This window comes from Bidens hawaiensis, unplaced genomic scaffold, assembly GCF_021521415.1.
Source record: "Bidens hawaiensis isolate Kalapana, Puna unplaced genomic scaffold, B.hawaiensis_p1.1 tig00031140_1, whole genome shotgun sequence".
NCBI classification, from domain to species: domain Eukaryota; kingdom Viridiplantae; phylum Streptophyta; class Magnoliopsida; order Asterales; family Asteraceae; genus Bidens; species Bidens hawaiensis.
In genome coordinates this window covers 105916-172500 of record NW_027495229.1, presented here as the reverse complement: position 1 = coordinate 172500, position 66585 = coordinate 105916, and the positions used below count along the sequence as shown (strand labels likewise).

Below are 66585 nucleotides of genomic sequence, written 5' to 3'. Positions count from 1 at the left end.
ATTAGAAAACAAAATAGTTAAAAAAAAAAAAGAGAGTAGCCAAAGAAGTACTTGTGTAGTTAACATTGAGCATTTCCAACCCATCTCCAAAATTTTTGTGAGAGGTTTTGTAAATTATAGGATAGGATTAAGACTTAAGAGTGATTGTGAATTTGTGAGTGAATGAGTGTGAAAGGTTAGTGATTTTTTGTGGGGAAAGTATGTTTGCTCATATTTATTTTTTAATATTTGTTGAAACATTACTTGTGGGTAGAAAAAAGAGAAGCTTCAATAATAAAGATATAAAAAGGTATCATTTAATTCAACATGAGATAGAAATGTAGTGTTTTTTATTGTAATTATAGACGGGGAAGACTGTCCGAGAATGCTCAAAGAAAGTTATAATTAAATGTAACTATATAAATTATAACGATCATAGTTATAATAACCTTTTCTGCCGAAAGAGAATATGTCATATCTTTCGTTAAAAGAATGCAACTACAACAAATTTTAATGAACCGATGCAATGTTTCAAAAAAAGTTTGCATCGATTTGAAGTAATGAAGTGTTATACATTGTAACACCCCAACCCGGAACAGGCTGACGTGTCACTATTACAGATATCATAAACCAAACACAATCCATTTAAAAGAAATAAGGAGAATCCAAAGGCAACCAACTAGTCAAAACAAACCGAAAGAAAATTCCTAAGTCCAATTTATTGAATGTGAAAATAAATAAAAGTCCTTATCCATGAGCTTCATTTTACTCTCATCACTGATTTTCCAGATTACCTGCCAACAAAATAAGACAAACACAAACAAGAAAACACGGCTGAGCCAAAAATTGCCCAATAACGGATAGAACAATAGTACATGTAAAGACGAACTTACGAAAAGCAAACGAAAATATAACTGACATTAAAACCATAACTAAGACTAACTGAAAATAATGCAGATTTCGAAGGAAAACTGATGTAGACGCTAAATACAGAACATAACCAAATCACCATAGAAACCAAATCAGATACTTAACTAAAATCATAAACATATGCAGAAACAGATACAAAGACATATATCAAACTACACGACAATGGTATATTAACAGAAATAATTCGTGTACACAGAAGCACCCAGAGCCAGAAACAGAGGGGTACACAGCTAGCTAGTCCATGCACGTATGAGATGGTACGTGTGGCATACACGCATTGTTCCATCCCCCAGAAGTCAGAACAGAACTAGGATCTATCCATACGCCCCTAAGTGGCCCTAATACACAAGTACTATATAGAGACGCCGTGAACTTTAATTACGCACTGTCATAACAAGTGCCATGTCGTTGACGCCCCAACGACAAGTCAGAAATTGCTCGGGTAACAGAGTACTAAAGCTAAAAGCATATAATTAAATATATTCAAATAGGAACATGCAACAAAGAGTACAAAATATATGATCTATTGCATGCTACAAAAATATTATATATATAATAACTAAACTCAAGATGTAACTGACGCATAACAAAAATCCGTACTACAAAGTAACGGAATAGAGTCAATACTAAAAGTGAACGAAAACAGAAACCGTACTACGAAGTAACGGAATATAATTAATACTATGAGTGAAAGAAACCAGAAACCGTACCTTAGCCATAAAGCATAAGCAAATAAATTCATGTCACGCTAAGTCGTGCTAGCACCTACATTATAATCATCTCAAATATATAAGATTTACTTAGCTTACGTTAAGTTGTCTCATTCCTTGGTTTATAAATGTTCCGGTGACAGTGACCTTTACGTTTTAACTTATATCTTTCCATCATTGTTTAGGGTTCAAAATTGCCTTGTACAGAAACAATTAATAGTTAACTTTTAAAACCTTTCACCATAACATTTTTTAGCTAATTAGACAAGTTGTTTTACAATAAATATGAGAATGATCTCATGGATTTAACTCTATTAAACCGTGTATAAAAGAAAAATAGATGAATTAGTGAACAAGAATAACACTATTAAGGCTTCAAAAATACCTACTGTACCAGTTCATGTTCTTCCTCTTATATATATTTTGGAAGTAGGTGGACCATGAAGTAAACGTTTTCAAGAACAATATCATAAAAAGAAAAACAAAGCAACAACCAGAGTTGTAAGAAAACTAAGTGTGTGTTCTAAAACCTTTCAAAAATAACTTATGGTTGTCAAAGAGTTTTGTCGCCGGAATCAAACGTTGATACTCAACAAGCAACAAACCTTAAGTTTGTATTAAAAGATTAGAAGAGAATCAAAGTTTTTACCTCTAACTGTTTACACATACAAGTTACAACAAATCCGAACCGGTAGCGGCGGTGGCGGTAGCAACAATGGTTACAAGTATGGCGACGGTGTCGGTTACCAGCGGGTAAACGGAAGCATATAGACGTCGGCTAGCAGGGGCGGCAGCAGAGCGGCTGTCATGGTTTTCCCGTGAGTTACAGGGTAGTCGCATGTGGTTTAAGTTTGAACAGAGACTTATAAATATTTAGATCATTGAGAGTGACTTGTAAATAAGTGAGGAACCTATACGGAATATGACAACTACCAACTGATAATCCACCATACTAACGGGTAGTTGTGACAAACAATGAATAGCATAAACGAAACATAAAAGTCTTGTCTGAAACGCAATTAGAATGTTAACTAAAAGCATATAATTTGATAGAAAGAGTAATTAATAAATGTATAAGTATGATGGAATTGAAAATGTATGACTAAAGTTGTTACCAATAAACAAAATGAAACAAATAACTTAAAACAGACGACTTAACTAGAAACACGTAAATAATCGGATACTAGATATATTAAGTATTCATTCTACTTCAAATTTGATAGGTACGCATATGTTAAGGAACATATAACTGAACAGGTCTAGGACGAACATCAAACTTCACGTATTCAGATAAATGAAACTTTAACTCATTCAAAATACGGAGTGATAAATGTAACTGATACACATACCTTATAGCCATAATAATACAGAATGGAACCAATATTGGTAAACTAAAACATGTAACTGATAACTTAGTCCGTTTCTTTTATTATTATTATTATTATTTTGAAAACAGAAAATTTTATCTAAATGCCTATAACTAACGAAGTACTAGTTAGAGACACCGTGAACTTTAATTACGCACTATCACGACAAGTGCCATGCCGTTAGAGCCCCAACGACAAGTCAGAAAATGCTCGGGTAACAGAGTACTAAAGCTAAAAGCATATAATTAAATATATTCAAACGGGAACATGCAACAAAGAGTACAAAATATATGATCTATTGCATGCTACAGAAATATATTATAAAATAACTTAACTCAAAGCGTAACTGACGCATAACGAAAATCCGTACTACAAAGTAACGGAATGAATAGAGTGAGTAAGCGAAAACAAAATCCGTACTACGAAGTAACGGAATATAATTAATACTAAAAGGAAACAAAAACAGAATCCGTACCTTAATTTAGCGAGCAAAGGGAAAGTAAATAAAATACGGTAGTTCTCAAGTCGTGCTAGCACCTATATTATAAATTCCTTAAATCAGGTTTACGGGTCTTCTGTTTGGTTGTCATGTTACTTGACAACCACGGCTCTGGCGACGGAAGCATTTGGGAACTTTTAATTAATTACTTTATATATATATTGTTGTATTTTACTTACTAACCAGTTTCCAAAATCATGGAATTATCATTGCCATCACAACTTAGTTGGAAATATTCAATATCCGAATTACCTACCACTTGATTAGTCAATTGTTGTTATATGACCCTGACCCAACTTCTTAAATATTATTTACTCACATACATATATTCTTGAAAAATAGATTCAATTAATTACTCTTATTAAACAAATAAACAAAGTTAGAAACTAAACAATTATGGAGTTTATGTGCCTAGGAATCCAAAGCTACATTTAGTGACCTTATCATCTTGAGGTCTAAACACCATCTTTTAGTCTACGGAACCATGAAGATAAAGTTGACAAATAAAAACCAAAACAAGCCAACAGCCGAAACAAGATTTATTAACATCATTAATAGTATGTTTTCTTTGTAAATTGAGTTTTGGATTATGCCATAGTCGCCAGAACGGGTGATCACCGAAATCGAATATCGGACTTTTAAGCATCGGATCGGAAGTGTTACCTCAAAATTCGAACAGCAGATAATGAGGAAGCAGCGGTGGTTCACCTTCGTAGTCGCGTGACGATAACTGTCTCCACTAAAACAGAGAGGTCAATGGTTGTCTTCGGCAGCAGCGGTGGCGGCGGTGGTTGGCGATAACAATAGTCGGCGATAGTTGAAAAGAACCGAACCAACGGTGAGATAGCAGCAGCTGTGGTTAACTACAGCGGTGACAGAAAGCGGCGAGGAGGGTGGCGAAGGTCGCCGTTTTCCGGCGACGAGTTGCAGGTCGGCGGTAAGGGTGAATACCATATGGATGCACGTTTTGACGAAGATTATATAATTAAACGAATCTTGCACCCTAAGTTTCGTTGCAATCGTTTGAAATAGGATTAGATAAAAGAGATTTAAATTTTGAGAGAAGTTTCGCCGGAAAATACGTAAACGATGAAGATGCAGTGGGTTTTCAAATCAACTTTCAGTATTTGGCGAAACTGGTCCCCCTACTTTGATGCATAATTAAATTAATATTTACAAAACAACCCTTTTTGTTTTGATTCAAAAAGGGGTAGCGGCGCAGCTTGTTGCCCGCTTGCCTTCTGTTTCGATGTAATCCAATAAACAATTAATATTCACAAAAAAAAATAATAATAATAATTAGTTTAACTAACCCTAACTTTATTTATTATTTTTTTTCATTAACTTTTTATTGGGTTATTACATACATACTGTTCTTATAGTCAACGAAAAAAATATAAAAGTTTTGTGATAAATTGGGATCTTACAATTTTCTTCTAGTTACGTGTTACACGTTTCCTAATTATGCCAGAACTGATTTATGTTACCTGGACAATAGAGGGTTGAAGTACTAAGTTTGAAAAGTAAAAGTAATATCCATACAATATGTAGACTATTTTATTTTGAATACTTTGAAACTAGAAAATCCCACATGTGGCCAACATGAATTTTAATGTTCTAATCCTTGAATATTATACCCGAATATGTAGACAAACCAAGTCGCTTGTAAGCTACTCGAGATTAACTTACTAAAAGTTTGAATTGAACCAAGCTTAATCGAACTAAAGATTACATTTAGAGATCAACTAAACAAGCTTGTGCCGAGCTTATGTAAACCTAAACGAGTCTATTATGTATCTAAATTTAACAATATGGAGTTTGTAACTATGAATTTTTGTTCTTGTAAGACTGTAAAAATCAGGTTCATAGTTTCAGTAGTGTTTGGGCCAAAAAGAAATTAAAGAGTCTTCCTTGAGCAACCCTATAACCCGAAATTACCGTGAAAAGGACTATGGCCAACCCGATATCTCGCCATCCTAGAAACGAGTGGTTCTCTCAACATAGAAAATAAATAAATAAATAATATACACATGAAACATGTGAGCATTGCACTCCATCACCAAAGATATGAAACCAAAGAAACTCGTGTTAAGTTATGGTACACAAGTTAAGTTAGAGAAGTGGAGTAAACGTTTATATCAACTTAAATAAATTCAAATCTTTTGAAATATGGCTAAATACATACTAGAAGACAGAAGCTTTAACTTAGTGAAAGGTAAGAGCATTTCCTGGTTAGATGAACAGTTTTGTTAGCTAATAGATGTGAACGCCGCTCAAGAGACTGAAGATTTTTCATTCATTTTCTTGATTTATCATTTTTTTAAGTCGAAGAGTGACTAATGATTTCTGCTTGTAGTCCCTCTCTTTAGCTCATGATAAGTTATAACTAAAGGTAACTATATATATCTACTCAATATTTACTTGCTAAAACTTCAAACTAAACCAAGTTTTTTTTTAAACGACAATTACAATTTATATTGAACAAAAGAATCCAATTACAACGGAGAGGCAGGTGAGCGGGCAACAAGCTGCGTCGTCACCCCTTTTGAATGGCGAACCGAATCCTACTAAAAACAAAGTTATAGCTCTTTGGCGTCGATAAGTTACAGTGCATGTCCCGTTGAACACATTTTAGAAACATAATGGCCTGGGAGACAAATAACCCAAATGTATCAAAGACAAAAAGAATGGAAGACATGATGATTCTCGACACATGCTTTCTAATGCTTAAACAAAGCTTCACATAATGTTAAATATATATATATATATATATATAATAAGTATTTGGGCCAAAAAGAGATTACAAGTATTCGATGAGCCCAATAAACAATCCGAAATTATCATGATAAGGATTTGTGGACCAACCCGATATCCAACGAGTGGCTGTCTCAACACACAAATATATACACACGAAACATGCCATGCGCGCCAACATTGTACAGCCAATATCCGACAATGACCTCCACGACAATTTCTTCACTCTCATTCTCCGCCGCCACCGCCACGTCCATTTTCCACCACCGCGCCAATCCTAGTTCACTTTTCAAGCCTCGATCAAAAACAATCACGTCCATGGTTGCGGCCACTATTGCCACAACCTCAACAAAAGTTGTACCTTCAATCATCGTAGGCGATGGTCGTGTTGGGAGATCGCTAGAAGAAATGGGCGGCGGCGATGACTTTTTGGTGAGGAGAGGGGAACAAGTTCCCGTGGACTTCCCGGGGCCGATATTCGTGTGTACTAGGAATGATGATCTAGATGCTGTTCTTCAGTCTACTCCTCAGTCACGTTGGAACGGTACCATAATTATAACTATAACTATGTTATGTTGGCGGATTGATCAAATTATGATAATGTTAATTAGTTAAGATGGATTAATTGATTATAAGTTATAACAATTACGGATGTCAACGGGACACGTATCCGTAACTGTCTCCAATAAACATTTTCTTTTCAATATCCGCTGCCTTAGGATTTCTATTTTCTATATATACATTTTTGCTATTTCAAATTTTTTTATATAATTTTATCATTAACAAAAATAAAAAGGACTTGTGCGTATATATTCCTTCCTTATAAACCCTTACTACTTGCTTGCGTACTCAACTCAAAACAAAAATCACCTTCAAGTAATAATAAAAATGCCCTTTTAAAATTAGACGATATTTTTTTTCCATTTTAATGACTGTTACTCGTTTAATCATTAATTTGAAAGCTCGTGAAAAAGGACACGTAGACGAAAGAAAAGAGTGAGAAAACATAGTAAAACCACGAAAGAAAATAATGAGAAAACTTAGTAAAGACTCAAGAAAATTATAAAAGAAAAAAATCATTAGCGAAACATAAAAAACAAGAAATCTAAATTTTTTTTTGTAAATATGAGAAAAAGAAAGCCAATTAATATGGGTAACTAAGAAAATTTGGGGAGCCTTTAAGCTTTAGTAAAAAATAGAGGTAAAATAGTTGTTATATAACTTTTTTTACTAAAATAAATCAAATATATGGGTAAATTTGATATGATATATTTTTCATTCATTGAGGTAATAGATTCGGTTATGGTTTTGGGTCGGGTAAATATGCAAAACTGTACAAGGAAATGAGAAATACATGCAGTTGTCCTGAAAATAAAAGGAAAACGCTTATGTAGTTATGTGTATGGTTCTAGTAAACGGATATACATGTTTTAGAATAGAAGGTTGGGTATCACCTAATGTCATACGTACTCATTCCATACCCACAAAACTTGTTAAAATGAATCTAGTACACCATCTCATACCAAATAGCAGTCCTGAATTTTTCGGTGTTTGGATTTACCAATGTGTTCGGTTTCATTTGCCATCGCTAATAACAATCTAGCAGATTTGGTTTTCTTCCAGAACGGGATGATGGAGCCATGGTTCCACAGTAAAGGTCTGAGTGGCGCGGACCAGGTTTTGGCGTACTTTGCCGTTTCCAAGATTGGTGAACGGCCGGTTGATGGTATAACTGATGTTAACCCAGAGGGTTTAACCGCAGTTTGTGGCAAATGGGGGTCTGCTGTGGCTGCTAGGCTAAATGCTGGAGGTCTTACATGCAAGGTATAAAATGACCAAACTGCCCTTAGATAATAAATTTTACTTTCACTAAACTTGTATAATTAAATTTGTAGTTTTGCTAAAAAAATTGTTTTTGTGAAAATATGAAAATCAGGTGCTTGAGAAACACCCCTTTCAAAAGCAAATGCTAGAGAAGCTTATATGGATATCTTCATTCATGCTTGTTGGGGCCCGCCATCCCGGAGCCAGTGTAGGCGACGTAGAGAACGATTTTCGTTGCGAGGTAAGATTATTTGCATCAACATAACACTATGGTCGCACTAGAACAAAATTAGTTGTTAATGTAGTAATATATGTTGCCCAGATTTGATCTTTACACAACTTGATTGATTAAGATTAGATGAAAACAAAATCTTTATTTATAATGTAATGACAATACAATCTTTACAACAAATGTTTTGACTCTTAAACATTGACCCCTATTTATAGATTACCAGAGCCGATCCTAATCTGACATGTCATGAAAGTTACATTGAAGTTATAAACTTTTCATTTGACACTTCTAGACCCTATACTTAAATGGGCATTCTATATACAGCATAAACATACTTTGACATAATTACACTATAACCCTAAACTTTGATTCCAATGGATTAACCAAATTATTTGCCAACAATATAGTAGTATAATCATATATAACTGACTTAATATTTACAGGTAACTAGTCTGATTGGTGAGCTGGCATCTGCAGCATCAGAAGAGAAAGGCATAGTATTTGATGATGGGATTGAGGATAGATTATGTGCTTATGCTCGAGCGGTTTCTCATTTCCCGACAGCAGTGAAGGAGGTAAGTTTTGTTAGTTAGTAAGTTGCAGTTGACCTGCTATTTGTTAATTCACCTAGTGGTAATGAATCTTGCAGTTTAAATGGAGAAATGGCTGGTTCTATTCGCTCTCGACGAAGGCAATCGCGCAAGGGAAAGAAGACCCGTGTCCGTTGCATACATCTTGGCTTAAAGAGTTAAATATTGTTAGGTAAATAAGTTGTGTGTACCCGAGTGTTTCAAGCAGTTAGTTGTATGGGATGATCCCACATTTGAAATTTCTGTTCATGGTTCAATCAATTTTAATCAATGTAGCAAATAGAGTTTCCTTTATTTTCATACACATAGGCGCGTTCGGTACATAATTTAATCAATTTTAATATAACACTCTAAAAGCACTTTTGTTGGATAATCGATCAATTTTAAATATGAGAAGTGTGATGAAAATTATGCAAACATTTGTACATAGTGCATGAAAATTGCGAGGAAGAAAAATACAGCCTGTTAGTTAAAACGCATATTGTGTATCAGATCTAGATACAAGTGTAACTATGATTTTTCTTTTTTTTAATATTTAACATCTTTGATGTGGGCAGTCAAGGGTTCAATCCTTGGGCATAGCATTAGTTTAGGAAATGGTGTAATTCGGAGTAGTGTAGTTTGTCGTTCCAAAAGAGAGAAAAAAAACAACTTAGCATTAACTACTAAATTTAAATTTGGTGATAAAGTGATTGTTGTAAATATTACATGCCTATTAGAAGTCTATACGGATATACACCAAAGCATCATCACCAGAACACCGATTATAATTGGTGATGTTGTACATATATCACCTCAAATAAGAACATCAGCATGTCTGTCACATCATATAGACCACGTATCTATCAAATCATACGGTTGTATAAAGCAAATTTCAACTCGTATGACTTGTGTGACCTTTGACACCACCACTTTTGCATATGCAAGTTTCATTAAAGTTATACGAGCTTGCATAACAAGTTGTATAACACCTTATACACGGTATATACATTTTCGCTATACAAAAAGATTCATATAAAGATATACGACCCGTATGAAATGATGAAAATAGCATAGGACTTTAAGATGTCAATTATGTGTGAATAGTATATTATTGTTGTGTTAATAACATTGGCCTTATGAATTTTCATCTTCAAGCCAAATTCGATCTCTTATTTGTTTACAAAACTTATTTATAGCTATAATCATCTTTGTCTTATTCAATATTCACATAAAATCAAGCATATGAGGACCAAACTATACTTAGTAAATCGGATGGGTTGGGTCAGACATGATTGTGGGTCCAAACGGGTTATGAACAAAACGGGTCAGATCAAAACGAGTCTCCTTAAGAAAATGTCAATTTAGTTTGGATCAAAATGAGTTCAGACCAAAATTGGCTTGGGTGGGAATTAAAATTTTTAGAAAACATGTATAAAAAATAAGTTAACTCGCTATATTTATTTATTGAAGCTACAATGGAGGTGGTGGTGACAGCGTAAGCAATGACGCTATGAATGGCGATGACATACATGTCGGTTTAGGTGGCATTGTGAGACATGGCGGCCACACCAGTCACAAAGGAAAAAGGAAATAAGTAACCATAGTATTGTGATGGTACATGTTGGCATATTATGGTATTCTTGATTCATGTTTGGCGTATTCTTCTTTGTTTTTTCTTTGACAAAATATAATTGACATAGAAAGAAAAATATTACACGATTCTTTATTTATGTAATGATAATGACAACATTAAATACATTGACAGTGAAAGTAAATTTACGAAGAGGTCTTCGTTTTTGTTGACAAAATATATAGAAAGAAAAAACATAACACAATTCTTTATTTATATAGTGACATCGTTAAATAAAGTGATATTAAAAAACTTTACGAAACCAAACGTATAATGTTTTCACAAATGTCTAACTAGTCCATGGTTAGCAAGTGGCAACTCCTAGTTTTGCACTACTTTAAAAGTGTCACGTTAACTACATGAGCAACCATAAGTAGGGATGAGCAATTGGTATCAAGAACCGGTATTAAATCGGATACATTCAGTAACAACTTTTCTAGATTTCGGATAAGTATGGTACCAATATTTTATCGAATTTTTTGTCTATAGTACCGGTACTGAACTAGCATTATCGGTACCGATACCCGCATTTATAAATTTAGTATCTAAGCTGGTACCAAGCTCATCCAGACTAGTGAAGATTTCTTTTAGAGTAAAGTGCCAAAATGATCCTTGTGGTTTGGTCAATAATGCGAATTTCGTTCAAAAAGTTTGTTTTTCACAAGGGAACCATCCAGGTTTCTCACTTCTTACCAATTACGTCCAAATTGCTAACTCCGTTAGATTTTTAACGTGAAATCATGGTTATTATTGTCTTTACATATTTAGTTATTTTATTACTTTAAACCCATTTTTACCAACATCTTCATCCCCACCAGATCTGAACAAAAAAATTTCCATCTTCCCACCTCACCTCCATCACACCACCACAAACATCTCTCTCATACTATTACTCTCTCTCTCTCACTCACCACTGATTCACCGGAAAGATAACGGCACCACCAACGCAACTAAATCAAATCCCCAATTTGATTAATAAATTCGAAGCTAGAATTAAACGAACCGATCTCGTCTTTCGCAACACCAGCAAGAAAGAGATTCCCAAAAACAATCCCACCGATAATAATCGCCACCGTCTTTTGTTGCCCCCGTTTGTATCCCATTCTCCGTTATAAAACCCTTTTCCATTCCGGACTCCATTTTCAATGCATCGAATTCGACCCAGAGCTTCGTCGCCGACGCCGTACTATTTGAACAAGAGCTCCGGCGCCGGCGGGACCACACCTTTGAGTTTCATTGAATTGAACTCCAGTGGCCGTTGTATCTCATCTTTTAAGAAGAAAAAGAGTAGTATTCGGTGGTGGCTTTTGGAAATTGTGACAAGAAAGATTGTTCTTAAATGAGTTTTTTTAGTGTTTGGTGGTGAGTGGTGACTAACAGATATATTAAAAGACGGAATTGCCCTTGACTTAACAATGGAAACCGACGGAGGCAAGAAATGACAAACCTCCAGGGTCAAGTTGCAAAAAACAAACTTTTTAGACGAAATCGACCAAACCTCAAGGACCACTTTAGCACTTTACTCTTTCTTTTATTATTACAATTGTTTTTCAAAAACATTATAACCAAGGGGCAGAGTAGGATGGGGGTAGTGAATATTTTTTTCTCTAAAACGACAGATTTTAACCTAAGAGGTGGGATTGGGTACTTATTTGCTTTCTAAAACAACAAAACAACTAATTTTAACCTAGGCTAGATTGGGGTTGGGCAAGTACTTGTCCTAAAACGACTAATTAGATGTGGTGAGTGAGCATTATTTTTCTAATCAAAACCATTTTAAGAAGAGAGAGAGAGAGCAGAAAAGGGGAAGGGGGTAATTCATTTGTAAAACACTCAACTTAACCCGAATCCATATTGGCCAAACTCGTTTTGACCCCAACTAAATTGATACTTTTTCAAAACGACCAAGATTGATCCGAATTCATCTTGCTTAGAATCTGTTTTGACCCAAACTAATTCTGCTAAAAAGTTAAAACCCATTTTGACCCGGAACAGATTTTGCTAAAACCTGTTCTAACCTGGACCAAAACCGACCTGACCCTTTTGCCAGACACGTGGACGATGGCAGTGGCGTCGGTGCTGTGACGACTAGTAGCTAGTGGAGACAAACAATGGTCGTTTACACATTTGAACCAGTTATATAATTTGAGGAGGTCCAACTTGATATGCATAAACTGAGTATACAAAACTTGACCACTTGTATCATTTGAGTTAAACCAAAAATGAACCCATATAGACATGTTTTGCACCAAATAAAGAATGGTTCATGATTGTCACACTAGATCAAACCTTGAAATCCGAACATTCAGTATCAAATGGGTAGGACATGAGCACTTGCACAAGTCTTCTCAAGTGCACAAATAAAATCCTCTTCATATTTGGGACAAAGTATGAAATAAAATTTTAAAAAAAGGTGAATAAGATAAAAAATAGCTCAACTTCCATGGACAATACAATAAAAGCCCAACCTGTATCACAAATCCTAAAACCGGCACGGCACTATCCTGTTTTCACAAAAGCTCCAAATATCAAAATCACCTGAAAGTTATCAAATAACCCTAATTTAAGATTACAAAATGGGTTCAGGTTAAACCAGTCATTTCATAAGTGTAGAAACATGACAGTCAGGTTGGTTGATCTATAAACACTTATCATCATTTCCTCTAAATAACTTAAGTTAATTACGATTACAAAGCCTATGTTACCGCATTAATAATCAAAATTTTGGTTGGTTAGGGATAAACCACTACAAAAACATGGTGAAATTTGGTTGATTCAGCAAAGAGCTGCATTAATTATATACTCAAATGAGTATAAAATATTTTTGATTAAAGAAGCTGAATACTAACCTTCAAGAATCACCGATGTATTCTGTTTAGTCTTCTTCATAATCACCAGCATTTTCCAACAAGTAATTAGCTGCGAGTTCTTCATTACGATCACAGGTTAAAAACGCCTCAATAACAAGAGTTCTATTGAAACCCATTGCCTCAAGCTAGAAATACAAAAAACAATAAACCAGTTAAGTAAATTCAAGCCCATATGTACAAAAAATTAAAGGTGCGGAAAAAAGAAAGATCAATACCCGTTCAATGGCTTCCTGTTCTGCTGGAGTAACACTAACCGCATGAGGCATCATCTCCTGATCAGCTTGATCAAAAAGATCCCTAAAATAATGGTTGACAGTTAATATAAAAAGGGTCAGATACGTAATGTAACAGTAAACTAAACAAGAAATAAGAAAATGACTGTATTACCCTTCTGAAGCATCAACAGGTTCATTGATTAGTTGAAGAAACTCAGCATGGTTTTCTTGAATTAGTCCTAAAAGTTGAGGGTTTTGCTTTCCCAGCTCTTGAAGCATGGGCTGTAACAAATTTCAACTGCTTTTACACCATGCAACAAAAGAAACAAAGTTTATATATAAAATTGCAAACAGAACAGAAAATGTGCACCTGCAATATTTGTGGGTTTGATTGTACCATAGACCGCAATGCTTGGAACTGAAATAAAGATTGTAAATTTATAAAATTAACAAGTCTGCCTAAATCCAAAACATCACCAAGATCAAGAACCTACATATTTTGATATATTTTATTATGATTAAGATGTCTACCCTATGGTATGTTATCCAAATATCCAATATTATAGGACCGTAAATGAACCAACATTCAATGAACTATTCTGCGGGAAGTTCGTTTATGTTCGTTTGATTAATAAACAAGCATTAACAAACTTTTTGTTCAATTAGTTAAATGAACTAACACGAACACATGTCTCGTTCACTCATTTATGCTTGTAAATGTTCTCTTATGTTTATCCGTTTATATTTGTTCATTAACTTTCATTTATGTTTGTTAGCTTACGCTCGCTTAAGTTTGTTCATTTATGTAATTGTTAGCTATTAAAATTTAATCTCTATTAATTAATTAAAATATCACACATTATTATTTATTAATTTAGTCAGGTGTTATTAATTTGTAGGCCCAACAGATTGATATTCATGTTACCTTTAATTGGTGTTTGCACAGTTATGCCCGTTTATATTCGTTCGTTTATGTTCATGAACCATTTGTTTATAGCATTAACAAATGAACACGAACAAGAAAACTTCGTATGTTAAACTGTATGTGTTCGATCGTTTGTCGATTAAAGTTAAATGAACCAGCATGTCCAGTTTGTCCGGTTAGCTTACAGGCCTATATAGAGATCTTAATACATTAAACCACCTGCTGGTTGTTTCTAAGAAAATCAAGGGATCCAAGATTGCCTCCTGCAGCACCTGAAGGTATTTCCTGCAAAGATATTTTTATCAATATTAAATACAAAAATGAAATAAAAAAAGAAGTCACTTTTATGAATAATAACCTGAGGAAACAAGTTTAATGGAGAAGCATTAGGTCCTCCAGATAAAGGTGCAGCACTTGCAGCAACAGTTTGAGTTGCAGGGATTGCAACTTCTACTGTATCTGGAATACCCTGAAATAATTGGAATAATATTAGTATCCTTGTTTCATAAATATTTATAAAAAAAATTTAACTGAGAAATATACAGAATACAGGTAGTCGATTGCTCGCTCTGGATTGTTGTAAGCGGCTCGAAGGGCACGAGTAACTGTTTCTTTGTCCCAATTGCCACCACCAATATCCATTATGTGTTGAATTGTCTGGTCAATGCTATTATTGTCAACTACATTTGAAGCAGCTTGACCATATGTATCAGAATTAACACTGCAATTACAACAGACAATAGTCAATACATTTGGTCAAAACAGACAATTCTTTAATGCGTCGGCCATCGAGTTGTGTTGACCTTAAAACGCTTATTTGTGTCCATTTTTGTAAATATTTGTTTATAAATAACTGATGCATTGAATATGATTCCAAAAACTATACTGAAAAGTTTGCTATGGGCAACTTTCAACCTGTTAACTTATTTGGATCCAAGTAAAAGACTACAATGATAAAGAGATCATACAGTGCAGTTACAGTTGCAGGGACATTTGTTGTTGCTGGTTCAGAAGAAGATGTACTGGTTTTAGAAGCCCTACAGTGCAATCATATGTGTAAATGATAAGATCTCACACACACTTGATTTATATATTTATAGATAAAGAAAAGGCTACTGTGATCTGATCTTCCAGAGAATTGATAATCCTCTATAGCTAGCAGCTGCTTTTTGGCCTTTTTCAGGCCAAGTATCTCGCATTTTATCTCTTCCCATCAAAAGGGGATGGAAAATACATTAATTATCACACTTTTTCGTCTTCCTTCTGTAGCATGCTCCACAATAGCCTGAATTTTTACCCATTAGTAGAAGTTTCTGGAGAGTGGAGAGAAGAGAAATAAGCCATTAAGGATTCATCAAAGTCCAAGAAATGGATAGTTTTATAGAAGTAAAAGAAAATTCACATTGTATAAAGTAGAAAGAAATTAGGTATTTGGATTCGTATTAATTAACAATCTCATTTAGCAAAATCCAAAAGGTTGCAACTTAATCCCGGACTAAATTAGATTTAAAAAGCTATTTGTAGAATACCTAAATTTAATAATCTTCCAAACAAGTATTATATGCAATGCAAGTCAGTATTCCTTCTAGTCCATCATGCCAACATTTGTTTAGCAAGAAATGGGGATACTTCTGGTTTTGGTTCGTGCTTATTATCCCCATTGTGTGCCAAGCATATGCTGGCCAGAGGGACTAAAAGATACACTGCTAAGACTTGCATAGCATATAATACTTGTTTGGAGAAACGTTAAATTTTGAAACTTTACAAATAAGTTACTAAATTAAATCTACTCCGGAATTTGGTTGAAAATGGGATTTGCCAAATGAGATTGTAAGCTGGTAAATATTCAACTATCTAATCTTTGCTACTTTTAAATGATGTTAAGGTTTTCCAAATTCTATAGAAGCATATTAATCCTGAAATATGATGAATCATTAACTGTTTATTTCTTTTCTCTCCGGTAACTTCTACTAATGGATAAAAAATTAGGCTACTGATGGAAAGCTTATTTTAAGAGAATTCATGATGCATTTGCCTGAAAACGGCCAAAGAGCAATTGTTGAAGGTTGAATTTGAGGACCAAATGCAAGCCATAGAAAGTACGAGCCTTGAAGCAATGACTATCAATTCTTTGGAAGCTCAATCATGGGAACTCACTGCTGTTGGGAAGACGCATTAGGCGTGCTGGTAGGATTAGAAGCTGTTGGTGCAGTTGTTGATGAAGGCTGCTTGTAACAGCTAAAATGAGACTCATTTATTCATAAAGTATACATGAAGATCATAAATGGCACAACAGAAAAATACCTGAGCAGATGAAGCTCCACTTGCACCCGAACTCTTACTCTGTTGATAGGAACAAATAATCAGTAAACCAAGATGTCAGTTTGTGTGTGTGTGAGAGAGAGAGAGTTACCTTGCTAAGCATGACAACAAGAAAACCTTCCTCAGAGATCTTGTTATCAACCAATGTAGTTTCATCTTTCAAAACCTTACCATTATGAATCAATAATTGTTGCCCACATGGGTAATTATCTTTTCCTTGTACATCTTCAATATTTTTCTTCACAGCCATAATCTAGTGTCATCACAAGTTTTACATCAGTTGAATATATATATGTGAAAAAGAACTTTCATAAAGCATGCCATACAAGATAACCCAATCATATATGTAATATATACCAGTTAAGAAAATATACATAAAAAAAACTTTGATGAAGCATGCCAAATGTATGACACAAGCAAAATGTGAAAGTTATCAGCATGAAAACACTTTTTTGTTCCCTAAATCCTATGCAGTCGATATCGGTGATATATCACCGATACAGGCGATGTATCGGTTATCGGTCCTTTGGTAAAATATCGGTACCAATAATATCGGCAATATTGACCGATATTCCCGATATCAGCGTTTTAAGTCTTAATTATCAATTTTTAGCGCGCAATGTTAGTGTTTTAAGTCTTAATCAGTTCCGACTTGCTACGATTGTTGGTGTTTTGCAAGTTGCAAAAGATTAATTTATTAATCGTAGGAGAGTATACTGAATTATTAGTGTAAATTGCTATATACATGAATTTTACATGATGCTAAAATTACCGATATCCCACCAATATCTCATCGTGATAACCAATATCTCAGATATCGGTCCTTGATCGATATCCGATATTTTTCCGCATTAACTGCTTAGCCTAAATCTTAATCAAGAAAAAGAATATGTCGATTACATACATTAAGTTGCCAAATCACAGTTCAAACCATCTCTTTTAAATGTTTTCCCACTACATCACGTTTTACTAAAATAAGTGTGCATATAATCTAATCAAAATTATTTCAATTACTCTTACTACAAAACATTAATTGTTTTTAGTCTTTAATGAGTCCATACACAAATCTGCCTACAAAAACAAATGCATATTAAGTTATGTTCTATTTAACAGAAATCTGGTTCTAGCTTACAAGACAAATAACCACTGTAAATTGTATTATTAAGTTACACAAAAGTAATCAGATTAGTACTTTAAAGGTTTTATGCCATAACACCATAAGCAAACATCAGCAATGTAAATAAGTTCCCACGAGTTACTGGTCTGCGTAAGACTACCATTATTAACTTTCCAAAATGCATGTCCCCAACTATTTATTCGCATCCAGTGCCATTTATCTATAAAACCATACACACACAAATTGTGTATCAAGCATTACAGCCATCCAACTAAAACTAAAACTACAACAATCTCCAAAACAACTCTCATTGTGCCGCATCGACACATCGTACAATTTTCTGTTTCCAAAGAGACACAACTTATCAAATTTCAGCAATAGCAGGTGCAAATCATACACATACACATACGCACAAACTCCAGCTTTACTCAACTCAACTAAACTAATCTTATACTAAATCAATACCAGATTCACATCAAAATACAGACACAGTGCCCTAATTTAGCATTTAGATGAAATGAATGATAAACAACAGGAGGTGCATATAAATTATATAAAACAATTAGAAACTGACAGTGTTGGAAGGTTGAACCCTAATTTCGAAGTGGCTTCCTTTGAGAGTCTTGACGGTGAGCTTCATGATTGAATTGGATTTGTAATGGTAATGATACGGAGGATTAATTTGTAAGTGGAAACCCTAGAAATGCAGAATCGGATGGATGGAGAATGAAATCAAGGGGAAAGCGAGTTATGTTTGTTTTGTTTCAACGCCAACGGAATTCACCACGTTTTTTGCACGTGACCATTTTTCCTTTTTTAAATAAGCTTACTTTATAAAAGGATAAAGGGAAAAATACCAAAATGGCTCATTTGGCAAACCGTATTCTTGAGTAGCCCTTTAATTTCTATAAATCCTCAAAATGGTCATTTCAAGAATGGTCAAACCTACCATTTAAATATGTTGTCTCATGTTTTATGGAATAAATAAGATCTTTACATGTGTTCTAAAACAATCAGATCTCTCATCCTGTCAATCTATTTTGTTGGTTGGCTTATCTATTCCACCGGCCAACTGATCTATTCCGTCGGCCAACTGATATATTCTGTAGGCTGACTGATTTGTTCCATCGGCCAACTGATCTATTCCATCAGCCGACTGATTTATTCAGCCAGGTCTTTAAATGTTGGCCCCATAAACTCTCGGCCGACGGTACACATGTCAAGATTTTGTTGGCCCCATAAGCTGCCGGATGACATATTTAAATGGTCAGTCCGACCGTTCTTGGAATGGTCGTTTTAGGTATATGTATTTTTGGGGGGGGGGGGGGTAGTTAAGTCAAATAGGTAATTTTGGTCATTTTCCCTTTTAAATCTATAAATAAGCTTTCTTAATCACTTGTGCAGAATCTCAAACTCTCAAGACAATAACAAAGATTTGCTTTTGAGTTTTGTTATACCAAACTCTTTTTAGTTAAATTTGTGTCAGAAGACGGGATCTAGCAAGTATAATCTTTTACTGTATCAATCACACATTAACCATTTTGAATTCACGTATTTTATATTTTTAGTGTAGCATTTCAAAGATATGTGTATTTAGAATCTTCGAGATTGTTGTTTTGGTTACTAGGTGTTAGCACACATTTACGTTTTGCAACGGCTTTGATTACATTAACTAGTTTGTCATTTAAAACCTTTAGCTAATTGTTCAATGAGATAGCATCTTATGTCACATTTTCTTAATTGATTGATGTGTTCTTTTAAGCAAATCTCGCAATGATTTTAGAAAGTAGAATTTTTTAATATGTGTAGCATATGAATAATAACTTTATATAAATTTGTATCATGTACCGATATAACTAATTCATCAAAATAAGGAGTTCATTTCACATACAAAATATTATAAGGAAATCAAAGGGGACAATAAAAAGAATTATGTATCAAGATTGTTTGAAAAACTATGAAATGTGGCATTCAATTTTCATGTTTATATGAATTAAAGACCTTTTGCAAACACGAACATGGCGATGAGATGAGAAGAATTATGTGCAGAAGACAAGATTCATAAAAGAATGGGAAATTAAAAAAAAAAAAAAAAAAAAAAGCAGGCTTACAGAAATTTATATATTTTTTTTGTTATGTTTGGGCAATCAAATAAATAGTTGATATTAATATGCATAAAACAGCATAAAGACCGGTTGATATATCAGAAGTGTCCTGCAGGCAGAGGCGGCTGGTGGACCCGCCACTGTTGGTGTGTTTACCGGCTTAGGTGGTGATTCCTCGGAATATTCCGGTGAATCTGCTGGAGATTCCGAGGGTGCTGTCATAGGTGGTTTTAGATAAGGTGCTAGGGGCTTTACATAAGCTGGTCCCAAAATAGGAGCCAGTGGTGGCTCGTTGACCGGAATGTAGACGGGTGGTTGCACTGGAGACATTTTCGGGCTGCGGATAGGCGGCTGAACCACAGGAGAATCTGAACCCGGAATCTCAACAGGAACAATGGCGGTGCTAATACGGAATACTGACATTTTACATGGCTCAAAAGTAACTGAGCTAACCAAAAGGGCCCCCGAGAGCGGAGCCTTGCGTGGTGGCTAAGCCGACGAAAATATTGTTCTTAAAAATTGTAGGTTTCAAGAACCCTTGTTGGTCAAGTGTGATCAGTTGACCAGTGCGGTTCACCAAATTCGTTAGCTTTTCGACATCATAATAATCAGTAGCCACATGAACCTTCAAGATGTCTTTGAGGACATTTGAGTAGTAGATGAAGAACAAATTAGTGTATAGCAATAGATAAACCTTGAAATGCATCATGATGGTTTGTTGAAAAGGTGTTGGTGCTGGAGATATTGTGGTTTATAATAATAGACACATATATGATACTATTAGTGAAGTAAAAGATTAGGACAGTTTCAAGAGAAGAAACAGGAGATTTTTGTGGCATTTATGGAGGAAATTTGTTAGTGATTGCATCGCATCAACCATAAGTAGGTCAATACTGCAATAAAAGTGATTGTGATTATTATTTAAAAAGTTATGCATCTGTGACTACAATTATAATTTTTTAACATTTATTTAGAATCTTTGCATGATTAGATTTCTCATCCAACTACTTCAAGATTCAATAATCAAAGGAGGCATAAACCTGACTTACATCCAGTTGATTACGCGTAAACTTTACAAGAATGAATGGTCATAAACATAACGACCGAATCATGAAAGGGTTTTTCAATTTCAAAACCTGCAATACGCGAAAGAAACTGCGTGTTGTATGTACCATGATACAACCTATGGAAACATACAGAATCATGATCCTAACTTTGAATCCAACCATCAAATTGCTACAATCTCTAGGAAATGGTAATTAATCTTACAGGAAATCTCTGCACTGCATGTAATCTAGCCTTTATATTTTCTTCATTTGGAGTAGCATGCACATCTTCTTCATAGCTTGATTCGTCCGAAAACGAAGGCAACCACAACTCATCATCAACTTCTTTTTCATCATAGAAAGATAGCAATAACGACGTTATCCTGTCTATGTCAAAAACCTCGCGTGATTCTCCAACTTCTTTGATACGATCATCGTCATCACTGCACAGCCACTACTAGAAAATTGAGCAATTGCCACCAAAATTTACTACCGAAAAAAACGGTAGCAATTTTAGCGACCGATTTAGCAAATTTGCTACCGAAAACCGTAGTTACTTGACACGGTAGCCAAGCGGTCGAAGATTTTGCAACCGCATATTTTCGGTGACTAAGCAGTCGGAGTTTTTACAACCGGTGGCTAGGCGGTCGGAATTTTTGCAACCGGTGGCTAGGCGGTCGGAGTTTTTGCTACCGTGCCTAAACGGTCGGAGGAGTTTTTGCAACCGCAATCGTAAATTTTGCAACCACACCTAAACGGTCGGAATTTTGCAAATGGTTTAGTTAACTTAATTGCATGCATTTTATTAACCAAACACATCACAAAAAAGAAAAAAAAACATATAAACGGAGCACGTGACCAACAAATTGATTTCACAATCCATCGCGATTGATTCTGAAGTAAAGGAGCACATATCGCTTCAGTTTCCCTCTTGTCATCTTCTCCGACTATCTCCAACAAATCTCCGCCGGCGGCACATGCAAATCTCCGGCGGCGATGTGTTCATCAATATTCCTCTCTCGGTAACAATCACATCAATTTCTGATTAATTTGAGCTAGGAATCCGTACACATTGGATGATAAACGGAATCGAGGTATGTTTATAGCTATTAATTTCTAAACCTAATTAGCAATTGAGTTTCGTTCACGTTGATTTCATGTGCTTTACAAACTCTAAATTAGGGCTCATATTCTATTTACCATCCACTGTTTAACTAGCAATCGAGATTTACATTCACATGAGAAAACTTTCAATCAGTGTTGCAGATCCCTACATTCACATGAGAAAACTTTCATATTGGTAAGTCCAACAACTCTCTCGGTTATATGTCTGATTTACGACAACTAATAAACTTCTATGGTTACCATAGGGCCTGCTACTTTGCTTGATGGTGGTGTGGTAGATTGCTCGAAAGGGAAAAAAGAAAAGCCACTGGTGTGGTAGATTGCGGAAAGGGAAAAAGGAAAAGCCACCACCATTACTTTTGGAAGGTATTCTTTCTTATGTCTTCAGGCTAAGGTTTTATTACGGTATTTAAGTAAAGTCTAATAAACTTTAGGTGACGTTCAAATAAATTTATTTGCAGCACATTAGATATGATGATTTTGAGTGAGGACATATACAACAAGAAAAGTAGCATAAACATTAAACGGTAGGATCGGTTAGAGCGTTGGCTACACATTTGTTGTTAAAGCCTTCAATAAGAACATAAGTGAAGGTGGATTTATTCTTTGTTATGTTATTTATTAGTGTGAGCCTCAAACTATTGTTCGAGTTTAGATCAGATAAGTCTTTTTTTTTACCATGCATTGTGTTTTTTTTAAGTACACATCGCATACTTTCTAAAGTCAAAATATAGCAATGTTGTAAACTAAGTTTACTGTTTTATACCACGTTAAGTTTGATTTTACTTCTTTAAATACTATATATAGCAGTATGTATAGTATATATGTAGTATATACTATATACTACATATATGTAATGTATACTGCATATATGTAATATAAGCTTTTGAACTTCAATTATTGGTTGATTATTTGAAGCAGCACTTTCTTTATGATTTATTATGTTTAGTGAAATATTTGAATGATTCTTTGTGTTGTTTGGTTTATTCAAAAGTCTAATATAAACTTTTCAATAGACATATATATATTTGTTATTTCACTATATATATATGTGTGTGTGTTAACGCTAACTGTTTGTGATAATGTTGATAATTTCTTTCTTTAACCTCACTAATACAAAAGTTGATCAAATTGTTGACTAAACATGGTGTATGAATCTACTACATTGTTATCATTTTGTTTATATTAGAAACAAGAAGAAAGTGGCACTAATCATACTCACAAAGTCATATGCCCGCTTGAGCTGTTAACACACAAGCCCATCAAATTAAGTAAGTCAATAGACTCTGTTTTTATCAAAAAAATTTAGTGAAGCATTTGTTGTATATGCATATTTATAGTTTTCTCTTGAACTAATGCGAAGACTGGATATATTGTTTTGGTATTATTGAAACTTTCCTCAAATATGTTGTACTTTTAACAACTTTTATTATTTCATTTAGTGCTACCCTCCCCCCCCCCCCCCCCCCCCTCTTTTTTTTCTCTTGCCAGGCATAACAGCATACCATGTGCCATCACTGGTTCAAAAGTCAATGCAAGCTTAAAAGGTAAAGTCAAAATTAGTTGTTTTATGAGCTGTATATTCCTTTGCATTAAACATAGATTATAGAATTTCTCTACCTTAAAGCACAAGAAAATTTATCTCTCACAAATTTCAAAATTTTCACATTTGATATGATTGTATTATGAAACTATAATAACATGTGAGTCATTTTTTAGAATATGCTGAAGCTTCTCTGCTTAAGGAAAGATTGATGGAATAGAGTCAAATACAATGCTATTACTTGTAGGTGGACACAGAGAAGTATGTCATGGGTTGATATTCAGAAGTATGTTAGTTTTGGTTTTTCATTAATGTATATAGATAGAATAACATCTTTTTTATTTGTTTTTAGAAATAATATTTTGTTAATATTGAACATCTTTGATACAAGTTATTAATTTGATTTGTGTTTGCATTTATGTATATGATTTTGTAAGTATTTGTATATATAAAAAAACAATTTGGTAATTATTTTTAAGCAAATAAAGGTGTGGACTGCATTGTGACCAAAAAAACGTTTAGGATTTGCGACTGCAGTAGTGGTCGCAAAACTTGCGACTGCTAGGGTGATCGTAAAAATTCCGACCGCGAAGTAGTACTGCTAGGGTGGTCACAAAAATTCTGACCGCGGTTTAGTAGAAAAATTTGGGACTGCATTAGCGGTGGCAAAATTTCTGACCGCACGAGTGATGAAAAATTTTCCAACGGAAGCAGGGGTTGCAAGATTTGTGACGGCAACAGTGGTCGTAAGCTTTGCGACGGTAGAGTGGTCGCAAATATATGGCAGTCGCAAAATGGTTGCAACAGAGCAATTGCGACCTGCGTTTTTCCCACCGCATTTTTGGTTCCAAATCGGTCGCAACAGGGAAATTGCGACGGTTTTGCGACCGAAACGGCAGTCGCAAATGCCCAGTTTTCTAGTAGTGAACCCTTTTAAGAAAGGATGATTCAGCAACATGTTAGCAGTTAATCTACACATAACCTTTTTGCACAAACAATGTTTCAAGAAACTCTTCCCTTCTGCAGATATGCTGCTACAAACAGATAACAAGTCAATTTCGTCATCAATACGAGTTAACATCTCTTCAACACCCAAACCTCAATCCGAAAACCAGAGCGGTTTTCCAGTCAACATCTCAAACACGATACACCCGAAAGCCCAAATATCAGCAGGCTTCTCTTGAACACCATTAATCAAAGCTTCCGGTGATAAATACATAGGGGTGCCCCAACCATAACTGTTCTTCTTGATCTGTTTCGTCCTCTTCGCCAAACCGAAATCCCCAATTTTAGCAATAAATTCACCAGTTTTGCCCGCTGCAAGCAATACATTTTCTGGTTTCAAATCACAATGAACAAACCCTAGCTTGTGAATGTGACTCAACCCACGAAGAATCGATCCAGCATGTCGCCGCGCATCCAACTCCGGCAATCCTACGCCATTCGAGTTCATGATGAGATCAGCAAGGGTTCCACCAGAGCCATACTCCAATAACAAATTGTACACCATCTGGCCTTCATCTCCAATCGTAACTTCTTCCCCGAAACACTTGATGACATTCGAATTCGAACAACCGTGAATATTATCCAGAACCTCTTGCTCCTTCTGAATCCAACCCGAAGCAGAGACATCTGCAGATTTCACAGCCATGATTGGCGGATACAAGCTGTATCTCGATTTGACATTCGCAACGAAAACTCGACCGAAACTGCCTTTACCGATCATTGCACCTCTGAACCACCCAACGCCATCGCCATACATCTTCTTCTTACAATCTTCTTGCTTGCTTCTCTTGCCTTCGTGAACATGTTCTCCACCAAACAACCTTCGCTTCATCTTCTTCGATTCCATGGAATGATGTGTAAATGTAAAACTTAGGGTTTTGGGTTCAAATTAAGAAAATATGTTGTAGTGTTGTGCAATGGTTGTGTATTATACTATTATATTATGCATGTTTATATAACGGTCAGTTGTTTGTTATAAAACTTGGCGGTCAATGTAGATGTTTATGAAAAATGATTTTAATTTAATTACATTTTGAATTACGATTTGTATTTGAAAGTTAAATTTTAAATTAAAAAGAAAAACGAAAAGATCGGAAATATTCAAATATATCAAGATAAGATTTTAATTTTGGTAGTTACGTGTTAAGAAAACAAATATTTCAATTTTAGTGTAAATCCATCTTGGTTCTCTAATAACCAAGTTAAGCCACTAATTTTCATTCATGGCTTGGAGTTAAGCAAGATAATCCGTTAGAGAAGAATTTAGGGATGCGCATAGAACCGAAAAGTTGTAACCAAAAAAACTAAACCAAACTAAAACCCAATGGTTTGGTTTTGCTCTTTTGATAAAACCGAAATAATGGTTTTGGTTAGGTTTTGTGTTTTGTGAAGAACCTAAAAAACGGACCGAACCAAAAATACCGTAAGAACTGAAAGAATTTGTAACAACTGAATCGAACCGAGCCGAACTGTAACCATTAAAACCGAACTAATTATTGTTTTATTTTTTGTTTATATTATGTCAACCTGGATATTTGTTTTATTTTTTACGTTAATTGGTTGTGTTTTGTCAACTTCGATCGTTTCACATGTTTGTTATTGAATTTATAACCCCTATTTTTAACTTTGAATGCTAAGTAATCTTTTACTAGTGCTAAATATATTAAGCCCAAATGTTTAATTCTAAATCAATTGTTAAAATTTAAAGAAAGTTATAAGCCCAAATCCAATAAATTGAGTCATTTTTCTTTTTCCAAAATTTTTTAGTCTAGTTTGCAAAACCGAAAAAACCACATCCAAAACCAAACTGAACCTGAAAACCGAAAATCAATAACCAAAAAAGCGGAAACCGAATGGTTTTCAAAAATCAAAATACCGAAAATTCAGTTTCCGGTTTGGTATTAGCCCATAACCGCACTGAACCGCAACATGCACACTCCCGAAAGGGATCATTATTCTCCGACGATCAAATTATTATAGTACATATATATATATGTCTATTGTATGCACATGTATAAGTATGTTGAGAAAAGATAGTTTTTAAAAAGGTGATTGGGAGAGTATGTGCATGTTGCTAGCTTAAAGTGTGAAAAATATTCATCATAATGTTTCTTAATAGGCATAGTATTTAGTTACACATGTGTTCAGATTTAGTAATCGTGTTAATAACATGACACCTTTAGTCAAGTCTAAAAAAGGCTAACTTGTGACATTCGTTGATCATCTTAAACAAGAATGCTCGAGTACTCAATATTGGGTTTGAAAAGGAAAATGGAAGCAAAATATAAGGGAATAAAATAAAAGGGTAGTTTGTTGTTTGTATGATCTTAAGGTAAAGGAAACGTCTATATATCTTACTTCTTTTATTATTAGAAACAAAACAACCCAAAAGGCCCATTCATAAGTAAAAAGTTGCATGTAACATAATGTGGAGATATGATCTGGTTATTAACAATAACAGGTTACATGTCAGGGCCAGCCCGGGGGGGGGGGGGCGCTGGGTGGTCGAAGGCCACCGGTCTGAAATTAAAAAAAATTGTATGTATTTTTATGAAAAACGACATGTATATTTAATGTTTAAACTCAATTACATAACAATTAGTTTGGTCTAGTGGCAAAGGGGTATGGCTTCCAAAGAAAACAAAAAAGTTGTGGGTGCTAGTCTCATTTGAGACATGTTTTAGCCTATCTTTATACATAATTTTTTTACACAACTCAGATCATAACCAAGGAAGCCAATTTAAATATTAAATTGTTTAAACCCAACAAAATACTCCTTTTACTTGATGCCCAAAATATTTTTCGACTTCAGCCCAAATTATTTTTTCCAATTCTCAGAGCTTGCCCTTGTTACATGTAAACAAATGTCTTCCATAACTAATCAAAGGGCGTACCCGGTGCACTAGGCTCTCGCGTTTGCATAGGGGCCGGATCGCTTCACGATCTGATGTATGCAAAGACAATAAAATTGCAAGTAAAGAATCTTATACGACAGAAAACAGAGAGTGGCTAAAATGAAACAATTCCAAATTAAATAACTTGTCTTGATAAATTATTATAAAAGAGCAAAAGTGAGAAAAACTTTCAAAGTTCAACCTGACCATTTGTTCAATATGATCATTTATTTGTCTCTGCAAGTAAATCAGAAATAAACTTTATCAAGGAACATAGCCCACCCAAGAAATTATGATCAATAACACCATTACCATCTGTAACATGTGCAAAATCAATAACTTTGACCACCGCATTTGACCCGTTGTCAAACATAAATAGCAAAGAACAAGCATGAAAGTGGTAGATTGTTTGATCTTCAAACCATGTCTTCAATTCTTGCAATTGAGCCAAGATCCCATCAGGCCCACCATAAACATAAGACGCTAAAGAACAGTCTGGGCCTGAACTCGGGCCCGTTTCTGTAGACGGGTTAGAAGACACAAAATTCCTTAGAAGTAGTCTAACATCATCTGGCCCGGTCTTGTGTACATAATCTCTATCGGGCTTATAAAACCCTGATTCCTCGTTAATATAAACTTGCAGCCCGGATATTCAAAACCCGAGTTGAGTACTTGTGCTTTCCTGGTCCTTTTTAAAGCACTTTGCAATGTATGCATCAGAAGCTTCCGGGCCCCACGTTCTGGACCCAATTTTGATGTCCATTACACATGGGTTTACACGGGCTGACGTAAGATCTTGCAAGATAATGTGAGGGTGGTCAGACCCGGTGGATGCTTTCATGATTTTGGTGCCATAATATACAGGGAAGAATTTTCGTATGTGTTCTGGAACACTAGTGTTGGAAGAAAATGATTCATAAAAGGCGACTTCTTCAGACCCGCGCTTATCTCCTTGAAGAGGTTTGTAAAACCGGCCCGAATCATCAACGAGTGGGCCGAGCTTCCCAAGCCCAGCTTCATGTCCAGCAACCTGATGATCTGGAGTCTTAAGCATGCCTGCTATCACAAGAATTGAATAGAAATTAAAATTTTGTTGAATGTTAAATTGCAGTTGATATTGAAACAGATTGCAAGCTTGAACACCACTTGAAAGACATAATTATCACAATTTTATATGAGCACATAGAAAGAAGGCATGCACTATACGAACACCAGGCCCTTATAACCAACCATACACCGGGTCCCATCTATCCGACTCGTATAGGCCTATACCAGTGGCGGATCTAGAACATAATTCTAGGGGTAGCGCAAAATTTCTTTTGACCGTACATTAACGAAAATTATTTTACCTGTTTTGCGTGTATGGGTAGCCGGTTTCGCGTTTCGCGAGTATGGGGGCCCGGTAACGCATTTCGCACTTCCATACGCTGCATGTACCGGCGTTAAATTACCTGTTTCGCGTGTACTGGCGCCCAATTACCAGTTTTGCGGGTTTGGTAATGCGTTTCGAGCGTACCGGCGCCATGTAACGCGTTTCGCTCATACAACCACCATCTTATGCATTTCACGCATCCCGGGCATAGTTTAGTAGTACACGCGTCTCCACGCCCGATCACCTGTTTAGCGCATACGGGTGTCTGTTGCGCGTTTTGTACCCGCGCACGGTAACCCGTTTCATGCCTACCTTCACCCGATTATTTAAGTTGGGGCTTTAAGTTTTAATTAAATGGTAGGCTTTTAATCATTTTGGGCTTTAACTTTAAAAGGTAAAGTTTTAGTCTTTTTAAAAATTTTTAGGGGTAGCGTAATATAATTTTTAGGGGTAACGTAATGCATAAAACGTAAATATTTCCAGTTCACCTGAAAAGTTGAGGGGACCCCTCCTTGTAAGCTAGGTCCGCCACTGGCCTATACGGTACGTCTAGATGACAAAGTGTGTCTGTCAAGAGACACTGACCAATAAAATATACAAGTCGTACAAGCCTATACAAGTCATGCAGAGCTATACATACCAATTACCAATAAAATATACAAGTCGTACAAGCCTATACAAGTCATGCGGAGCTATACATGTCATATAGGCAATTATACAAGTCGTGTATTTACTTTTTTAAATATTATAATAAATTCTACAAAAAATATACCTTAATTTTTGTTATTTTTATAGGGTAACCGGGCTACGTCCTCCATAGAAACGATGCAAGAATCTCAGACAACATGCAAAACTAGACCTCTATATGATTTTTATAGGCCAGCCTATCTGTCCGAATATAACATCCCTAGAAAGGAACATATATAATAGATCGAGAGCATGAAGCACACGAATCTTCCATTAACAATACAGAATATATTGATTTGAAAACAAACACGGATGATTCTTTAATGCATTAACTAAATCCATTCATTTACAATTGATGCATAATCAAATACAAAATTCAACAAAACATATGAAGGATTGAATGCAGTTGAAAATAATAATAGATTAATTACCTAGATCAAGAGAGAAGGTCAACTGATCTGGATGAACAGTACCATCGTTTGCGTGTGGATCCGATTGGCAAGGACTTTTGTGAGTGGTCCGGTTCGGTGCGGTTTTGCAAAACTTCTGTTTTTTATTTTTGAAACTGTCTGGTTTTGGTTTTTCGGTTTTGTTTTTGGTTTCGATTCGGTTTCGGTTTTTTCGGTTTTTGCCATTTGAGTTTGAAAACTTTAGGCTGAAAAAAAAAACCTGGCAAAAAATAATGAATTTAGGTATAAATAATTTTGTTAATTGTTAACCAATAAACTATGATACATTTAACCAAAAATATTTGAGTTACATAATTATAAAATTATATAAATTACTTAAAAAAATAATAAAAATTTAAGAAGTCGGTTCAATTTGGTTTTTATTACATGGAAAACCAAAACGAATCGTTAGTTTGGTTACAAAAACATAAAATCAAACCATCGGTTTTTGTTTCGATTCGATTTTTTCGGTTTGGATTTTTCGGTTTTTTCTGTTTCATAACGGTTTTTTCGGTTTCTTACACACCCCTATGTTGTGTTAGAATGAGTTTGAATCTGGATGCTTTAACTTAATATATTTTTTCTTTTGAATGATGTTAATTATATCTTATAAAAACGTGTATGGGCGCGACTCGAAAAAAAATTGTAATGATAAGGGTAGATCGTTTTGAAAAAAATTGTCGGCAATGATAAGTATAGAATTGGATGATACCTGACTCAATTACCCAAAAATATACTATACTGGAACTATATACATTAATCATACACTCTGAAAATTTTATATTTCAATTATTTTTCATTAACTTCATTCCAGTAGCAATTTAATCTAATACCTTATTATGTGAAAGATGAACTTGTCTCCGCAACACTACGAAAGCAATTCGCTTCATTTTCATGATCAATATCTATGATTTCATACCTTGATAATCTGTCCAATAGTTCTCGGAATTTACTAGTCCATGAAGAACGGGTTCTGGTCACAATGACAATGATAGGGACGTAATTTATCATATTAGTTTATTGTAGTTATTAAAACCATAAAATTATACATTGTAAGGAAAAAATGTATTTAAAAATCCCAACGAGCATTTTCTAAAACTAAACTAATGTTTAGACCATGAAATATGAATAATATATGCTCAATACTTGATGGGTATTGGGCTGCACATAGAGCACGGTTTCACAATTGGGTACAAGATTTGGATTACCACTACCTCCCCCAAACCCGACACGGTGTCAGCCCTAATCTCAAGCTTTGTTAAATTAAACAAACCGAATTCAAACTTGACTCGTTTACACTCCAACTTAAAACTGGTTAACGAGGAGCAAGGCAAATCAAATTTGGATAAGCATTAATATATTAGGGATGAGATCGGTACTGTACCGGTACCGAAAATTGCAAATTTTTGGTAGCAGTATCGGTACCGCTACGGTTTGGTTTGGTACCGGTATTTTATGCAAAATTCTGGAAATTAATATTAGTACCGTACCAAACCGTAGCAGTACCAAAAACTCAAAACACGTTACCAATTCGGCACCGACGGTACCAAATCGATACCGGTATCGAAAACGCCCATCCATACTATATATACATAGTTATCATATCAAAATAAAAAGTATAATATTAAACAATAATAAAGTCGTTTAAGTAATTCGCTTCCATAATACCTGACTATATGGATATATCTTAGATGATTCAATGCGTTTGTCTTTCTTTTATTATAAATTTGTTAGGTTTTGTATATTTGACACGTTATTAAGTTTGTTGTGAATTCGGTAATTAATAAGTGGCTATCAACCATAATTTTCTATGAACTCTTTCTTTTTGTTGCAGGGTAAGGCCTTCAAAGACGCCTGTTTGTCCACATTCAGGTCATCGGCATCTACAATGAACTAACACATGTTGCATTGTTGCGCCAATAGTTGTATCTAAGTATTTGCACAATTGCACGAAGATACACATTTCAAAAGGGTAATTTTGTACGTGTTGAAACGGACCAGGTTAGGAAGATCCGAAACACTATTATCTTCAAGATTTATTCAAAAACCTTTACAATACGTAGTTTGCAAATAATTTTAGAAATTTTATATTATATGTTATCTTTTATTTAATATCCGTATTGTACGCAAGTCTCAAGCTAGTACTATATATAGATCAAATTCAAGTGATACGATGATTATATTATTAAGGTGTGCATTGTAATATTTTAGGATATAGTTACATGTTAACATCTATAATCCTAAAAAGTATATAAATCCGACATAAACTTATATGTTTAAATTTACATATTTGACACCATATTAAGATAGTTGTGAATTTGGAAATTACTATGTGACTATTAACCCTTATACTATATAGAGTTAGTGAGGATCACATTTTAACATTTTTTGGGCATAGTTACATGTTAACATCTATAATCCTAAAAAGCAAATAAATCCGACATAAACGTATTTGTTTAATTTACCATACATTCACATTTTAGGATTTTACTAGTAAATTGGACAAGCTAAGTCACCTTTAGTTCTTCAGGAAGTTACGAACTGACTACAATAAGTATCACCAACCCATCAAAAAAATGTTATATGCATGCTACACTAATAAAATTTATAGTATAATTATTATATGTCTTCTCTTTAGCATAAAAAACTATAAAACTCCTCAAATGACTATTTTTGAAGATGGGAACAAAAGTATAATAAAAGTATTTGTATTTGATATGGTAATTTTTATTTAGTAAATATTATTTAAATAAAAATGTCTAAAAACAAATAAATTTGGTGACATCTTTGCTTGCCTAAATGCGTTATTATAAAGTGGCCCATTCGATCTTAGTGGAGTTATGGCGCATTAGACTGTCCAATTGTCGAGAACCAATTTCGGCTCCCAATTTAATTCCTCTCAAAATTTAAAACTTTATCCTTTTTTTCTAAATCTCTCTTTCAGATTTTATTTTTTGGTGTAAATCTATATCTAGAATTTAAGAGTTTTATGATAAGGTACATGTTTAAGTAGGTATAAATTTTGTTAATTTAAGAAATCGTTACAACTTTGACCTCTCATGATTACCCATTTTTTACTCAACTTTATTCTTTTTAGTTTCTTTATATATAATTTACAAAAATATTATTAAAATTTTTCCAAACATAACTATTTAAGCAGGGTTATTTTTGTCGACATTTTAGTATATTTTTTTTTTTCAAAACATATGAACGGTTTAAAATATACAAGTCATTACTGTATGAATGTATAAGTTTCTTAACTGATAAATATTTATAACTCATGTTTTTATATAATTACATACCCAACCCTTTATCTTTTTGATAAAAAGCAAAAACAAACTGTTACAATTCAAAATTTATGGAATAATTACAACTTTGACCTCTCGTATTTATCCAAATGTTACTCAACTTTAAGTTTTTTCCATTCTTATATTTTTTATTAAAATATGATTAAAAGTACTCAAAATTATATAAATATAAAGGTAATCAAGACAAACTTGAGTCAAGCTCGGTATGAAGTTCGAGTCGAGCTCAAGCTATTCTTGGCTTGCTAACAACCTTTAAGTATAATTCCCGCTTCATTGTGCGGACACCTGACTGGTCAGATGTAACAAGTTCTACCACAAGGAGTGCATTTATACTTTTATTGTCTGATTTTTAGTATTACAATTATGGAAAAAGACAACCGATCAATCACTTATTAAGGCTTGTAATGACGCATACATAAAACACACAAAATCGTATGTAATCATCTTTTCCATATACACAAACACACAAATCATTAGAGCACTGATAGTAGATTGACATAATCAATTCAAACTCTTAACCCTAACCCAAATAAGTAAAAGATGAACAAAGATGGAGACAATCTTTTGGTGCAGGTAGTCGGTGTTTCAAATTAATGATGGTTTGGTAGTTGGGTGTTAGTAGCTTTATGAGACAAATGAGACATTGGATGTTAGGTTCTAGCCACGATGTTAATGGGCAACTAGTTATCAACCTACAAAGACTGTAAATTAGACAATAGCATGCTAAGGTAAGGGGTGTACACCCTTTAACACCATTCTCCTCACTCGTCAATCATCACACAGCTCTCTCCCGATCATTCAACCTCACCCCTAAACCAAAGGTATACACCCTTCTCCTTATTCTTCGTTTTCTATTTTTCTTATTTATATAACTTATATATACAATATAAAACTAAATAGTTCTATTTTTACTTTCTTAATATAAATTTATTTGATTAAAAAAATACAAACATTAAAATAATATAAAATACATATTAATAAAAAAAAAAAAGAAATAACCCAGTCAATTTCATTCTTCATCACACACCCAACCTTCTTCGACCTTCCCACAGCCCCGGCTTATCTCTTCCTTCTTTCTTCTTCCATCTAAAATCAACCATAACTATTTCTTCCTTACAACCAAAAAAAATAATAATAATTAAAAAAAATTGAAATTAGAAAAGAAGTTGTGTGACCCGCGAGATCTTGATCATGCGGATCCCATCACGCGTGACCTGACCAATACCGGGGCGGTGTTCGCATAGCCTTCGTGCGCAAGGATCCTTTCACGTCTATGCCATGTCAGACCCCTCATTCTCCTGACGGATGTATACCGTCCAACCTTATGATAATTGTATCAAGGTGGATACAAGGAGGGGTGCACATTATAGACATATACGTATACATGATCTTGGGTTTTGGAATTAATTTGGATCGAGCAAGACGAACAATAACGTTAATTTTATGGTGGCTTATCAGGACTCTTTTAGTATTACTAAAAACAAAAAACCACACTTTACAATTACCCTATACCATCTATTTATACTAGAAAAACTATATTAAACCTACTCAAAAACTTTTGTCACTTATAATTTAATATTAACATTATGGGTATTTTTGGGAAAACTAGCTGGTGGCTGTAACTTTTTAGATATACTTAGGTGTTTGGCAGAGTAGCTGAAACTTTAATAAAATGTATAAAATGACCAAAATTGGCATAATTAGAAAAACATAATACTAAATGTATATATCCTAGAGGCTATTTAAGTAATTGTAAATACTTAGGCCTGTAAACGAATCGAATGTTCGGTGAACTATTCGTGAACCGTTCGGTGAAAAGTTCATTTATTTAATAAATGAATAAACATGAACAAAAAACTTGTGTACGTTTAATTAAACGAACAAACATGAACACATGTTCCGTTCGTTCATTTATGTTCATGAACGTTCGTTTATTTATGTTCATTCATGTCTGTTTATTTATGTTCGTTTATGTATTAATAGAAAATAATTAAACATTATCTAGATAGGTCATCTGCTTAAAGGTTTTATATTTGTTAATTTGTGTTCATTGGGTGTTTTCATTTACGTTCGTTTATGTTTGTTTGTGTTAATTTACATTTGTTCATGTATGTTCGTTTATCTTTCTTCAGTTATGTTCGTTTAGATTTTAAACAAGCGAACACAAATGTCCCTTTTTAAATAAACGAACATAAACATAAATATTTGTTCAATTAAGTGTCTGTGTTTTTTTAAAGTTAAATAAAAGAACACGAACATGCCATTTTTCGTGTTCATTCGATTCGTTTACAGGCTTTCATTATTCAGACTAATGAATAAATCAGTCTCAATCTATAGGCTTTGCCGATTTTATTTGTGTTCGTTTGTGTTCGTGAACACATTAATTTCCTTAATGAACGTACACGAACATAAAATCTCATTCGGTGAGTGTTCGTAAACACATTATTTTCTTAACGAACGAACATGAACAAGGCCTTGTTCGTGTTCGTTCGGTTCGTTTACAGCCCTATTTAGCGAATACTAAAAGCTTGTAACCTTTTCTAAACGCTACTTGTATGAGCTTCAAGCTTTTTCTCTTAACCAAACAAGACTTTTTATTAAGTATGAGCATTTCCTTAAAAACTTGAATCTAGAAGCTCCTAAAAGATTCATATCAAACATACCTATATCTGCTGTTTAAACTAGACTAGATAATTCTAAACATTAAAATACTACTTCTTCCGTCCCGGCCAAAGAGTCTTAATTTGAAAAACACAAAGTTTAAGGTGGATTGAATGATTATTTTTTTTGCTAACCAAATGACAATAATGCCCTTGGAAAATGGGTCCACCATATTGTTTATTAATGCTAGTTGTGTGTGCTTAAGGGTAAACTTGAAAATTGGCTAATAAACTTTAAAAGTGGACATTTGTAATGGGACAGATAAAAAAGGAAATATAAACAATTTTAATGGGACGAAGGAAGTACTTAAATTAAACTTGCATCTCCCTTCAACTTTATTTTAACTAATTTCAAGATTAACTTTTACGCCCTGCTTGTGGTGCGCGCATATAATGTATATATGTGTGAACCATCAGGTGGGCAAAAGTGAAATTGCGTTAATTTTGACGTTATTTTACTAATCTCGTGAAAAATAACGTTAAAAAATGGCGAAAGGTTAATCAGGCATCATGTGGTGGCATTGATAGCTAAAAGACAAGAGTACATGCACCAATCGACCGGTGTGCCGATGGTTGAGTGTTACGTGCCTAATGTCCAAGGCTTGATGCAAAACTACTATATAGCAGCCAGAAGCAGCCTCTCTATTCCTGTGGGATAGAGGTAAGGCTGTCTACATCTTACCCTCCTCAGACCCTATCATAGCGACATAGCTTTGCTGTTGGTGGGATGTACTGAGTACGATGATGATGATTTCAAAATTAACTTTTAACATTGATTCGTCTTTGTTGACCGATTATTAGAGGTGGTTACTGAGGCTATAGCATATTAACAAGTAATTTACTTTTTCAATCAGATTATTATTTATGTAAAATAAGTTAAATTTATGTCGTGATGGTTTAGCAGAGTAAAAAAGCTATTATACTATATATTAAAGGAAAACTTGTTGATACAGTGTTTTTTGTGAGGTCCAATCAGTGGCTGCCACACTAAGTTTATTTTTCTTTTAATATTTCGAAATCAGTTTTAGTATTTAATATTTGAAATTATCATAGTAACAACCATGGAAGTTGGTGTGGTGGTAGTGTACTCTTGTAACGGCTGGCGGGTCTTGAGTTTGATTCTTTGCAAAATACCAAATTTTTTTTTTATTCCGTTTTTTGTTTTTTTAATACAAATAGATTTTTGTATTTATATATTTCTTACTAAATCAAGTAATGGAAAAGGTGGTGTGGTGGTAAAGTTATTATAACGTACTATGTTTTATGTGTGTTTCGATCGTGTGACCGGCGCGATTGTTGCAAGGTGGGAGATAGACGATAAGCGTTGGTGTTAAACGTACATCAAATTACCTAGCTAAACGTAGCACCATAAATGGAAGGAACTTTTGTAACAATTAATAAATCGCACCTACTGCCTAGCTAAACAGAGAAACAACTACAACAAATGTACATCGACGCAACTGCCCGCCTAACTAAACGGAGAAACAACTATAACGAAGATACACCGGCGCGTTGCGCCAGGACAACACCTAGTTTCATTTATTCTCTGTTTACTTGTAAAATTAAAAACAAGTGTTTTATTTATTTAGAAAGGTATATGCAGAGAAAAAAAGAAAGGTCTATGAAAAGGAAGAAAAGGAAGAAAAGTTTCTAAGAATCCAAAAGATGACGTTATTAGATACTTTAGAAAGTAAAAGGTTCACAAAAATGGGTAAAAATACTAACGAAAGGATAAGAAACATATTTTGAGTTATGTCCAAATCAGGATAAAAATGTAACAAGTGCGACATCAAATCATGTCATACAACCAACAGATGGCAACAAGAATCTACGTATTTAACACGTCTCGTCACTAACTGCACCAAGAACGTAGGTGTTTCGCACACATGATACACATTTAAATAAGAAAAAAGAAAAGAATTTCACTCAATAATCTTTCAACTAATTTTAGTAATAGTACGACAATGTTTTTACGTAGAGAATAGTAAACCCACGATAAAATTGTAGGACATGGATCACTTTTTATTTAAAAAATAAAACAATAACATAAACACTAACGATACTATCATTAGTATTGAGAAATAAAGTAGTACAATACAATTGACAAAACAAATAAATTAAATATAAAATATGATTAACTTAAACAAATAATTATACCAAAAATTAGTAACTACCTACAACCCTTTAATTGGTATTTATTTTGTAAAACAATACAGAAAAACCATTTACTTAAAATCTTAAATTCCATTTATAACATGTTTTAACTTTGTAGTTTGTACACCCTTTTGAGGAAACACAGTTGTAGCAGAAGAATGAGATTCAGCACACCTGACGCACTCTCATTGGCCAGCTCATCCGACGTGGCAGAAAAATATCGTCACTCATGGATACTTATCTAAAGTCAGTCAGAATCAGTTAGCGCAAGCCTTATGGCATTTTGGGTAATTTACCCAAAATAGAGGGGCAACTTAATTACTTTCAATTTTGACATCCTCTATATTAATTATTAGACACAACTACAACCCCTTTGTATCGTCTCGTCTCGTCTCGTCTCGTCTCGTCTCTCACAATATTATTAAGTCCGCCGGCTGAATCACCATCGTTTCCGATCAAATCCGGTGTTGGTTACAGATTATGCGTGGGTTTTGATCGTAACCCATCTTCAGTTGATTGATTTCGGATTGATTTGAGCTTGATTGATTGATTCAGAAGCAGGTACTGTTTGGATCTGGTGATTGAGGTTTTTGATTTATGATGCGAATCTGATTGGTGACATGCATGTGGGTGTGTTGTAATGTGAATTTTGAATGTGGGTTTTGTAGATCGGGGTGATTGATTGATTATTGATTGAATGTGTGTTTTAGTTGGATTTATTTGTGAATGCTTATATTTGTTGTGTTCTGGATGTAGATCTGAATATTGGTTACTGTAGGTTGTTTAATTGGGAATTAAATTGATGTAAATTGATCTGTTTATTGTTGTTAAATTAGAATTTGACTTTTTTTTTTTTGGAATTATGGATTGGATGTTAATTTTTTTTATCAAGTGTTTGAAAAGTAGGAAATTTATGGTTTTTGTGTATCTATAGAGTGATTGGCAATCGGTGTAGGCAAGGATTAGCAAATTATGATGTTAAAGTTTGTTCTTTTAATTGGGAGCTTGGTTACCTTGTGATGTCGTTTAATGTTTTATGTGTTATTTTATTTTGCAGATCTTTTGCGATGGCGCAACCAGCTGGGAATTCGGGATGGTTGAGAGGAAAGGTGAAAGCCGTTTCGTCTGGTGACACCTTGGTGATCATGGGATTCACCAAAGCAGAAATCCCCCCTGAGAAGACTGTCGTTTTGGCGCATCTTTCGGCTCCAAGATTAGTATGTCTACTTCAACATTCAATTCCGTAAATAATATTGAACAATTTGAATTGTCTTGGAATCAATCTAATTTGTCTCGGGTGAAATCTTGATTGTTGTTAATGGAATTTACTAAGCGATGATTCGTTTTTTTATTTTTATTTTATGTAGGCACGCCGAGGTGGCCAGGATGACCCATTTGCATGGGAAAGCAGAGAATATCTCCGGAAGTTGTGCATCGGAAAGGTTGCGATTCATTATTCATATATCCCTTTATGTTTTCATTAATTGCGTTGTATCATTAAATGATGATAGTATAAATATTTAATCTTTGTTTATCTTTTTGTTTAATAGGATGTTGTTTTTAGAACGGAATACACCATCCCAAATTTCTCCCGAGAATTCTGCAGCGTTTTCATTGGTAGCACAAATGTCGGAAACGAGGTTGTCACTCATGGATGGGCAAAGGTAGTTTAAATGCTTTTACCAGCTTTTATAGTTAAAAGATTAAATCTTTGCATCTTACATAAGTTCACTTGCGGATTACAGGTGAAGGAGGCTAAGGGAGAGGTAACCCCCGAGCATTCCGAGCTGCTGCGTCTTGAAGAACAAGCCAGACAACAGGGCGTGGGTTTATGGGATAGGGTTAGTTACTGTGTCTTAAGCCAGCTAATTACTAGTTATCTGTTTCTCAGCAGAATATGCCGAGTATTTGGGGTTAAATTTATATTTATGGAATATATATCGCGCTTTCTATAGGAATGGACATTGAATTGATCATATGTCATTCAACTATTAATTGGTTTTATTCTCATCATAGTGATTATATGCTGTCGTTTAACTAATTATATGATTATTTGGTGCGCGATTGCACCAAATATTAATATGTTTTGTCGTCAACTAATTATATGCTGTCATGTAACTGATTATATGGTTATTTAGTGTGCGACGGCACCGACTATTAACATGTTTTGTCGTCATCTTAACTAATTATATGTTGTAATATAACTGATTATATGATTATTTACCGGCTATTAATATGTTTTGTCGTCATCTTAACTAATTATATGTTGTAATATAACTGATTATATGATTATTTGGTGCACGATCGCACCAGCTAGTAATATGTTTTGTCGCCATCTAACTGATTATATTGTGTCATTTAATTGATTATATGGTTATTTGGTGTATGATCGCACAATCTATTAACATGTTTTGTCGTCACCTAACTGATTATATTTTGTCATTTAATTGATTATACGCGGTGGTTTTTGTTTTAGTCACCGGGTGCTGTTGAGGCTGCTATCAGGAACCTTCCACCATCTGCTGTTGGTGATCCGAGCAATCTGGATGCAATGGGCCTTTTAGCTGCTAACAAGGGCAAATCCATGGAAGCAATTGTTGAGCAAGTTCGTGATGGGAGCTCGCTTCGTGTTTATCTGCTTCCAGAATTCCAATTTGTTCAAGTATTTGTTGCTGGAATCCAGGTAGGAAGTTTATTAGCATTAATATTTATATAGTTTGTTGTGGAGTATTATGGTAATACTTTGCTTTTCATGAAGCCTTATTATTTTTGTTTTAATAATTAGGCTCCGTCAATGGGAAGAAGAACCCAAGAACCTACCATAGCAACTGAAATATCATCTGATGAACCAAATGGAGAAACTATGGCGAGTCGCGTGGGCCCTTAACATCAGCTCAAAGAATTGCATCCTCACCAGCCTTTACTGAAGTTTCTCCTGATGCATTTGGTAGGGAAGCTAAACATTTTACCGAGATTCGTGTGCTAAACAGAGACGTAAGTAACGTCTTAGTGATTTATTCTTGGTTAAACTTACTAACTTTTGACAGAGTGAATTGAACATTTCCTTACTTTGCATGCTCTCTACAGGTTCGCGTTGTTCTTGAAGGTGTTGACAAGTTTAGCAATTTGATCGGTTCTGTGTATTACCCTGATGGTGACTCAGCAAAGGACTTGGCAATGGAGCTTATTGAAAATGTATGCTATATAATCTCAAGTCAACAATATCTGTTGTATGGAAGTCTAAATCTTAATGGCTGTTTTAATAGCAGATTGTTGCCTAAAATATTGATTTTTTTATTTTCTTCTTTTTCTATCTGATTGATTATGTTTTTTCTTTTTTTTTTTTTGGTGTAGGGATATGCAAAGTATGTTGAGTGGAGTGCAAGTATGATGGAAGATGAAGCGAGGAGAAAATTGAAGGCTGCTGAACTTCAAGCAAAGAAGAGTAAGTTGAGGCTTTGGACAAACTATGTACCTCCGGCTACTAATTCAAAGGCTATATCAGACAATTTCACTGGAAAGGTTGTTCTAAATCTTTGCTTCATGAACAGTCTCTTATCTTACATTTGTCTAAAATTTACTTAACATATATTGTATTTCAAATTTGTTACAGGTAGTTGAAGTTGTTAGTGGAGACTGCATCATTGTGGCCGATGATTCTCTTCCATTTGGCAAGAGATGAGTTAATCTCTCAAGTATCAGGTGCCCCAAACTGGGAAATCCAAGAAGAGATGAAAAACCTGCCCCTTATGCCCGTGAAGCAAGAGAATTTCTAAGAACTCGATTAATTGGCTGTCAGGTAAGACACTTTTCTATTTTTATAAAATTGGATTCAGGTTGAAAATGTTATCTTCATACAGGCCAAAACGGGCTGGGTAATGATAAGATGGCATACAGACATTTTTATTTGTTTCTTGAAAATTTTATATGAAATTAAGTTATGATTTCAAAAACAATATTTACCATAATAATCTACTTTTTGAATAAAACGACTTAGGAGGTTAGTACATTGAATATTTGAATATGTTTATTATTCTCTCTTTCTCTTTTTTCTTACTTTATTATTTGCTCTATTTGACTCGATTTAAGGGAAAAATTTCCAGAATGTCCTCTCCCTAGAGAGATTCCATTATTGTCCTCTCAAAGTTCAAATTCCACCCTTTCCAACACAAACCCGTCGACGCCGCCGTTTTTGAAATTCAAGCTGATACGTTTGTGATCCAATCATATCATGCCACGTGGCCGAAACAATTCGTCCCTTGGCATGCTTCGAAGCGAAACACCTCGTCCGCGGCATGTTGACGAAACACGTCGTCTCTGGTATGCTTTAAAACAAATGCAGAGGCCACGGGATTTGTTTCGAAACATGCCGGGATGACATGTTTCGTTTCAAAACATGCCGCGGACGACGTTTATCGGCCCATGGCATGGTATGATTGGATCAGAACGCGTCGGCTCGAAGTTTAAAACGCAGCAGCGTCAACGGGATAGCACATGGACAAAGATGGAAATTCGAATTTGGGGGGTCAAAATTGGAATCTCTTTCTATATAGAGGGACATTTGGAAATTTTCCCTAAAAATAATCCAAATAAAATTTTTTAATGTAAATGGGTCGAAGTTACCACTTGTGTGTTTATCTATAATTTGGAATAGAAAGCTAGTGGGTGATATTAAATCTTTAATATACTGTTTAAACTTAGGTTCAAGTTTCAATGGAATACTCTAGAAAGGTCCCGCTTGCCGATGGATCAGCTCCTGCGGGCCCTGCAGATTCACGCGTCATGGGTTTTGGGTCAGTGTTCTTGTTATCTCAAGGGAAGGAAACTGAAGATGTCCCCTCAACAACTCCCGCTACATCAGCGACTCAGCAGCCAGGTGTTAATGTTGCTGAGCTCATCATTGCTCGTGGGTTTGGCACTGTCATTAGACAGACTTTGAAGATAGATCAAATTACTATGAGAATCTTCTTGCAGCTGAATCTCGTGCTACAACTGGTAGAAAAGGGATTCATTCTGCTAAAGATCCTCCAAGCATGCATGTCACAGATCTCTTGACGGTTAGAAACTTATAACTAATCTTTTATTATGATCATTGACCGGTATGTGTGTGTGTGTGTGATATTGACATTTTTCTTTTCTGTTTATTAGACCTCGGCCAAGAAAGCCAAAGATTTCCTCCCGTTTTTGCAACGTAACAGGAGGATGACAGCTGTCGTCGAATATGTTCTTAGTGGCCATAGGTTTAAATTATATGTTTCAAAAGAAACATGCAGCATTGCTTTCTCATTATCTGGCGTCAGATGCCCTGGTCGTGACGAGCCTTACTCCAATGATGCAATTTCACTTATGAGGCGGAAGATTATGCAGAGAGATGTAGAGGTAATATTCCTTTTTCACTCTTTATGCGTACCGCCATTTAATTCATTATTTAAAGTGTTTCTGTTTTAATGCGTGCAGATTGAAGTGGAAACGGTTGATAGAACAGAACCCTTTTTGGGATCCTTGTGGGAATCGAGAAGCAATGTTGGGATCACCCTTCTAGAAGCTGGTCTTGCGAGACTTCAGACAGGTTTTGGTGCTGATAGGATTCCCGATGCTCACCTTCTTGCTCAGGCTGAGCTGATTGCCAAGAAGCAGAAGCTAAAGGCAAGTTATTTGGTTATAAAAGCATATAATAAATAATTTAAATCGGATTGTGGAATCATCTCTGATTGGTATTTTCTTTGCAGATATGGGAAAACTATGTTGAAGGAGAAGAAGTTTCTAATGGAGCAACTAATGATAAAAAGCAGAAAGAAGAGTTTAAGGTCACATATTGATTATTATCATTATTGATTGTTTCGATACCAGTCTGTTTTATTATATGTGCTAATTGTATTTAGATGTGTTGTTACAGGCCGTAGTGACTGAAGTTCTTGGTGGAGGCAAGTTCTATGTCCAGGCTGTAGCGGATCAGAAAGTTGCTTCCATCCAACAGCAACTTGCTTCTTTAAATCTCAAAGAAGCACCCGTGATTGGTGCATTTAATCCAAAGAAGGGCGATCTTGTCCTTGCACAGTCTAGCGCAGATAACTCATGGAACCGAGCCATGGTAAGATATATATTATATTTAAAATCAGTTTACTTGTGAATGGGTTGATTTGGATTATATTCTATCCTAAACGTGTCAGACGATAATATTAATAATAATAATGTTGTTTCTTTCGATGACGTGTAAGGTTGTGAATGGACCACGTGGCGTTGTTCAAACGACCGAAGACAAATTTGAAGTGTTCTACATTGATTATGGGAATCAAGAAGTTGTTACATACAGCCAGATACGTCCTCTGGATCCATCCGTATCCTCTGCACCCGGACTGGCCCAGCTTTGCCAGCTGGCATACTTAAAGGTACCCGCTTTGGAGGAAGACTATGGCCAGGAAGCAGCCATGTATTTAAGTGAACACACACTTGGTGAGCCAAAGGAATTCAAAGCAGTAATTGAGGATAAAGATACTTCTGGAGGAAAAGTCAAAGGTCAAGGCACTGGAAACCTTCTCTTGGTAACTTTGGTCGACGTGGAAGCTGACACCAGTCTCAATGCCATCATGCTCAAGGTTTGTATGATTGTAAGCTTCGTTATATTCTTCGTTTACAACAATAATTAAATCTGAAAATGGTGCAGGGAGGAGTGGCAAGACTGGAGAAGAGGAGGAGATGGGAGCCTAAAGACAAACAACAAATGCTGGATGAATTAGAAAAGTTTCAAGCGGAAGCGCGCACCAAAAGGCTTGGGATGTGGGAGTATGGTGATATCGAGTCTGACGACGAGGAAAACCCGCTGCCTGGTGCTAAGAAAGCCGGTGCTGGAAAACGTTAAAGAAATAGACAGTTGATGTGTTTTTCTTTTTCTTTCGTGTTGGGAGATTTTATCGGGCGTTGTTTTATTTGATTTTACTCAGTAGAGGACAGTTTTGTTTTGTTTTGTTGTTATTGTAGTTAAAGTTATAGACTCTTAATAAGGTGAGCAGTGATGGTTTAAGGATAATAGAGATCATAAGCGGATGTTTGTGTGATATATGTTTACTTTTACCTTTTGATATTAGGCGGTTGCATATAACTGGGTTTTGGATTTGCATCTTAAGGCGAATTGATTTACGATTTTATTTGCGGGGTTGGCTAAATGTATCCAGCTTTAATTAATTTAAAAGGCTTATACAACACACAGGTGTAGCATAACACTATATGGCTCGTATAAGATAGGGATGACCGTTTTCGGTACGGGTACCGATTGGTACTGGTACCGTACCGGTACCTAATTCGGTACCGATTTGGTACCGTCGGTACCGATTCGGTACCAAGTTTTGAGTTTTCGGTATCGGTACGGTACCGGTACCAACAATTTCCGAATTTCAGGATCGGGATTTTCGGAAGCGGTACCAGTACCATCTCAATCTCATCCCTAGTATAAGATGTAGCATTGGATTATTGTCCTTTTATACGGCTTGTATAAGAACCTATAGGAGTGAAGATAAGCCTCTTATAGGAGTAAACAACTTATTTATGTCTAGATCTGCCATTGAATTTCGCTATGGAAGTTCTTACGTGAAAGCAACTAGGGATCATCACTTTTTTAGTGGGGTGGGGATTTTTAATAATGGAAAAGTGGAGTTCTATCACTTGCGAGTCTTGTCGAGCTCGGGCTCGACTCAACTGGTTTACACCCCAAGTTTGATGTTTTCCATTTTGATTTGGGCCTTTATCCAATTCAAGTGGCTTTGCGTAAGTTGCACCTACTTCATTTCAAAGTTCAGATATGAAAATAAATAATTGTAAAACATTTATAAAATTTGAGTTTCATAAAAACTTAATCAAGGTCTAGTAAAATTTTTTTTGAAATGATAACTGTTTTATAAAATCCGTCTATTTTTTCTTTTATAAATCTTGTTATATTATTAATATTGGTTTGAGATCTCTCTAATTTGACAACGCCATTTGTTGATGTAGATTTTCGGTTCTTGATCCTTGTAGACTTGAATATTCATTATGGTTGTCATACTTGAATTTATCGATTATCTGAGTCAGTGATGATTCATTAAGACCAAATGTACTGGGGCGTTTTAGAGCCGGAAAGAGCTCCATAGTGCCGGGCACACCCCGGGGGGGGGGGGGGGGCTTAGGCAGTGTTTTAAAACCGGTTCAAACCGGCCGGTTAAACCGGATTTTGCACAGCAGACCGGTATTTTGAACCCGATATATTTGGCCGGTTTACTAGAACAACGTATCGGCTGTTTTATCTAAAGTACTGGTTTTCTACTAGCAAACCGGTTTTAAGGCAGAGAAATTTTTGATATTTGCGGCCCATATTTTATCAAAATTACTTTTAATCCAACAATTAACATCAAACGTCTAAACTTTAGGACTATTTTATTTTTTTAAATTGAGTGCTGTTGAATTATTTTTTTTAATATAAATTAACTTTTGGATTATTTTTTGTTATGGAATCATTTACTTTTAGGCTCTTTTTGGAGTTGAAGTTGCATTTATAGAAAATTATAAGGCAAACTATTTAACTGGTTGAACCTCCCGGCATAACCCGGTTCAACCGGTTGTATCATTTTTTAACCCAATCCGAATCAAGTAAAAAACTGGTTTTTAAAAGATTGAGTTTAAGTGTATATAAACATGAATATGAAATATGATCATCTTAATCTTAATCTACTATATAATAAAAGAATACCACTTGATGTCATTGTCACTCTAACAATGCTCCTCATCATTTTTCAACCCATTTTCATAATGTGGGTCTTATTTCGAGTCCGTGTCTTTTCTGACCCTCTCGATTATTGTCGGACCTATATATTATTATAACCCCTTTTGTTTACGGTCGCCAAGTCGTAAAACCTCGTTGATTCCAAACCCTAAGTTCGCCTCTTTTGTCCAAACCTCTCCCAATTTGAAATGTAAATCTCGTGAGTTACTCACAAATGATTGTTTTGGTTGTCGATTGACATCAATTACATATATTTTGGAATCGAACGATCCCTGATTACATATATTTGGATACAAAAGAACCCTAATTCTAAAGATAAGGCTATTTGACTCCTTCTTGCTGATTAACTAATCACCAATTATAGTTCCTTAACTTTTATATTCAGTATTGCGTATCAAATCGATGTGAGTTTATCATTCTTTAAACTACCATAAACCCTAGACATATTTGTTTATTGATTCTTCATTCACCAAAACTCAAATAAATCTTTTTTATCACAACCCCTGTTAATGTATTTTTTTACATGATGAGCTTCAAATTATACCCTCAGCTGATTTATGTGTAGACCTTCAGATGGTAAGTTTAACAAATAAATATTAGGATTCAAATTCATAATACTAATTGTATTGTATATATATCAGTTGATTGAATGTGAAGATAATGATGCTACTGATGAAGTGGATAATGTTAATATTCAAGATGGAGATCATTTAGTTAAAGAATGACGGTGTTCATAACAATGATCGTGCTTCAGTTCTAACGGTTGTCACTTTTAATTTAACAATCCAACTTTGCTTTGTAAGTTTTAAAACATAATTTGTTCAAAGTTGTTCTTGTCCTCCCTTTTATTAAATTTGAGTACTCACCGTGTTTTAACTTTTAAATAACTAATTTTTATTTGTAGCACCTACCTACTTGCTTATTATAGCTTTCTAATATTGAGGAGACTCAAGAGACCACAATTCTTAACTTTGTCAATCTAGACGGTGATCATCGTTCAATGCCTATACGTGTGGAGAAGAATACAACTGGGTAAAATAGATATGGCCTACAAAATATATACGGTTTTATGTGAAAGGAACAACAATTTCTTTCATATTACACCCTCTGCATTTGCAACCATAGTGGGTTTACCTTTCTTTGTGCACTTTATTACATTGTACGAGCTTTATTAAATTGTTTATTTGCTGTGAGAAAATTATATATGTGCAAGGCTGTGATGATCCACTTGAATCTTTACAGATCTGAGCCTCATGTGTTGCCTTTATTACATGTTACTTTAATGTTTTTCTTTGTCTATTTTGTTTTTGCTTTGCGTAATTCTAAGTTTCTGATATTCAAATGATGATGGAGGCAACAATGTATTAGCTCTATCTGGTCTATCTCTCGCTTATAAAATTCGATTTCAATTTCCAATTTAAATTCAAATAGATGCATTTGTTCATTGATTCAAAGAAATAGGCATGGTGTTTTTTTATTTTGTTTTCATTTTGTATATGTTTTTTAGATTGAGATGAGGGAAAATACACTCACTTAACATGCAATAGGTAAGTTGCAGTTTTAAATAAATTATCAGCTAAAATAACAGAGTTCACATCCAAAATTCATTAAAGGCAACTCGGGCTGGTTTGGTAACTATCATGCTGTTTCGGGTCATTGTTTTCAGGTTTTTCGTATCCCAGACGGGTCAATCGATTAAGAAAATTCAGTTTGGGCTCTCACGTATCGAAGTACAAGGATGTTGACCGGGATAGGTCAAACTGCAAGTTATTGCACTAAAGGTAAATTTAAATTCCCAAGCGCAGTTTGGGCATTTTCAAAGTAATTGATGTTTTTGTAAAAGGCTTCGGTTCAGTTAATTTTGGATCATTTCTGGTTTTTTCAAATCATAAACGGGTCAAGAGATTAAGAATTCAGGTTCGGGCTGGAAAGTTGTTACAGGTTACCGAATTCGAATTACATGGATGTTGAACAGAAAAGGTCAAACTACAGGCTATGGCACAACAAAAATCACCAAGTTGACACTTAGCGACTGAAGTACCCCATAAACTAATCCAAAAGGTGTTCTCCAACTTCTTATATGTTTTGATATGATTCGAAAGAAATTCCTGGGTAATTTCAAAGAGTTTTATGTGTTTGAATATTTACTTAAGAACTTTGATATTGATACATTTGAATGTTTTTTTGTTATCATTTGTGGTTTTGAGTTTTATTTGCAACCATTTGTTAACTTTCTTACACTAAGTCGAACCAAAAACCAGAACGGTTTGGTTCTTACGTCAACTGAGATGGATACAAATTTAGCATTACCGACTTTGCACTCGGTTTTAACTAATAGTTTTAATGCATTTCGCAGCTTAATCACTTGGAATGTTTTTTTATAAGAAAGTTCTGTGGTAATTGAAAAGGAAATAAGTTATAATTCCACGCATGTGCCGCCAAACGCAGGTGAAAAAACTAATAATATCATCTTCCTTTTTCCGTGATCCTATCAACAGTTCTATTCCACATGTAATTCACTGAGGTCCGGTTCGTTTCAAGGGTTGTCCTGTTCGTTTTAAGGATTTGGAACGAATTTTAAGGAATGGGATTTTAAATCCCATGAATTGATATGTTTGTTTCATTAAATGAAAGAATGGGAATGGAAACTAAATCCCATCAAATCCCACATTTCATGAGATGGAAAATAAAAACCCCTTCAAAAAAAATTCAAAAAAATTAATAAAAAAATCATAACTCAAAATATAAATCAAAAATGAAAAATGTAAAAAAACTAAAACGTTTCCTTCGTTAACCTCGTTCTACAAAAAAAAAAACCCGAGAATGAAGAAGATTCCAATTCCAATACATATTAACCAACTAAATACACGAAAGGGATTCTCAAACATTTCATTCCATTCCATTCCATTCCAATTCCAAATCCTTTAAAAAAAGTCCGTGAAACGAACGGGTCCTAAGTGTTTGGAGCTGATTTGCAGAGAGTTCCTGTCACACCCCGCTTTCGGGCCTAGGCGTGTGACACACAATTGGTATCACTTTTGTCAATTTATCAAAGTTTGCAGCGGAAAATGTTATTTTAAAATATTTACTTTCATAACATAGAGAATTAAATACCCTTGTTTGTTTTACAAAATTACTTTTTAAAAAAAACAAGTTTAATATATATATATGCCTCAATACAAAATTAGCTGAGCCACCAGCTGCATTCTATGCCTAGTGATCTTCTATCTTCACTAACATATTCTTTTCTATACCTTACTCTTGGTTACCAGAAAACAGTTTGAAAATACGTCAGCTATATACTGGTGAATACGCTGACTCAATAAAACAATTTCACCATCGTAATGACATAACACCAATAGTGTTCAACGACTCAGTGGGTCTCAATCCCATCTTATCGGAACTAACATACGCACAAACCACATAATCGGACTTCACTCGCTCTAGAGACAGTCACTTGCCTCATGGTCAGTATGTCTGTAGTGTGCCCGCTACAGTACATATATGTAAGGATCCAGACACATGTGTATTTTAGCCTGAGTGTTTAGTACTACCTTGTATTTTAGAAGATTTGAACCACCCCTCATGCAAATATTTCCATAACTCTTTTACATATGGATAACAGTCCATAGTTTTAAAGAGTAAATATATTTTCAAAATATACACTACATAGACGTATTCACGTCATAAAACTATAAAAAGATTTGGACGTATTCACCTTTTGTTGATTTCAAGATTTCTCACCAACAGATGTCTGATCTTTATCTCGGACCTATAGTACGAGAACAACATTCTATAAATAACTAAATCTATGATCAAGCTTTAGACCTTAAGTCTATTTGCATAATCTTTACCTTGATATTCATTTCATTTTATAAAACATTTATATACTACGTTTCTTTATCATGAAGAAACGTATATTCATTTCTTCATCCATAAGATAAATCTTTATAATAAAGAATTATATTTTATTCATACTCTTATCTTATGAAAGCTACATTTCATTTATTATTTAATCAAGGTATAGACTATACCTCTGACTAGGGTCTAAGCCATAAATAAAATAATCGGGTAGAACCCCTATCTTGTATGGCTTATCTATGAAATGCTTAAACTTCACGTGGGTAGCGCTCCTACTTGCACGTATTTCTAAACAACTAGCGTATCGGGAATGACGGGACTTTGGCACGAAAACCGAGGTAAAGTGTGATATGAGATGTGAAGTGATGTGATAGGAACTTTATCCCATGGCCGGCTATTTATAGGCAAAAATTCGTGCATCTTCGCGTATCGCGAAGGACAAATGTAGCCGCAATTAATATTATATTCCTTCGCGTATCGCGAAAGATTCTTCGCGTATCGCGAAGTTGCTTAATAGCCTTGCTGAGTCAACCACTAGGCCTGCCACGTGTCAGCACCGGGTGGGATTACTTCATGCATCTTCACGTATCGCGAAGGTGCTAAATTTTCATTTTCAGTCCATGGTCTTTGGTAACTTGTCACATCTTGATCATAGTTCAAAAATACTAAAGTGGCCCTTATGCGGCTCGCGGCAATATGAAGTGCAAAGTGCGCCATCAAAACGCCACATTACGCCCATCGCCCTCGCCCGAGTCCGTGCGCGTCGGGTGCTTCGCACCCTCCGCTAGGACTAGTGAGAGTGATTAGCCATATAAGAACATTACCATGGAAAACTCCTTCCATATAAAGTGCTTTAAATTCCTTCCCACTTTCCATATGGGATGAAGTTTCCTTACTTATTCCTTTAACATATAATTCTTTCTTTTCTTTATCTCATTTCTTCCTATTACTTATCTCATAGATATTTTTAGTCATTTATCTTTATAAACTTGTCAAATTTGGATTAAAATTTTGTGGGTGTTACATCCTCCCCACCTTGAAATGAATCTTGTCCTTGAGATTCGCTAAAACAGATATGGATATTTCTTTCTCATTTCCAATTCTAACTCCCAAGTAAATTCTAGTCATCTTCGGGAGTTCCACCTTATTTTGACTAGCTTCAGCTTTCGTCGTTTAAGTCTCTTTACTTGGAAATCTTCAACTTGTAGAGGTTGTTCTACAAATTTTAGATTCTCATTGATTTCGACATCCTTTAAAGGCAAAGCTAAAGTTTCATCAGCCAAACGTTTGCGTAAATTAGATAATTAAACAGATCATGTATGCCTTTCATTTCTTCTGGCAATCGTAAGCGATAAACTACAGTACCGATTCGATCTAACACTTCAAATGGTCCCACAAAACGCGGACTTAGTTTTCCTTTCTTGCCGAATCTTACAACATCTTTCCAGGGTGAAACCTTTAATAAAACTTTATCGCCTACTTGAAATTCCAACGGCTTACGGCGAATATTAGCATAATTCTTTTGTCGGTCCCTTGCCGTCTTAAGTCGTTCATGGATTTGCAATATCTTATCTGTGGTTTCTTGGACTATCTCCAGTCCAGACATTTGATTTTCTCCAGTTTCAGACCAACACACCGGCGTTCTACATTTCCGTCCATATAATGCTTCAAATGGTGCGGTCTGGATACTCGTGTGATAACTATTATTATACGAGAATTCCATTAAAGGAAGATGATCATCCTAACTTCCTCCTAGATCAATCACACAAGCTCGGAGCATATCTTCAAGTGTTTGAATTGTTCTTTCGCTCTGCCCATCAGTTTGAGGATGATATGCAGTGCTAAGATTCAATTGAGTTCCTAACGCTTGTTGGAAACTTTTCCATAAATGAGAAGTAAATCTACTATCCCGATCAGATATAATAGATAATGGCACACCATGTAATGACACAATGTTGTTTACGTATATTCGTGCCAGTCTATCCATAGAATAAGATTCATTGATAGGTATGAAATGAGCAGATTTAGTTAACCTACCAATGATGACCCAAATAGCATTATGTTGACGAGTAGTCTTAGGGAGTTTTGTAATAAAATCCATTGTTATCATTTCCCATTTCCAAACAGGTAGTTCAGGTTGTTGAAGCAAACCTGAAGGTTTCTGATGCTCAGCCTTGACTGCAAACAAGTTAAACATTTGGCTACATATAAAGCAATATCCTTTTTCATCCTGTTCCACCAGTAGTTAGGCTTAAGATTTTGATACATTTTATCACTACCGGGATGCATCATATACTTTGATCGATGAGCTTCACTCATAATCTTTTCACGTAAGTCATCAATCTTGGGTACCCAGATTCTAGTTCCAAGTCTGAGTATCTCTTCATCTCCTTTGACTAAAGAGTCAATTGTACCATTACGCTTTTCGTCGGAGATTTGGTTTTCTTCTATTGCTTTCTTTTGAGCTCTTTTGATTTATTCAATTAAATCTATTTGTAGTTCCAATCTTAAAGCTCTAACCCTCTTGGGTTTTTCATGTTCTTTACGACTCAATGCGTCAGCTACTACATTTGCCTTTCCTTCATGATAGACGATTTCACAATCATAATCATTTAAAGTTTCCATCTTCCTGATGCATGTTAAGTTCTTTTTGATCAAAGATGTGCTTTAAGCTCTTATGATCAGTGTACACAATAAACTTAACTCCATATAAATAGTGTCTTCATAACTTTAAGGCAAAAATTTTGACACCCAATTCTAGATCATGAGTTGTATAATTCTTTTCGTGTACTTTTAATTGACGAGAAGCATAAGCTATAACTTTGTTTCTTTGCATTAGTACACAACCCATACCTGAATGAGATGCGTCACTAAATACAACAAAGTCCTCTGTACCTTCTGGCAAGGCCAGTATAGGTGCATTAGTAAGCTTTTGTTTGAGTAAGTTAAATGCTTCTTGTTACTTGGTTCCCCATTCATACTTAACATTCTTTCGAGTTAAAGAAGTTAAGGGAACTGCTATACGGGAGAAATTCTTGATAAATCTTCTATAGTATCCGGCTAATCCTAAGAAACTTCGAACTTCGGTTGGCGATCTAGGAATCTCCCATTTAGCTATCGCTTCAATCTTGGCGGGATCTACTTGAATTCCATTTGCGTTAATAACATGACCAAGAAATTGTACCTCATGAAGCCAGAATTCACACTTAGAAAACTTAGCATACAATTTCTTATTTCGAAGTAGTTATCCTAAGATGAACCTTATGATCTTCTTCCGATTTAGAATAAATAAGTATATCGTCGATGAATACGATTACAAAGTTATCAAAATAAGGCCTACAAATTCTATTCATCATATCCATAAATATTGCGGGAGCATTTGTAAGTCCAAACGGCATAACCGTGAATTCAAAATGTCCGTACCGGGTTCTAAATGCAGTCTTTGGGATATCTTCTTCTTGAACTTTCAATTGATGATATCCCGAACGTAAATCGATCTTTGAAAAACTACTTGCTCCTTGTAGTTGGTCAAACAAATCATCGATTATTGGGAGCGGGTATTTGTTCTTGATTGTTACTTTGTTCAGCTCACGATAATCAATGCACATTCTCATCGAACCATCTTTCTTTTTCACAAATAAGATCGGAGCTCCCCAAGGTGAAGAACTTGGTCTTATAAATCCTTTCTCTAACAGTTCATCTAACTGTTTCTTTAATTCTTTCATCTCCGTTGGCGCTAGTCTATACGGGGATTTGGCTATTGGAGCGGTTCCAAGTACTAAGTCTATTCTAAATTCAACATCACGCTCCGGTGGTATTCCTGGTAATTCTTCTGGGAAAATGTCAGGAAATTCTGAAACAATTGGTATGTCTTCTAATTTCTTTTCTTTGGGTTCCTCCGTTACATACACCATGAATGCCATACAACCTTTACGTAAACATTTATTAGCTTTAATCATCGAGATTAAGCTAACACTTGCATCTTTGTCTCAAGCAATTTGAATTGTCTTCCTGTTTGTTGTACGAATTTCAATTGCTTTCTTATCACATAAGATACGGGCTTGATTATCGGATAATCAGTCTATACCTAAGACAATATCAAAGCCTCCCAATGTCATGGGTAACAACTGGACAGGTATGACATGTCCTGCTAATAGTATTTTGCTTTTATTCAAGACTTCAGATATTCTAACCTGATTACCGTCTCCAGCAATTTGAAGTGCAAAGTGCGCCATCAAAACGCCACATTACGCCCATCGCCCGAATCCGAGTCCCCCTCCGCTAGAACTAGTGAGAGTGGTTAGCCATACAAGAACATTACCATAGAAAACTCCTTCCTTATAAAGTGCTTCATATTCCTTCCCACTTTCCATGTGGGACGGAGTTTCCTTACTTATTCCTTTAACATATAATTCTTTCTTTTCTTTTTCTCATTTCTTCCTATTACTTATCTCATAGATATTTTTAGTCCTTTATCTTTATAAACTTGTCAAATTTGGATCAAAATTTTGTGGGTGTTACGGTTCCAACCCCCTCACCCCCTCCCCTCCCTTTTTCTCTGACTTATCTGTTTCCCATATATGATTCAAAGCCTTTAAATTTGTGTAAGAGCATAAAACTTGAAACTGAGTCAAAACCAATGTAAGTAATGTCAACAATTAATGATGTTGCCACAAGGTTATCTAAACTTGTACTCATTTGTACGGAGTTTATGTCATTGCATTCAGCTTTAAGATCTAGGACTGATTATTTGAGCTACGGTTGGTTCAGACATTAGTTGTTCAAAATGTGTCAACATGCTAAAGTTTTCTTTTAACCATTTTGCATTACCCCTAATTAGTGTATCAAGGTTTGAAACTCTTAAGAGTGGAGATCTCTACCAATTCTGGTAGATAACTTATATATTTTTTTTAAAATCTAAATTTCAGAAAGATATTGGGAAGGGTTGAAACTCTTAAGTGGAGATCTCTTTACCTTTGAATTTGATGATCAAAAATTTATTAACAAAATACTTGGAAGTGATTAATACTTCAGAAGTGAGGGCTATTTTCGATATCTATTGTTTAATTGGTCATGGGTTTCTACTGTTTCGCATTCATGGTAATGTATATAATGAACATAATCTAATGGTCTGGAAATAAATATAGCATGAATAATGGAAGAAATTCGTGTCAGAATAACATGAACATGGTATTGAATTTGTACTAGAAAACACAATGCCGTAATAGAAAATTATATAATCAAAGTGTTATAATCTAGATATGTCATTCTATTTTTATAGATTTTTTGATGAATTCTTTTTAAGATATGTCCACGGGTTTATGACAAAAACAAACACGGATTACCAATGGTTTGGCTCCGAGTTTGACCTAAAAATCACTAAAACCAGACCATGAACACCCTAACAAAGGTAAAACAAGTAAGGAGATAAAAACTAAGAATACTGACAAAAAAAGGTATTTACTCAAAATATTCTTTTACAAACCTTACGAACTGTTTAGTTGAGAATGCCCTATATATTTATTCAAAATATGAAAGCTATACACTAAATTATAAAAAGTTATGGTTAGAACTATTTATTATGAAAATATATTATGCAAATTCGTTAAGATTCACACCTTAAATACAGCCAAAATTTAAATGTTCTAAATTTATAACACTTATAATAAATATAACAAAAATTCTCTTAATTTTATATATTTTAAACAGTAAAACCATTATTGATTTTAGTTAAAAATCACGGTTTAATTTTAAAGACGACGGTTTCACCTTGCAGTATATTTCATGATGACTATAAAAAAAACCACGGTCAATCATACGTGGCCTTATCAAGAGTTATAGACATGGACTAAATATTTTCACTCTTGATAAATAATGTATATTGACCAATACAACCACAAATATAATGTACAAGGCATTTTTTACTTTTTTATAACATATTTGTATAATGTTTGTTTTGTAAATTCTGTAATTTTAATGTAAAGTGTAATTGTAATAACAATATATAAAAATTGTGTTGTTGACTTTATTTCGCTTAATGATTAAGTTTAAAATTTTCTTCAATTACCTATGTAATACACGGGTCTCAAACTAGTAAACAATAAACAAGTAATAACATAAGTTACAAAATCTTAATCATTATCAAAACCCATCGATTCAAGACTAAAGTTTAAACATTTTTATTCCAACCGTTTTATTATAGATGATGATATTTGATTTGATATATAATATTTCAGTTTAACTTTGTAATATCCAGCATTTACTATTTAATCTTTTTAGTTTTACCCTTTCATATCTAATACTTAAAAGCATCAAAATTATTTATTAAAATATTGCATTTGTAGCTAATTTTTTTTAAATAAATTTGATATTTTAATAGGGGCTGACGGGCTGTTGCATTACTGACAAAAGCCTTAAAGCCCAATAAACTAATTTGATTAATAATAACACTTGGAGTAGGAAATAATAAAGACTCTGGTTATCTACACATCTTTGACTTATCTAAACATTCTTTCACGTGGGGCTTCATATGATCGTATAATCCCTATACGATCGTAGGGTGTGTGAGTTTTGAGAGGGTGTACGAATATCCCATAATAAATAGTAAATACCGAGAACAGTTACAAGTTTGAGTATGAGGAGACAGCACTCAGCAGTGGTTCTATCACTAGATACATCATGGACCACACCCAAGGGAACCAATAATCCATTCTTATCTTCAACGTACGCTACAAATAGAGTGGGTTTGGAAGATACAAGAACAAAATGTGTTAAAATTCAATAAAAATAATAATAAATATAGCAATAAAACCGGAGGAACGACTTGGAGATGACGCAAAACTGGAGGGTGGCGGTGTAAACAAGAATAATTGTTATACACATTGTTGGATGTAATTTCCATTTTAATCCTGTCATGTGTAGGTGATCGAGTTGGATTTTAGGGCCCATTAAATTCATTAATGTTGTAATAGGTTTACGAGTTTGCAATTAGGGTCTTACTATATTTGGTAATATCTTGACTAACAAGTTAGGGCAGTCAATATAAATCGAGTTACGGCTGATAGTGAACACGATATGTAACCGAGTTAGGGTTCATCTATATGCAACCAAGTTAAGGTTCATCAAGAGTCAAACCGAGTTAGGGTTTGAGAGTTGTAATCAGTTTTTTGAGTAATATTTTCTGATTAATAAACGAGAATTATTCATTTACTTCGTGTTTGATTGTCGATCCGAGACTGGACACATACGAGGAATGGAAAGCAAAGGAAAACGCATGCAGAAAAGCAAAAATCGGAAACGAGTTGAGCAAAGGGGAAACCAAAGATTGTGGTAAAGATAAAGAACCGAGAGCAAAGAAAGATCGATCTAGGCTCAAGCGTTAGCAGTGTGATGGAGTAGGGCATTCTGCTTCGGCATGTCCGACACGAAAGGGGCAACGAGAAGAAAGTAACCTTGCTTAAGAAACCGAACCGGTTCTACAAATGATTACTAAGGAGGATGTAGTATTAACAAAGGAAGATCGAGTAGATCCACTAACTCCATACGATAAGAATACGTGGATCCTTGATGACGAGGCTGAGCAACCAAACAATCTGTATTGTGTGTATTGTGATGAAAAGTAGTGACCAAACATATCCGACAGCAACCGGAATTAACGACCAATCTGATCAGTCATATACACAATCTGAGCAATCAGCAACACGACAGTCTTTTCGTAACCAGGTCATGACATATCAGTAGCTTAGAATCAGATCATGGCTGGCCCTTGGGTAGGGCAAACCGGGCGGGCGGCCGAGGCACACAAAATTTAGGGGCCAATTTTTTTTATATATACTATGTATATATATTTAAAAAAATTATAAAATAGGTATGGATCTTAATAAGGGTGGCAAAACAAACCCAAATGAGTTGTTTTGGGTCAATTTGGATAACATTTAAAATTGAGATGAGTCAGGATGGATCAAAAGAATTTTGCAAGAATGTCAGGATGGGTTGGATAGATGCTAATGACTTTTGGTTATATGTTAGAATGGGTTTGTTTATGGGTTAGAATGAACTAAAACAAGCTTTTTTCAATTTTATTTCAAACAAAACTCACAGAACTGAATAGAATCCGAGAAACCAAAACCGAAACCATTGAAACCGAACATATACCTAAACCGACCGAAATGAAAAAAAGCAAAACCGAAGCGAAAAAAGAAACTAAAAAAAACGAACTTGAACCGAGACAAAACCGAGTTTTTTTTAAATAAACGAGGAAGACGGGGGGAACATTTTAGTTATTTTACTTTTTGCGTTTCGGTTTATATTTTGAGTTATTATTTTTATTAATTTTTTTGAATATTTTTTGAGAGGTTTTTGAAACCCTTTGTATTTTAGCCTCTACTTGGTTCAAGATGGGTTAACTTTACCCATCTTGACCCATACCCATCCTAAACCGAATAAAACTGAGAGATCTAAACCAAACAAAAACCAAAGACATTGAAACCGAATAGATACCGAAACGAAAAAAAAAACAAAAATGAACAAAAAAAAACCGAACCTGAATCGAGCCGAAACCGAGTTTTTTTTTTTGAACGAAGACGACGGGGGAGACATTTTTGTTATTTTAGTTTTTGCATTTTTGATTTATATTTTGAGTTATTAATTTTTTATTAAATTTTTTGGAGGGTTTTTGAAACCCTTTGCATTTTAACCTTTACTTGGGTCAAGATGGATTAACTTTACCCATCTTGACCCATACCCATCCTAACCCTCTATTTTAAAAATCCATCATGACCCAAACTCATTCTCACTCATCACCCAAATCCAACCCAACCTACACATATTGCCACCTCCAGATCTTAATCATATTAAATATTGGACCCAAACTTTTTTTATCCATAATCCATCTAATCTATTTAGCCTAAGCTAAATTTAAAAACTAAATAAATAATGGCAAATTGGAAACTAATAACCCCACATTTTGTGTATTGGCTGATAATAATCTCAAATTTAAAGTCATTACCAATAGTCCAACATTTCAACTATTTTTGTCTCAATAGACGTCCATTAAAAAGAACTTAACGTCGTTAAGTTTTTTTCCGAGTTTCAAACTGATGTTTTAGGACTTTTAATTTGAAGAAGGATACGGTCGACTGATGTAAAACTTATCTCGAAACAGTGATCCGAACGACGAAACAGTGTTTCAATTCGGGTGTTTGAATTTCCAATTAACAAAAATCAAATCAGATGAATCACCGTTTCAAGATAAGTTTTACATCAGTCGACTCGTATCCTTCTTCCGATCAAAAGCCCTAAAACATTGGTTTGAAACTTAGAAAAAAATTAACGGCGTTAATTGTTTTTCAACAAAGGTCCATTGAGACAAAAATAGATGAAAAGTTGGACCGTTGGTAGTGATTTTTAAAGTTGGATTATCAGCCAAATCACAAAAGTTTGGATTATCTATTTCCAATTTTCCATAAATAATTAACGTTAATCGTTGTTTGAAAAAAATAGTTTATATATTTCGTTACTTATTAGGGCCTGTAGGCCCTTTTATTTTGGTTCGGCCAAGGTATTTAAAATTCTTGGAGACGCCCTGAATCAGATCTAGATTAGCTCTACACATGATTCCTTGTCGTCAAGATGGTTAAATTTTGTAGTTAAAAGGATGCTCGGATTATGAAATCAAGAGACAAGTTTAAATGCCAAGAACTTATTGCGAGAGCAAGTTAAAGTGGATGTTAGCAGGGATTTGCAATGGTCCGACATACTCACGAAAGCCATGCCACAACTAAAGATTATCGATATGAGATATCTTATCGGTATTGCAAGATTAGGGGGGATGATTTTTAGAATAGTCTTAGGTAAGTACCGCCGAGAGGGAGGGGGGGGGGTCTAGTATGGCCTGATAAGGATTGTTTTTTATTATGAGAGAGGGACAAAAATAAGAAGTACGAGAATGATTTGTGGGACCCTAAAAAAATAATAATAATAATCATAACTCAAATTTTTTTGAAAAAAAGATAAAAGTAAAAAAAAATGTTTCTACCGTCTTTCTCGTTCTTAAAAAAAGACACAATGTTGAGGAAAAAGATCACTGTGTCTTTTTATTTATCGTTATGTTTTTTGTTTATTTTCGTAATTGATTATGCATTTTCTTGATATTGCGTTATATTACTCAACATTGTGTTATTTTTTGCTCGACGTTGGATTATACTTTGCGATCTATTGTGTCTTTTTTATTTATCATTGTGTTTCGTCATCGTGTTTTTTTTTGGGTTATTTTTTGAACGAAAAGACGAGGGAAACATTTTACTTTTTTAATTTTTGTTTTTTTATATTTTGAGTTATGATATATATATATATATAGGAGAGGGTTAAAATGAAAACCCTCCCCACTTATGAAAACCTTATCACAACTATTCATTCAATCTCATCAATGGTTAGGATCTAAAAAAGAAAAATGCGTACATAAAATAGATTCAAATAACGCATTATAGTACCAAAAGGGTGTTAAAGTAATTTGGTATTACAAGTCTCATTTAGATAGTACATGTGTCTACTCAACTTTTCTTTTCTCAAATTATCAAAAGTCAAAACCTCTCATTTCACTTTTTAGTTAAGTTATCAAAATGAAACCCTAATCATATTCATCAAATAGACGAAAAAGAAATGCTTTTAGAGATCCTCTTTTAATTTATGAAAACCTCCGGCTCACTTTTCATCCAAAATTTCATTTTACTCTCTAAGTGTATTAACTTTAAAATTTTTACATATTTATATGGTTAGTAAAACATGTAATAAATATATTAACTTTTGGTATATGTAACAAATATTTTATATAATTTTAATATCTAAAAAGGTTTAAAATTTTTAAATATGTAAAAAAGTTTTCAATATATGTAACATATTTTTTTAACATATTAAACAAGTTTACATATTTTTTAATAAATGTATAAAATACATCAAGTTTACATATTTAACCAAATTTCAAATATGTAACAAAACATACTTTTAGTATATGTTACAGATATATTATATAAGTTTATATTTCTTTTAAATATGTGCTTACATATTTTTAAATATGTAAAAGGTATATTATATAAGTTTACCTTTTTTTAAATATGTAAAACATATCTTATATATATTAACTTAAAAATTTTTAAATATGTAAAAAAGTTTTCAATATATGTAACATATTTTTTTTAACATATTAAACAAGTTTACATATTTTTTAGTAAATGTATAAAATATATCAAATTTACATATTTAACCAAATTTCAAATATGTAACAAAACATACTTTTAGTATATGTTATAGATATATTATATAAGTTTATATTTCTTTCAAATATGTGCTTACATATTTTTAAATATGTAAAAAGTATGTTATATAAGTTTACATTTTTTTTAAATATGTAAAAAATATCTTATATAAGTTAACATATTTTTATAATTAGTAACAAAACATATAAAATAAATTTACATATTTATATGGTTAGTAAAAAATGACACAAAAATTGTAATAACAACAATACATACTGTAGTTATAATAACAAAATTGCAAAATATCAATATTCTTAACAACATTCGATAAAATATTCATATTTTTATTATATAATATGTTTTTAGATTATAATTGGTTGATAAAACAAGTAAACTAAAAATGAAGAAGATGTGAGAGAGAGATTGATATTCCAGTACTTTTTTCACACTTTTTATTTATTTATTTTTTAAAACCAAGTCATCCTTCCACCATCAACACATTTAGTTTCCTATATCCATACATTTCAATTACCAAAAAATGAGATCTAAACTTAAAGGCATAATTACAAATTTTGTCATTTAAAATAAGACGAATTACGGTTCGTGTTCTTTTCTTAGTTTCCTTGCAGGCGGTGTACTTTAAACTTTTTTTTCCTACAAGTTTTGTCCTTTACGCTAACTGGGTTAGAAAAAGTCAGTTAAATCCCATCACGTGAGGCGCATGTGAGGGTAGTTTTGTCCTTTCATATATCTCTGCAACTAACCACATCTTCTTCAATCACCATCATCAATCTCACCAACCAATTACCCATCACAGAATCCACCCTAAACACCCCAGCCGGACTCACCACCACCACCACCGGAATCACAACCTCGCCATCATCAATCTCACCAACCATTTTGTTCTTGCATATATTGTTCTGTGTAGATCTTGCTGCATTGATACCACATGCCACACCCCATCGCTGGCCCCCCTTTTCTCACTTCACGGCTCCACCACCGTCGCCCCTTCCAATTCCGGCCACACATCCGAGGATTTCACATACAAGCTTCGCACATGGGATGCGAAATCCCCAGTTTTGCATGGGGTTTCGCTTGGGAGTTTCGCTTCCCGATGATTCGCGTGACGGGATTCGCGCGAAATGGGTTTCCAAATATGGCTCGATAGGTTCATGTGGGGTTTGGATCTGGGTTCTTAATGGTTCGGTCTTGCGGGTTAACTAGCCAGCCGACGGGTTCGGATACGAGATTCACCAGCCCATTTATGGTTCACATGGTTTAGATCTTGTTTAGTGGGTCGCACCTCGGGTTTCGTGACTGACCACTGTTCACCGGAAACGGGTTTCCAACTCGCCGGAATTTCGTTTGCATTTTATACTATTATTTGTATTATTTAGTTTTCTTTTGGCCAAACTCTCTTGCTATTGTTACTGTTATTAGATTCAATCGAATCCCGGACGACGGTCTCTGGGTCGTGGGTTAGGGTTTTGGCGATGGACTCGAGCTCGGTGGCGGCGGCGGAGTGGGTGTCGCGGTCACAGAGTTTGTTCAGACATACGAGGGTTCGGTGTTTCAGGTCAAGTGGGTGTTTGGTTGGTGGTGACATTGTGGTGGTTTATTGTGGTGGTGGTTTGTTTGTGGATTCCGGTAGCATTGCCGGCGGAGTAAGATGGAGTAAGAAGAAGACTGATAAAGGGTTTAGTTGCAGAGATATATGAAAGGACAAAACTACCCTCACATGCGCCTCACGTGATGGGATTTAACTGACTTTTTCTAACTCAGTTAACGTAAAGGACAAAACTTGTAGGAAAAAAAAGTTTAAAGTACACCGCCTGCAAGGAAACTAAGAAAAGAACACGAACCGTAATTCGTCTTATTTTAAAGAACAAAATTTGTAATTCTGTCAAACTTAAATACAAAGATGAGATTTAAACTAAAAATAGAAAAATAAAACTTGGATCTTTATTTTTAGAAAGAGAAAAAGTGGGTTTCCGGTGACGAGACTTTCAAACGGTGGTGGCAAGGCGGCGCCGTTAGGGTTTTCAAGTGAGTAGTTGTTTTTCTATAGCTCCTGCATGTTGATGGTGATGATAGGACAATGGAGGTGAGGAGGAAATGTGATATCACAGAAGGTGTTGCGGTGGTGTTGTGCCTTTGGTGTGTTGCTCTTGGAATATTAGATAGAGAGAGAAAGGGTATAATATTTATAAATGGAGATAATAATTAGATGTTGTGCACAGAGTAAAATATCCAAACAAAAAAGACACTTATGCCCTTGATCTAATAATCTAACAAAAAGTGAAAGAGCATACATGATAAAATGTAGATCAAGTATTGAGTTTCCAAAGTTTTCTTAAGTGAAATGGTTTTTATTTTATATATAACCTATATATATATACACACACATATATATACAAGAGAGGATCAAGAGAGAACTTCTTCTTAAAGAGAGAACTGGAGAATTAATAAAGAAATATTTTTAATTTAATTAAAAAAATATTTTTAAATTTCCGTTTTTGCCATTATTCTTATATTTTGTTACCATTTACTCGAACAATATAAAAAAAACAAAAAAAAAACTCGTTGTAGTGCACATATGCAATATATCAACTTTTTTTTATTACATATGTGCACTAGTGTGTATTTTGATATGTGCAATAATGTTGAATAGCATATACGCATTTTTTTGTATTGTATTAGTGCAATAGTGTTATATTATATACAAAAATACCAAAAAAAAACAATATAGTGCATATGTGCATTAGTGTTATATTACGTATATGCGATAGTTAGTTTTGAGTACAATTATTAGTGTTTGTATTTGCTATATTCAATAGTGTATATTGTATAATACAATTGTATTGTATCATATGCAATAAAACACTATTGTATATATGCAATACACATTAGTGCACATATGCACTACATCGCCGTTTTTTTAGGAACAATATCATCTTATTAGAAGGAGGAAAGAAAAAAAAATCGCAAAATATTTTTTTAAAAATAGTTTTTATTAGTTCTCTTTTTATGAAGAGTTCTCTCTAAATCCCACCATATATATATATATATTTATATATATATATATATATATATATATATTGACCATAAATCCATCTCACCCTTTTCATTTTTGTTTTTGTTTTTTTTCATTTTAACTTTTTTCTTATAAATAGAGTTATCTGTAAACATTATTTATCGTGTGCTAATAACAATTATTTGATATCGTTTATACTTCTAAATTAAACTTGTGGTTTACCCTTTAGAAAATCTGATTTCATGCTATTTTTTTGACGTCAAAATCCTCATCAAAGATAACATATGCTAGATTGCTAGGTAGGGTAAATATCACTTCTCTACCTCTCATTAAAAAGTTTGAAGCAAAATTTTGTTAGCATATAAAACAGACAAGTGCTTTGGTAAATTAATCATCAAACCAGTCAGGCGGTCACCTATTCCTTTGTCTTAGTTGATCATGGTGAAGTTGTAGGTATTCGCATTAACTTGTATCCAATTTGATCCCTAAGTTGTCACTATTTTTCTTTCTTTCTTATTTTATTTATATTTTTTTTATTTTTATTACGTGGTTGGATTTATATATAGATATGTATAGAATTTTTAAATTTTATAGTAAAAGATTACACATAACTTGATTTTATCGTTATAATTAATGCTTAAAAAGTTAATAAGTTGATATAATTATAAATATATGAAATTTTATTAAACTTTTTTTTAGAATAAAAAAATGTTAAAGGGTCGTACAGTCCGTACCATCGTCCGTGAATTTGCCCATAGCCATGAACGTATGCTTGTTCTTTAATAAAAACAAAGCAATGTACCACGGCTCATATGGCTCTACCATCCGTCAGCCGTAATGTATCATCCGTGACATATTAACAGGCTAAAATAATGAAAGAAAAAAATTACAGGTAACTTTTTTCTAAAAGATTTCTTTTAAATAAAAATGATCGGTGATTTATGAATTTTATTAAATCCTAAGAAACAAATTAAAATTCTAAAATTGAGATCTTGAAGTTTGATGCGAATATTAGGATAAGATCCTTTGTTTTGGCCCTCCCCTTGAACCCCTTTAATCAAGTGGTAGGTTTACTATACACGTGACATTGATACCCCCTTTATTATTATTCTAGACGAATTAGCCAACATATGACTCACGTATCCGTCGACATCACGAGAAACTTTAACATCTTATTGAATTTTCGTCAAATAATAATAAATTTAAAATTATATAAATAATTTTTCATTTTTCGTTTCCAAACCAAGAAAACTGGTTTTTAACTTTGACAAATTGAAATCTAATAACTAAAACTATGGCATTTTCGTGAAACTCAAGACTATCATTGATTCAATGATACGTAATCTGTCATTGTTATTCTCTACCTAATAAAGAAAAAAAAATGTTGTCATA

The 66585-nt window shown here is 34.3% G+C and overlaps 2 protein-coding genes and 3 pseudogenes across 3 annotated transcripts; 2 read left to right on the top strand and 3 right to left on the bottom strand.

The window, feature by feature from the left end:
- Nucleotides 1–6420: 6420 nt before the first annotated feature.
- LOC143581686 (uncharacterized) lies at nucleotides 6421–9144 on the top strand. The gene is made up of 5 exons (XM_077064413.1): nucleotides 6421–6783; nucleotides 7846–8063; nucleotides 8176–8304; nucleotides 8739–8870; nucleotides 8945–9144. The coding sequence occupies exons 1-5, from the start codon at nucleotides 6441–6443 to the stop codon at nucleotides 9059–9061; spliced, it is 939 nt and encodes a 312-aa protein (XP_076920528.1). The 5' UTR covers nucleotides 6421–6440; the 3' UTR covers nucleotides 9062–9144.
- Nucleotides 9145–12897: 3753 nt separating this feature from the next.
- On the bottom strand, nucleotides 12898–18616 carry LOC143581684 (ubiquitin receptor RAD23b-like). Its single transcript, XM_077064412.1, has 13 exons — nucleotides 18521–18616; nucleotides 16921–17082; nucleotides 16812–16850; nucleotides 16665–16732; nucleotides 15476–15544; nucleotides 15051–15228; nucleotides 14866–14976; nucleotides 14727–14792; nucleotides 13953–14000; nucleotides 13755–13864; nucleotides 13583–13664; nucleotides 13347–13492; nucleotides 12898–13035 (listed from the first exon to the last, which is right to left on the bottom strand). Exons 1-12 carry the CDS (start codon nucleotides 18584–18586, stop codon nucleotides 13373–13375), a joined length of 1119 nt encoding a protein of 372 aa, XP_076920527.1. The 5' UTR covers nucleotides 18587–18616; the 3' UTR covers nucleotides 12898–13035; nucleotides 13347–13372.
- Nucleotides 18617–21296: 2680 nt separating this feature from the next.
- On the bottom strand, nucleotides 21297–26723 carry LOC143581673 (mitogen-activated protein kinase kinase kinase 20-like; annotated as a pseudogene).
- Nucleotides 26724–27860: 1137 nt separating this feature from the next.
- Nucleotides 27861–28854, bottom strand: LOC143581683 (inositol polyphosphate multikinase beta-like; annotated as a pseudogene).
- Nucleotides 28855–38832: 9978 nt separating this feature from the next.
- LOC143581672 (ribonuclease TUDOR 1-like) lies at nucleotides 38833–45154 on the top strand (annotated as a pseudogene). Its single transcript, XR_013143867.1, has 17 exons — nucleotides 38833–38855; nucleotides 39352–39511; nucleotides 39662–39736; nucleotides 39845–39958; nucleotides 40040–40135; nucleotides 40771–40977; nucleotides 41080–41288; nucleotides 41382–41489; nucleotides 41649–41816; nucleotides 41908–42093; nucleotides 42996–43351; nucleotides 43443–43673; nucleotides 43752–43940; nucleotides 44024–44101; nucleotides 44191–44385; nucleotides 44513–44890; nucleotides 44959–45154. The product of XR_013143867.1 is annotated as a ribonuclease TUDOR 1-like (transcript).
- The last annotated feature ends 21431 nt before the right edge of the window (nucleotides 45155–66585 follow it).

What these genes read in the sequence shown, in the direction of transcription:
- LOC143581686 (XM_077064413.1), top strand. Translation starts at nt 6,441, where the DNA reads ATGACCTCCACGACAATTTCTTCACTCTCATTCTCCGCCGCCACCGCC. An exon ending in TCCTCAGTCACGTTGGAACG is followed by an intron (nt 6,784 to 7,845) that starts GTACCATAATTA and finishes ACAATCTAGCAG; the next exon opens with ATTTGGTTTTCTTCCAGAAC. An exon ending in AGAACGATTTTCGTTGCGAG is followed by an intron (nt 8,305 to 8,738) that starts GTAAGATTATTT and finishes TAATATTTACAG; the next exon opens with GTAACTAGTCTGATTGGTGA.
- LOC143581684 (XM_077064412.1), bottom strand. Translation starts at nt 18,586, where the DNA reads ATGAAGCTCACCGTCAAGACTCTCAAAGGAAGCCACTTCGAAATTAGG. An exon ending in TTCTTAGAAACAACCAGCAG is followed by an intron (nt 14,001 to 14,726) that starts GTGGTTTAATGT and finishes TCTTTATTTCAG; the next exon opens with TTCCAAGCATTGCGGTCTAT. An exon ending in CAAACCCACAAATATTGCAG is followed by an intron (nt 13,865 to 13,952) that starts GTGCACATTTTC and finishes AATTTGTTACAG; the next exon opens with CCCATGCTTCAAGAGCTGGG.